The 72,089-nt window shown below is 40.6% G+C and overlaps 2 protein-coding genes across 3 annotated transcripts; one reads left to right on the top strand and one right to left on the bottom strand.

Annotated features, from left to right (window-relative positions):
* Positions 1–24,515: 24,515 nt before the first annotated feature.
* Positions 24,516–45,257, bottom strand: LOC306937394 (hepatic leukemia factor-like). Of its 2 annotated transcripts, none has more exons than XM_079521128.1 (4): positions 44,725–45,257; positions 42,021–42,407; positions 28,489–28,706; positions 24,516–27,457 (listed from the first exon to the last, which is right to left on the bottom strand). In XM_079521128.1, the coding sequence occupies exons 1-4, from the start codon at positions 44,837–44,839 to the stop codon at positions 27,242–27,244; spliced, it is 936 nt and encodes a 311-aa protein (XP_079377254.1). In that variant the 5' UTR covers positions 44,840–45,257; the 3' UTR covers positions 24,516–27,241. The 2 variants fall into 2 exon arrangements, with proteins under 2 accessions (XP_079377254.1, XP_079377255.1); XM_079521129.1 differs by having other exon boundaries at positions 28,489–28,703.
* A 25,184-nt stretch (positions 45,258–70,441) lies between these two features.
* Positions 70,442–72,028, top strand: LOC306937075 (E3 ubiquitin-protein ligase TRIM39-like; the record flags this gene model as incomplete). Its single annotated transcript, XM_079520747.1, has 1 exon — positions 70,442–72,028. The coding sequence occupies one exon, from the start codon at positions 70,442–70,444 to the stop codon at positions 72,026–72,028; it is 1,587 nt and encodes a 528-aa protein (XP_079376873.1).
* Between the last annotated feature and the right edge of the window lie 61 nt (positions 72,029–72,089).

Below are 72,089 nucleotides of genomic sequence, written 5' to 3'. Positions count from 1 at the left end.
ATCTCTCGGCCGAGTTTGCGAGATATATTACCCTGCACACACTGGAATGTTAAAGTTCGTTCTCGCAGCTTAGCAGAAGAAAAGTTGAATGAGGGCTGACGTAGCCACGCAGGTATCTATACGGGATAGGCGTGGCTTCCTACGTCACCCTTAGAGCCCAGGACAGCGAAAATTCTAGAATTTTCTGTCCTGGGAGTACATAAAATAATGTTCTGCAGCTAGGTTTTGAAGGAAACCTACCCATAAACGAAAGGTATTTCGTGAAATTTCTATATAATACAACTACAAAACATTTCAAAGTAAAAAGTTCCAGCATGTGTCTCCACAGTAAGCTGAATTATAAAACGTGTGAATGGAGTTTCTAGGTGAAAGTGATTTTGACGTGCCACTATCTGCCATTATAAATTTCTCACATTTAAAGCACTATATTTCTAAAACTATGAAACATTTCAAAGATTCCTTTTCAGGCAAACATGTCCACCGTAAGATGAACCTAAATAGGTTTGAATGGGGATTCTAGGTGTAAGTATGTAGGACTAGTAGCATGCCAAAGTTATAATTTTTTTCGGACGGCATACTATACCATGTCGTTTTTCGTGATTTTGGACTATTTGAAAAAAAGATGAAAATCATGAAAAAACGACATACTATAGTTCATGGCTTCGGACGGCATACTATAGCATGTCGTTTTTCATGATTTTGGAGGATTTGAAAAAAAGATGAAAATCATGAAAAAACGACATACTATAGTCCATGGTTTGGGACGGCATAATATATTATGTCATATTTTCATGATTTTGGGACACTATGTCAGAGCCAGGACTTGAACCTGCAGCCTCCTGATTACCAGGCAGGCTCTGTACCCAGTGAGCCACTGTGCATGCTGTTCTTAAAAGGCCGAATAGATAATGACAGAAGAGCCAGAGACTTGTTTCCATTGTGGTTCATAAACATTTGAGCGTCTAGAGATAAACAACAGCAAAAGAAACAATAGACAAATCTCCTGTTATTTTATTTTTTGTATTTTATTTTTGTATCAATGTTGTACTCAAAGGGAACAGCAGCCTGCTTTGTGGCAGGTAGCAAGTAGATCAGTGACTTAGCACACTGGCTGCATGATCTGGAGATAGTGGGTTCAAACCCCACTCAAATCTTTACTTGCCAAAATCTGCCATTGACCCCCATTCTGAATTTCTCAAATTTAAAAGCACTATATTTCTAAAACGATGAAACATTTCAAAGATTCCTTTTCAGGCAAACATGTCCACCGTAAGATGAACCTAAGTAGGCTTGAATGGGGTTTCTAGGTGTAAGTATGTAGGACTAGTAGCATGCCAAAGTTTGTGCTATTGCCATTGAGAATGCATTGGGCGTTAAAGTTAAATAACTCAGAAACTACAAAACATTTCAAAGTAAAAAGTTCCAGCATGTGTCTCCACAGTAAGCTGAATTATAAAAAAGTGTGAATGGAGTTTCTAGGTGAAAGTGCTTTTTTGACGTGCCAATATCTGTCATTGAGCCCCATTGTAAAATTCTCAAATTTGAAAGCACTATATTTCTAAAACTATGAAACATTTCAAAGATTCCTTTTCAGGCAAACATGTCCACCGTAAGATGAACCTAAGTAGGCTTGAATGGGGTTTCTAGGTGTAAGTATGTAGGACTAGTAGCATGCCAAAGTTTGTGCTATTGCCATTGAGAATGCATTGGGAGTTAAAGTTAAATAACTCAGAAACTACAAAACATTTCAAAGTAAAAAGTTCCAGCATGTGTCTCCACAGTAAGCTGAATTATAACAAGTGTGAATGGAGTTTCTAGGTGAAAGTGCTTTTTTGACGTGCCAATATCTGCCATTGAGCCCCATTGTAAAATTCTCAAATTTGAAAGCACTATATTTCTAAAACTATGAAACATTTCAAAGATTCCTTTTCAGGCAAACATGTCCACCATAAGATGAACCTAAGTAGGCTTGAATGGGGTTTCTAGGTGTAAGTATGTAGGACTAGTAGCATGCCAAAGTTTGTGCTATTGCCATTGAGAATGCATTGGGAGTTAAAGTTAAATAACTCAGAAACTACAAAACATTTCAAAGTAAAAAGTTCCAGCATGTGTCTCCACAGTAAGCTGAATTATAAAAAGTGTGAATGGAGTTTCTAGGTGAAAGTGCTTTTTTGACGTGCCAATATCTGCCATTGAGCCCCATTGTAAAATTCTCAAATTTGAAAGCACTATATTTCTAAAACTATGAAACATTTCAAAGATTCCTTTTCAGGCAAACATGTCCACCGTAAGATGAACCTAAGTAGGCTTTAATGGGGTTTCTAGGTGTAAGTATGTAGGACTAGTAGCATGCCAAAGTTTGTGCTATTGCCATTGAGAATGCATTGGGCGTTAAAGTTAAATAACTCAGAAACTACAAAACATTTCAAAGTAAAAAGTTCCAGCATGTGTCTCCACAGTAAGCTGAATTATAAAACGTGTGAATGGAGTTTCTAGGTGAAAGTGATTTTGACGTGCCACTATCTGCCATTATAAATTTCTCACATTTAAAGCACTATATTTCTAAAACTATGAAACATTTCAAAGATTCCTTTTCAGGCAAACATGTCCACCGTAAGATGAACCTAAATAGGTTTGAATGGGGATTCTAGGTGTAAGTATGTAGGACTAGTAGCATGCCAAAGTTATAATTTTTTTCGGACGGCATACTATAGCATGTCGTTTTTCGTGATTTTGGACTATTTGAAAAAAAGATGAAAATCATGAAAAAACGACATACTATAGTTCATGGCTTCGGACGGCATACTATAGCATGTCGTTTTTCATGATTTTGGAGGATTTGAAAAAAAGATGAAAATCATGAAAAAACGACATACTATAGTCCATGGTTTGGGACGGCATAATATATTATGTCATATTTTCATGATTTTGGGACACTATGTCAGAGCCAGGACTTGAACCTGCAGCCTCCTGATTACCAGGCAGGCTCTGTACCCAGTGAGCCACTGTGCATGCTGTTCTTAAAAGGCCGAATAGATAATGACAGAAGAGCCAGAGACTTGTTTCCATTGTGGTTCATAAACATTTGAGCGTCTAGAGATAAACAACAGCAAAAGAAACAATAGACAAATCTCCTGTTATTTTATTTTTTGTATTTTATTTTTGTATCAATGTTGTACTCAAAGGGAACAGCAGCCTGCTTTGTGGCAGGTAGCAAGTAGATCAGTGACTTAGCACACTGGCTGCATGATCTGGAGATAGTGGGTTCAAACCCCACTCAAATCTTTACTTGCCAAAATCTGCCATTGACCCCCATTCTGAATTTCTCAAATTTAAAAGCACTATATTTCTAAAACGATGAAACATTTCAAAGATTCCTTTTCAGGCAAACATGTCCACCGTAAGATGAACCTAAGTAGGCTTGAATGGGGTTTCTAGGTGTAAGTATGTAGGACTAGTAGCATGCCAAAGTTTGTGCTATTGCCATTGAGAATGCATTGGGCGTTAAAGTTAAATAACTCAGAAACTACAAAACATTTCAAAGTAAAAAGTTCCAGCATGTGTCTCCACAGTAAGCTGAATTATAAAAAAGTGTGAATGGAGTTTCTAGGTGAAAGTGCTTTTTTGACGTGCCAATATCTGTCATTGAGCCCCATTGTAAAATTCTCAAATTTGAAAGCACTATATTTCTAAAACTATGAAACATTTCAAAGATTCCTTTTCAGGCAAACATGTCCACCGTAAGATGAACCTAAGTAGGCTTGAATGGGGTTTCTAGGTGTAAGTATGTAGGACTAGTAGCATGCCAAAGTTTGTGCTATTGCCATTGAGAATGCATTGGGAGTTAAAGTTAAATAACTCAGAAACTACAAAACATTTCAAAGTAAAAAGTTCCAGCATGTGTCTCCACAGTAAGCTGAATTATAAAAAGTGTGAATGGAGTTTCTAGGTGAAAGTGCTTTTTTGACGTGCCAATATCTGCCATTGAGCCCCATTGTAAAATTCTCAAATTTGAAAGCACTATATTTCTAAAACTATGAAACATTTCAAAGATTCCTTTTCAGGCAAACATGTCCACCGTAAGATGAACCTAAGTAGGCTTGAATGGGGTTTCTAGGTGTAAGTATGTAGGACTAGTAGCATGCCAAAGTTTGTGCTATTGCCATTGAGAATGCATTGGGCGTTAAAGTTAAATAACTCAGAAACTACAAAACATTTCAAAGTAAAAAGTTCCAGCATGTGTCTCCACAGTAAGCTGAATTATAGCATGTGTCTCCACAGTAAGCTGAATTATAAAAAGTGTGAATGGAGTTTCTAGGTGAAAGTGCTTTTTTGACGTGCCAATATCTGCCATTGAGCCCCATTGTAAAATTCTCAAATTTGAAAGCACTATATTTCTAAAACTATGAAACATTTCAAAGATTCCTTTTCAGGCAAACATGTCCACCGTAAGATGAACCTAAGTAGGCTTGAATGGGGTTTCTAGGTGTAAGTATGTAGGACTAGTAGCATGCCAAAGTTTGTGCTATTGCCATTGAGAATGCATTGGGCGTTAAAGTTAAATAACTCAGAAACTACAAAACATTTCAAAGTAAAAAGTTCCAGCATGTGTCTCCACAGTAAGCTGAATTATAAAAAGTGTGAATGGAGTTTCTAGGTGAAAGTGCTTTTTTGACGTGCCAATATCTGCCATTGAGCCCCATTGTAAAATTCTCAAATTTGAAAGCACTATATTTCTAAAACTATGAAACATTTCAAAGATTCCTTTTCAGGCAAACATGTCCACCATAAGATGAACCTAAGTAGGCTTGAATGGGGTTTCTAGGTGTAAGTATGTAGGACTAGTAGCATGCCAAAGTTTGTGCTATTGCCATTGAGAATGCATTGGGCGTTAAAGTTAAATAACTCAGAAACTACAAAACATTTCAAAGTAAAAAGTTCCAGCATGTGTCTCCACAGTAAGCTGAATTATAAAAAGTGTGAATGGAGTTTCTAGGTGAAAGTGCTTTTTTGACGTGCCAATATCTGCCATTGAGCCCCATTGTAAAATTCTCAAATTTGAAAGCACTATATTTCTAAAACTATGAAACATTTCAAAGATTCCTTTTCAGGCAAACATGTCCACCGTAAGATGAACCTAAGTAGGCTTTAATGGGGTTTCTAGGTGTAAGTATGTAGGACTAGTAGCATGCCAAAGTTTGTGCTATTGCCATTGAGAATGCATTGGGCGTTAAAGTTAAATAACTCAGAAACTACAAAACATTTCAAAGTAAAAAGTTCCAGCATGTGTCTCCACAGTAAGCTGAATTATAAAAAGTGTGAATGGAGTTTCTAGGTGAAAGTGATTTTGACGTGCCACTATCTGCCATTATAAATTTCTCACATTTAAAGCACTATATTTCTAAAACTATGAAACATTTCAAAGATTCCTTTTCAGGCAAACATGTCCACCGTAAGATGAACCTAAATAGGTTTGAATGGGGATTCTAGGTGTAAGTATGTAGGACTAGTAGCATGCCAAAGTTATAATTTTTTTCGGACGGCATACTATAGCATGTCGTTTTTCGTGATTTTGGACTATTTGAAAAAAAGATGAAAATCATGAAAAAACGACATACTATAGTCCATGGTTTGGGACGGCATAATATATTATGTCATATTTTCATGATTTTGGGACACTATGTCAGAGCCAGGACTTGAACCTGCAGCCTCCTGATTACCAGGCAGGCTCTGTACCCAGTGAGCCACTGTGCATGCTGTTCTTAAAAGGCCGAATAGATAATGACAGAAGAGCCAGAGACTTGTTTCCATTGTGGTTCATAAACATTTGAGCGTCTAGAGATAAACAACAGCAAAAGAAACAATAGACAAATCTCCTGTTATTTTATTTTTTGTATTTTATTTTTGTATCAATGTTGTACTCAAAGGGAACAGCAGCCTGCTTTGTGGCAGGTAGCAAGTAGATCAGTGACTTAGCACACTGGCTGCATGATCTGGAGATAGTGGGTTCAAACCCCACTCAAATCTTTACTTGCCAAAATCTGCCATTGACCCCCATTCTGAATTTCTCAAATTTAAAAGCACTATATTTCTAAAACGATGAAACATTTCAAAGATTCCTTTTCAGGCAAACATGTCCACCGTAAGATGAACCTAAGTAGGCTTGAATGGGGTTTCTAGGTGTAAGTATGTAGGAATAGTAGCATGCCAAAGTTTGTGCTATTGCCATTGAGAATGCATTGGGCGTTAAAGTTAAATAACTCAGAAACTACAAAACATTTCAAAGTAAAAAGTTCCAGCATGTGTCTCCACAGTAAGCTGAATTATAAAAAAGTGTGAATGGAGTTTCTAGGTGAAAGTGCTTTTTTGACGTGCCAATATCTGCCATTGAGCCCCATTGTAAAATTCTCAAATTTGAAAGCACTATATTTCTAAAACTATGAAACATTTCAAAGATTCCTTTTCAGGCAAACATGTCCACCATAAGATGAACCTAAGTAGGCTTGAATGGGGTTTCTAGGTGTAAGTATGTAGGACTAGTAGCATGCCAAAGTTTGTGCTATTGCCATTGAGAATGCATTGGGCGTTAAAGTTAAATAACTCAGAAACTACAAAACATTTCAAAGTAAAAAGTTCCAGCATGTGTCTCCACAGTAAGCTGAATTATAAAAAGTGTGAATGGAGTTTCTAGGTGAAAGTGCTTTTTTGACGTGCCAATATCTGCCATTGAGCCCCATTGTAACATTCTCAAATTTGAAAGCACTATATTTCTAAAACTATGAAACATTTCAAAGATTCCTTTTCAGGCAAACATGTCCACCGTAAGATGAACCTAAGTAGGCTTTAATGGGGTTTCTAGGTGTAAGTATGTAGGACTAGTAGCATGCCAAAGTTTGTGCTATTGCCATTGAGAATGCATTGGGCGTTAAAGTTAAATAACTCAGAAACTACAAAACATTTCAAAGTAAAAAGTTCCAGCATGTGTCTCCACAGTAAGCTGAATTATAAAAAGTGTGAATGGAGTTTCTAGGTGAAAGTGCTTTTTTGACGTGCCAATATCTGCCATTGAGCCCCATTGTAAAATTCTCAAATTTGAAAGCACTATATTTCTAAAACTATGAAACATTTCAAAGATTCCTTTTCAGGCAAACATGTCCACCGTAAGATGAACCTAAGTAGGCTTTAATGGGGTTTCTAGGTGTAAGTATGTAGGACTAGTAGCATGCCAAAGTTTGTGCTATTGCCATTGAGAATGCATTGGGCGTTAAAGTTAAATAACTCAGAAACTACAAAACATTTCAAAGTAAAAAGTTCCAGCATGTGTCTCCACAGTAAGCTGAATTATAAAAAGTGTGAATGGAGTTTCTAGGTGAAAGTGATTTTGACGTGCCACTATCTGCCATTGAGCCCCATTGTAAAATTCTCAAATTTGAAAGCACTATATTTCTAAAACTATGAAACATTTCAAAGATTCCTTTTCAGGCAAACATGTCCACCGTAAGATGAACCTAAGTAGGCTTGAATGGGGTTTCTAGGTGTAAGTATGTAGGACTAGTAGCATGCCAAAGTTTGTGCTATTGCCATTGAGAATGCATTGGGCGTTAAAGTTAAATAACTCAGAAACTACAAAACATTTCAAAGTAAAAAGTTCCAGCATGTGTCTCCACAGTAAGCTGAATTATAAAAAGTGTGAATGGAGTTTCTAGGTGAAAGTGCTTTTTTGACGTGCCAATATCTGCCATTGAGCCCCATTGTAAAATTCTCAAATTTGAAAGCACTATATTTCTAAAACTATGAAACATTTCAAAGATTCCTTTTCAGGCAAACATGTCCACCATAAGATGAACCTAAGTAGGCTTGAATGGGGTTTCTAGGTGTAAGTATGTAGGACTAGTAGCATGCCAAAGTTTGTGCTATTGCCATTGAGAATGCATTGGGAGTTAAAGTTAAATAACTCAGAAACTACAAAACATTTCAAAGTAAAAAGTTCCAGCATGTGTCTCCACAGTAAGCTGAATTATAAAAAGTGTGAATGGAGTTTCTAGGTGAAAGTGCTTTTTTGACGTGCCAATATCTGCCATTGAGCCCCATTGTAAAATTCTCAAATTTGAAAGCACTATATTTCTAAAACTATGAAACATTTCAAAGATTCCTTTTCAGGCAAACATGTCCACCGTAAGATGAACCTAAGTAGGCTTTAATGGGGTTTCTAGGTGTAAGTATGTAGGACTAGTAGCATGCCAAAGTTTGTGCTATTGCCATTGAGAATGCATTGGGCGTTAAAGTTAAATAACTCAGAAACTACAAAACATTTCAAAGTAAAAAGTTCCAGCATGTGTCTCCACAGTAAGCTGAATTATAAAAAGTGTGAATGGAGTTTCTAGGTGAAAGTGCTTTTTTGACGTGCCAATATCTGCCATTGAGCCCCATTGTAAAATTCTCAAATTTGAAAGCACTATATTTCTAAAACTATGAAACATTTCAAAGATTCCTTTTCAGGCAAACATGTCCACCATAAGATGAACCTAAGTAGGCTTGAATGGGGTTTCTAGGTGTAAGTATGTAGGACTAGTAGCATGCCAAAGTTTGTGCTATTGCCATTGAGAATGCATTGGGCGTTAAAGTTAAATAACTCAGAAACTACAAAACATTTCAAAGTAAAAAGTTCCAGCATGTGTCTCCACAGTAAGCTGAATTATAAAAAGTGTGAATGGAGTTTCTAGGTGAAAGTGCTTTTTTGACGTGCCAATATCTGCCATTGAGCCCCATTGTAAAATTCTCAAATTTGAAAGCACTATATTTCTAAAACTATGAAACATTTCAAAGATTCCTTTTCAGGCAAACATGTCCACCATAAGATGAACCTAAGTAGGCTTGAATGGGGTTTCTAGGTGTAAGTATGTAGGACTAGTAGCATGCCAAAGTTTGTGCTATTGCCATTGAGAATGCATTGGGAGTTAAAGTTAAATAACTCAGAAACTACAAAACATTTCAAAGTAAAAAGTTCCAGCATGTGTCTCCACAGTAAGCTGAATTATAAAAAGTGTGAATGGAGTTTCTAGGTGAAAGTGCTTTTTTGACGTGCCAATATCTGCCATTGAGCCCCATTGTAAAATTCTCAAATTTGAAAGCACTATATTTCTAAAACTATGAAACATTTCAAAGATTCCTTTTCAGGCAAACATGTCCACCATAAGATGAACCTAAGTAGGCTTGAATGGGGTTTCTAGGTGTAAGTATGTAGGACTAGTAGCATGCCAAAGTTTGTGCTATTGCCATTGAGAATGCATTGGGAGTTAAAGTTAAATAACTCAGAAACTACAAAACATTTCAAAGTAAAAAGTTCCAGCATGTGTCTCCACAGTAAGCTGAATTATAAAAAGTGTGAATGGAGTTTCTAGGTGAAAGTGCTTTTTTGACGTGCCAATATCTGCCATTGAGCCCCATTGTAAAATTCTCAAATTTGAAAGCACTATATTTCTAAAACTATGAAACATTTCAAAGATTCCTTTTCAGGCAAACATGTCCACCGTAAGATGAACCTAAGTAGGCTTGAATGGGGTTTCTAGGTGTAAGTATGTAGGACTAGTAGCATGCCAAAGTTTGTGCTATTGCCATTGAGAATGCATTGGGCGTTAAAGTTAAATAACTCAGAAACTACAAAACATTTCAAAGTAAAAAGTTCCAGCATGTGTCTCCACAGTAAGCTGAATTATAAAAAGTGTGAATGGAGTTTCTAGGTGAAAGTGCTTTTTTGACGTGCCAATATCTGCCATTGAGCCCCATTGTAAAATTCTCAAATTTGAAAGCACTATATTTCTAAAACTATGAAACATTTCAAAGATTCCTTTTCAGGCAAACATGTCCACCATAAGATGAACCTAAGTAGGCTTGAATGGGGTTTCTAGGTGTAAGTATGTAGGACTAGTAGCATGCCAAAGTTTGTGCTATTGCCATTGAGAATGCATTGGGAGTTAAAGTTAAATAACTCAGAAACTACAAAACATTTCAAAGTAAAAAGTTCCAGCATGTGTCTCCACAGTAAGCTGAATTATAAAAAGTGTGAATGGAGTTTCTAGGTGAAAGTGCTTTTTTGACGTGCCAATATCTGCCATTGAGCCCCATTGTAAAATTCTCAAATTTGAAAGCACTATATTTCTAAAACTATGAAACATTTCAAAGATTCCTTTTCAGGCAAACATGTCCACCATAAGATGAACCTAAGTAGGCTTGAATGGGGTTTCTAGGTGTAAGTATGTAGGACTAGTAGCATGCCAAAGTTTGTGCTATTGCCATTGAGAATGCATTGGGAGTTAAAGTTAAATAACTCAGAAACTACAAAACATTTCAAAGTAAAAAGTTCCAGCATGTGTCTCCACAGTAAGCTGAATTATAAAAAGTGTGAATGGAGTTTCTAGGTGAAAGTGCTTTTTTGACGTGCCAATATCTGCCATTGAGCCCCATTGTAAAATTCTCAAATTTGAAAGCACTATATTTCTAAAACTATGAAACATTTCAAAGATTCCTTTTCAGGCAAACATGTCCACCGTAAGATGAACCTAAGTAGGCTTTAATGGGGTTTCTAGGTGTAAGTATGTAGGACTAGTAGCATGCCAAAGTTTGTGCTATTGCCATTGAGAATGCATTGGGCGTTAAAGTTAAATAACTCAGAAACTACAAAACATTTCAAAGTAAAAAGTTCCAGCATGTGTCTCCACAGTAAGCTGAATTATAAAACGTGTGAATGGAGTTTCTAGGTGAAAGTGATTTTGACGTGCCACTATCTGCCATTATAAATTTCTCACATTTAAAGCACTATATTTCTAAAACTATGAAACATTTCAAAGATTCCTTTTCAGGCAAACATGTCCACCGTAAGATGAACCTAAATAGGTTTGAATGGGGATTCTAGGTGTAAGTATGTAGGACTAGTAGCATGCCAAAGTTATAATTTTTTTCGGACGGCATACTATAGCATGTCGTTTTTCGTGATTTTGGACTATTTGAAAAAAAGATGAAAATCATGAAAAAACGACATACTATAGTTCATGGCTTCGGACGGCATACTATAGCATGTCGTTTTTCATGATTTTGGAGGATTTGAAAAAAAGATGAAAATCATGAAAAAACGACATACTATAGTCCATGGTTTGGGACGGCATAATATATTATGTCATATTTTCATGATTTTGGGACACTATGTCAGAGCCAGGACTTGAACCTGCAGCCTCCTGATTACCAGGCAGGCTCTGTACCCAGTGAGCCACTGTGCATGCTGTTCTTAAAAGGCTGAATAGATAATGACAGAAGAGCCAGAGACTTGTTTCCATTGTGGTTCATAAACATTTGAGCGTCTAGAGATAAACAACAGCAAAAGAAACAATAGACAAATCTCCTGTTATTTTATTTTTTGTATTTTATTTTTGTATCAATGTTGTACTCAAAGGGAACAGCAGCCTGCTTTGTTGCAGGTAGCAAGTAGATCAGTGACTTAGCACACTGGCTGCATGATCTGGAGATAGTGGGTTCAAACCCCACTCAAATCTTTACTTGCCAAAATCTGCCATTGACCCCCATTCTGAATTTCTCAAATTTAAAAACACTATATTTCTAAAACGATGAAACATTTCAAAGATTCCTTTTCAGGCAAACATGTCCACCGTAAGATGAACCTAAGTAGGCTTGAATGGGATTTCTAGGTGTAAGTATGTAGGACTAGTAGCATGCCAAAGTTTGTGCTATTGCCATTGAGAATGCATTGGGCGTTAAAGTTAAATAACTCAGAAACTACAAAACATTTCAAAGTAAAAAGTTCCAGCATGTGTCTCCACAGTAAGCTGAATTATAAAAAAGTGTGAATGGAGTTTCTAGGTGAAAGTGCTTTTTTGACGTGCCAAAATCTGTCATTGAGCCCCATTGTAAAATTCTCAAATTTGAAAGCACTATATTTCTAAAACTATGAAACATTTCAAAGATTCCTTTTCAGGCAAACATGTCCACCGTAAGATGAACCTAAGTAGGCTTGAATGGGGTTTCTAGGTGTAAGTATGTAGGACTAGTAGCATGCCAAAGTTTGTGCTATTGCCATTGAGAATGCATTGGGAGTTAAAGTTAAATAACTCAGAAACTACAAAACATTTCAAAGTAAAAAGTTCCAGCATGTGTCTCCACAGTAAGCTGAATTATAAAAAGTGTGAATGGAGTTTCTAGGTGAAAGTGCTTTTTTGACGTGCCAATATCTGCCATTGAGCCCCATTGTAAAATTCTCAAATTTGAAAGCACTATATTTCTAAAACTATGAAACATTTCAAAGATTCCTTTTCAGGCAAACATGTCCACCGTAAGATGAACCTAAGTAGGCTTGAATGGGGTTTCTAGGTGTAAGTATGTAGGACTAGTAGCATGCCAAAGTTTGTGCTATTGCCATTGAGAATGCATTGGGCGTTAAAGTTAAATAACTCAGAAACTACAAAACATTTCAAAGTAAAAAGTTCCAGCATGTGTCTCCACAGTAAGCTGAATTATAAAAAGTGTGAATGGAGTTTCTAGGTGAAAGTGCTTTTTTGACGTGCCAATATCTGCCATTGAGCCCCATTGTAAAATTCTCAAATTTGAAAGCACTATATTTCTAAAACTATGAAACATTTCAAAGATTCCTTTTCAGGCAAACATGTTCACCGTAAGATGAACCTAAGTAGGCTTGAATGGGGTTTCTAGGTGTAAGTATGTAGGACTAGTAGCATGCCAAAGTTTGTGCTATTGCCATTGAGAATGCATTGGGCGTTAAAGTTAAATAACTCAGAAACTACAAAACATTTCAAAGTAAAAAGTTCCAGCATGTGTCTCCACAGTAAGCTGAATTATAAAAAGTTTTAATGGAGTTTCTAGGTGAAAGTGCTTTTTTGACGTGCCAATATCTGCCATTGAGCCCCATTGTAAAATTCTCAAATTTGAAAGCACTATATTTCTAAAACTATGAAACATTTCAAAGATTCCTTTTCAGGCAAACATGTCCACCGTAAGATGAACCTAAGTAGGCTTGAATGGGGTTTCTAGGTGTAAGTATGTAGGACTAGTAGCATGCCAAAGTTTGTGCTATTGCCATTGAGAATGCATTGGGCGTTAAAGTTAAATAACTCAGAAACTACAAAACATTTCAAAGTAAAAAGTTCCAGCATGTGTCTCCACAGTAAGCTGAATTATAAAAAGTGTGAATGGAGTTTCTAGGTGAAAGTGCTTTTTTGACGTGCCAATATCTGCCATTGAGCCCCATTGTAAATTTCTCAAATTTGAAAGCACTATATTTCTAAAACTATGAAACATTTCAAAGATTCCTTTTCAGGCAAACATGTCCACCATAAGATGAACCTAAGTAGGCTTGAATGGGGTTTCTAGGTGTAAGTATGTAGGACTAGTAGCATGCCAAAGTTTGTGCTATTGCCATTGAGAATGCATTGGGCGTTAAAGTTAAATAACTCAGAAACTACAAAACATTTCAAAGTAAAAAGTTCCAGCATGTGTCTCCACAGTAAGCTGAATTATAAAAAGTGTGAATGGAGTTTCTAGGTGAAAGTGCTTTTTTGACGTGCCAATATCTGTCATTGAGCCCCATTGTAAAATTCTCAAATTTGAAAGCACTATATTTCTAAAACTATGAAACATTTCAAAGATTCCTTTTCAGGCAAACATGTCCACCGTAAGATGAACCTAAGTAGGCTTGAATGGGGTTTCTAGGTGTAAGTATGTAGGACTAGTAGCATGCCAAAGTTTGTGCTATTGCCATTGAGAATGCATTGGGAGTTAAAGTTAAATAACTCAGAAACTACAAAACATTTCAAAGTAAAAAGTTCCAGCATGTGTCTCCACAGTAAGCTGAATTATAACAAGTGTGAATGGAGTTTCTAGGTGAAAGTGCTTTTTTGACGTGCCAATATCTGCCATTGAGCCCCATTGTAAAATTCTCAAATTTGAAAGCACTATATTTCTAAAACTATGAAACATTTCAAAGATTCCTTTTCAGGCAAACATGTCCACCATAAGATGAACCTAAGTAGGCTTGAATGGGGTTTCTAGGTGTAAGTATGTAGGACTAGTAGCATGCCAAAGTTTGTGCTATTGCCATTGAGAATGCATTGGGAGTTAAAGTTAAATAACTCAGAAACTACAAAACATTTCAAAGTAAAAAGTTCCAGCATGTGTCTCCACAGTAAGCTGAATTATAAAAAGTGTGAATGGAGTTTCTAGGTGAAAGTGCTTTTTTGACGTGCCAATATCTGCCATTGAGCCCCATTGTAAAATTCTCAAATTTGAAAGCACTATATTTCTAAAACTATGAAACATTTCAAAGATTCCTTTTCAGGCAAACATGTCCACCGTAAGATGAACCTAAGTAGGCTTTAATGGGGTTTCTAGGTGTAAGTATGTAGGACTAGTAGCATGCCAAAGTTTGTGCTATTGCCATTGAGAATGCATTGGGCGTTAAAGTTAAATAACTCAGAAACTACAAAACATTTCAAAGTAAAAAGTTCCAGCATGTGTCTCCACAGTAAGCTGAATTATAAAACGTGTGAATGGAGTTTCTAGGTGAAAGTGATTTTGACGTGCCACTATCTGCCATTATAAATTTCTCACATTTAAAGCACTATATTTCTAAAACTATGAAACATTTCAAAGATTCCTTTTCAGGCAAACATGTCCACCGTAAGATGAACCTAAATAGGTTTGAATGGGGATTCTAGGTGTAAGTATGTAGGACTAGTAGCATGCCAAAGTTATAATTTTTTTCGGACGGCATACTATAGCATGTCGTTTTTCGTGATTTTGGACTATTTGAAAAAAAGATGAAAATCATGAAAAAACGACATACTATAGTTCATGGCTTCGGACGGCATACTATAGCATGTCGTTTTTCATGATTTTGGAGGATTTGAAAAAAAGATGAAAATCATGAAAAAACGACATACTATAGTCCATGGTTTGGGACGGCATAATATATTATGTCATATTTTCATGATTTTGGGACACTATGTCAGAGCCAGGACTTGAACCTGCAGCCTCCTGATTACCAGGCAGGCTCTGTACCCAGTGAGCCACTGTGCATGCTGTTCTTAAAAGGCCGAATAGATAATGACAGAAGAGCCAGAGACTTGTTTCCATTGTGGTTCATAAACATTTGAGCGTCTAGAGATAAACAACAGCAAAAGAAACAATAGACAAATCTCCTGTTATTTTATTTTTTGTATTTTATTTTTGTATCAATGTTGTACTCAAAGGGAACAGCAGCCTGCTTTGTGGCAGGTAGCAAGTAGATCAGTGACTTAGCACACTGGCTGCATGATCTGGAGATAGTGGGTTCAAACCCCACTCAAATCTTTACTTGCCAAAATCTGCCATTGACCCCCATTCTGAATTTCTCAAATTTAAAAGCACTATATTTCTAAAACGATGAAACATTTCAAAGATTCCTTTTCAGGCAAACATGTCCACCGTAAGATGAACCTAAGTAGGCTTGAATGGGGTTTCTAGGTGTAAGTATGTAGGACTAGTAGCATGCCAAAGTTTGTGCTATTGCCATTGAGAATGCATTGGGCGTTAAAGTTAAATAACTCAGAAACTACAAAACATTTCAAAGTAAAAAGTTCCAGCATGTGTCTCCACAGTAAGCTGAATTATAAAAAAGTGTGAATGGAGTTTCTAGGTGAAAGTGCTTTTTTGACGTGCCAATATCTGTCATTGAGCCCCATTGTAAAATTCTCAAATTTGAAAGCACTATATTTCTAAAACTATGAAACATTTCAAAGATTCCTTTTCAGGCAAACATGTCCACCGTAAGATGAACCTAAGTAGGCTTGAATGGGGTTTCTAGGTGTAAGTATGTAGGACTAGTAGCATGCCAAAGTTTGTGCTATTGCCATTGAGAATGCATTGGGAGTTAAAGTTAAATAACTCAGAAACTACAAAACATTTCAAAGTAAAAAGTTCCAGCATGTGTCTCCACAGTAAGCTGAATTATAAAAAGTGTGAATGGAGTTTCTAGGTGAAAGTGCTTTTTTGACGTGCCAATATCTGCCATTGAGCCCCATTGTAAAATTCTCAAATTTGAAAGCACTATATTTCTAAAACTATGAAACATTTCAAAGATTCCTTTTCAGGCAAACATGTCCACCGTAAGATGAACCTAAGTAGGCTTGAATGGGGTTTCTAGGTGTAAGTATGTAGGACTAGTAGCATGCCAAAGTTTGTGCTATTGCCATTGAGAATGCATTGGGCGTTAAAGTTAAATAACTCAGAAACTACAAAACATTTCAAAGTAAAAAGTTCCAGCATGTGTCTCCACAGTAAGCTGAATTATAGCATGTGTCTCCACAGTAAGCTGAATTATAAAAAGTGTGAATGGAGTTTCTAGGTGAAAGTGCTTTTTTGACGTGCCAATATCTGCCATTGAGCCCCATTGTAAAATTCTCAAATTTGAAAGCACTATATTTCTAAAACTATGAAACATTTCAAAGATTCCTTTTCAGGCAAACATGTCCACCGTAAGATGAACCTAAGTAGGCTTGAATGGGGTTTCTAGGTGTAAGTATGTAGGACTAGTAGCATGCCAAAGTTTGTGCTATTGCCATTGAGAATGCATTGGGCGTTAAAGTTAAATAACTCAGAAACTACAAAACATTTCAAAGTAAAAAGTTCCAGCATGTGTCTCCACAGTAAGCTGAATTATAAAAAGTGTGAATGGAGTTTCTAGGTGAAAGTGCTTTTTTGACGTGCCAATATCTGCCATTGAGCCCCATTGTAAAATTCTCAAATTTGAAAGCACTATATTTCTAAAACTATGAAACATTTCAAAGATTCCTTTTCAGGCAAACATGTCCACCATAAGATGAACCTAAGTAGGCTTGAATGGGGTTTCTAGGTGTAAGTATGTAGGACTAGTAGCATGCCAAAGTTTGTGCTATTGCCATTGAGAATGCATTGGGCGTTAAAGTTAAATAACTCAGAAACTACAAAACATTTCAAAGTAAAAAGTTCCAGCATGTGTCTCCACAGTAAGCTGAATTATAAAAAGTGTGAATGGAGTTTCTAGGTGAAAGTGCTTTTTTGACGTGCCAATATCTGCCATTGAGCCCCATTGTAAAATTCTCAAATTTGAAAGCACTATATTTCTAAAACTATGAAACATTTCAAAGATTCCTTTTCAGGCAAACATGTCCACCGTAAGATGAACCTAAGTAGGCTTTAATGGGGTTTCTAGGTGTAAGTATGTAGGACTAGTAGCATGCCAAAGTTTGTGCTATTGCCATTGAGAATGCATTGGGCGTTAAAGTTAAATAACTCAGAAACTACAAAACATTTCAAAGTAAAAAGTTCCAGCATGTGTCTCCACAGTAAGCTGAATTATAAAAAGTGTGAATGGAGTTTCTAGGTGAAAGTGATTTTGACGTGCCACTATCTGCCATTATAAATTTCTCACATTTAAAGCACTATATTTCTAAAACTATGAAACATTTCAAAGATTCCTTTTCAGGCAAACATGTCCACCGTAAGATGAACCTAAATAGGTTTGAATGGGGATTCTAGGTGTAAGTATGTAGGACTAGTAGCATGCCAAAGTTATAATTTTTTTCGGACGGCATACTATAGCATGTCGTTTTTCGTGATTTTGGACTATTTGAAAAAAAGATGAAAATCATGAAAAAACGACATACTATAGTCCATGGTTTGGGACGGCATAATATATTATGTCATATTTTCATGATTTTGGGACACTATGTCAGAGCCAGGACTTGAACCTGCAGCCTCCTGATTACCAGGCAGGCTCTGTACCCAGTGAGCCACTGTGCATGCTGTTCTTAAAAGGCCGAATAGATAATGACAGAAGAGCCAGAGACTTGTTTCCATTGTGGTTCATAAACATTTGAGCGTCTAGAGATAAACAACAGCAAAAGAAACAATAGACAAATCTCCTGTTATTTTATTTTTTGTATTTTATTTTTGTATCAATGTTGTACTCAAAGGGAACAGCAGCCTGCTTTGTGGCAGGTAGCAAGTAGATCAGTGACTTAGCACACTGGCTGCATGATCTGGAGATAGTGGGTTCAAACCCCACTCAAATCTTTACTTGCCAAAATCTGCCATTGACCCCCATTCTGAATTTCTCAAATTTAAAAGCACTATATTTCTAAAACGATGAAACATTTCAAAGATTCCTTTTCAGGCAAACATGTCCACCGTAAGATGAACCTAAGTAGGCTTGAATGGGGTTTCTAGGTGTAAGTATGTAGGAATAGTAGCATGCCAAAGTTTGTGCTATTGCCATTGAGAATGCATTGGGCGTTAAAGTTAAATAACTCAGAAACTACAAAACATTTCAAAGTAAAAAGTTCCAGCATGTGTCTCCACAGTAAGCTGAATTATAAAAAAGTGTGAATGGAGTTTCTAGGTGAAAGTGCTTTTTTGACGTGCCAATATCTGCCATTGAGCCCCATTGTAAAATTCTCAAATTTGAAAGCACTATATTTCTAAAACTATGAAACATTTCAAAGATTCCTTTTCAGGCAAACATGTCCACCATAAGATGAACCTAAGTAGGCTTGAATGGGGTTTCTAGGTGTAAGTATGTAGGACTAGTAGCATGCCAAAGTTTGTGCTATTGCCATTGAGAATGCATTGGGCGTTAAAGTTAAATAACTCAGAAACTACAAAACATTTCAAAGTAAAAAGTTCCAGCATGTGTCTCCACAGTAAGCTGAATTATAAAAAGTGTGAATGGAGTTTCTAGGTGAAAGTGCTTTTTTGACGTGCCAATATCTGCCATTGAGCCCCATTGTAACATTCTCAAATTTGAAAGCACTATATTTCTAAAACTATGAAACATTTCAAAGATTCCTTTTCAGGCAAACATGTCCACCGTAAGATGAACCTAAGTAGGCTTTAATGGGGTTTCTAGGTGTAAGTATGTAGGACTAGTAGCATGCCAAAGTTTGTGCTATTGCCATTGAGAATGCATTGGGCGTTAAAGTTAAATAACTCAGAAACTACAAAACATTTCAAAGTAAAAAGTTCCAGCATGTGTCTCCACAGTAAGCTGAATTATAAAAAGTGTGAATGGAGTTTCTAGGTGAAAGTGCTTTTTTGACGTGCCAATATCTGCCATTGAGCCCCATTGTAAAATTCTCAAATTTGAAAGCACTATATTTCTAAAACTATGAAACATTTCAAAGATTCCTTTTCAGGCAAACATGTCCACCGTAAGATGAACCTAAGTAGGCTTTAATGGGGTTTCTAGGTGTAAGTATGTAGGACTAGTAGCATGCCAAAGTTTGTGCTATTGCCATTGAGAATGCATTGGGCGTTAAAGTTAAATAACTCAGAAACTACAAAACATTTCAAAGTAAAAAGTTCCAGCATGTGTCTCCACAGTAAGCTGAATTATAAAAAGTGTGAATGGAGTTTCTAGGTGAAAGTGATTTTGACGTGCCACTATCTGCCATTGAGCCCCATTGTAAAATTCTCAAATTTGAAAGCACTATATTTCTAAAACTATGAAACATTTCAAAGATTCCTTTTCAGGCAAACATGTCCACCGTAAGATGAACCTAAGTAGGCTTGAATGGGGTTTCTAGGTGTAAGTATGTAGGACTAGTAGCATGCCAAAGTTTGTGCTATTGCCATTGAGAATGCATTGGGCGTTAAAGTTAAATAACTCAGAAACTACAAAACATTTCAAAGTAAAAAGTTCCAGCATGTGTCTCCACAGTAAGCTGAATTATAAAAAGTGTGAATGGAGTTTCTAGGTGAAAGTGCTTTTTTGACGTGCCAATATCTGCCATTGAGCCCCATTGTAAAATTCTCAAATTTGAAAGCACTATATTTCTAAAACTATGAAACATTTCAAAGATTCCTTTTCAGGCAAACATGTCCACCATAAGATGAACCTAAGTAGGCTTGAATGGGGTTTCTAGGTGTAAGTATGTAGGACTAGTAGCATGCCAAAGTTTGTGCTATTGCCATTGAGAATGCATTGGGAGTTAAAGTTAAATAACTCAGAAACTACAAAACATTTCAAAGTAAAAAGTTCCAGCATGTGTCTCCACAGTAAGCTGAATTATAAAAAGTGTGAATGGAGTTTCTAGGTGAAAGTGCTTTTTTGACGTGCCAATATCTGCCATTGAGCCCCATTGTAAAATTCTCAAATTTGAAAGCACTATATTTCTAAAACTATGAAACATTTCAAAGATTCCTTTTCAGGCAAACATGTCCACCGTAAGATGAACCTAAGTAGGCTTTAATGGGGTTTCTAGGTGTAAGTATGTAGGACTAGTAGCATGCCAAAGTTTGTGCTATTGCCATTGAGAATGCATTGGGCGTTAAAGTTAAATAACTCAGAAACTACAAAACATTTCAAAGTAAAAAGTTCCAGCATGTGTCTCCACAGTAAGCTGAATTATAAAAAGTGTGAATGGAGTTTCTAGGTGAAAGTGCTTTTTTGACGTGCCAATATCTGCCATTGAGCCCCATTGTAAAATTCTCAAATTTGAAAGCACTATATTTCTAAAACTATGAAACATTTCAAAGATTCCTTTTCAGGCAAACATGTCCACCGTAAGATGAACCTAAGTAGGCTTTAATGGGGTTTCTAGGTGTAAGTATGTAGGACTAGTAGCATGCCAAAGTTTGTGCTATTGCCATTGAGAATGCATTGGGCGTTAAAGTTAAATAACTCAGAAACTACAAAACATTTCAAAGTAAAAAGTTCCAGCATGTGTCTCCACAGTAAGCTGAATTATAAAAAGTGTGAATGGAGTTTCTAGGTGAAAGTGATTTTGACGTGCCACTATCTGCCATTATAAATTTCTCACATTTAAAGCACTATATTTCTAAAACTATGAAACATTTCAAAGATTCCTTTTCAGGCAAACATGTCCACCGTAAGATGAACCTAAATAGGTTTGAATGGGGATTCTAGGTGTAAGTATGTAGGACTAGTAGCATGCCAAAGTTATAATTTTTTTCGGACGGCATACTACAGCATGTCGTTTTTCGTGATTTTGGACTATTTGAAAAAAAGATGAAAATCATGAAAAAACGACATACTATAGTTCATGGCTTCGGACGGCATACTATAGCATGTCGTTTTTCATGATTTTGGAGGATTTGAAAAAAAGATGAAAATCATGAAAAAACGACATACTATAGTCCATGGTTTGGGACGGCATAATATATTATGTCATATTTTCATGATTTTGGGACACTATGTCAGAGCCAGGACTTGAACCTGCAGCCTCCTGATTACCAGGCAGGCTCTGTACCCAGTGAGCCACTGTGCATGCTGTTCTTAAAAGGCCGAATAGATAATGGCAGAAGAGCCAGAGACTTGTTTCCATTGTGGTTCATAAACATTTGAGCGTCTAGAGATAAACAACAGCAAAAGAAACAATAGACAAATCTCCTGTTATTTTATTTTTTGTATTTTATTTTTGTATCAATGTTGTACTCAAAGGGAACAGCAGCCTGCTTTGTGGCAGGTAGCAAGTAGATCAGTGACTTAGCACACTGGCTGCATGATCTGGAGATAGTGGGTTCAAACCCCACTCAAATCTTTACTTGCCAAAATCTGCCATTGACCCCCATTCTGAATTTCTCAAATTTAAAAGCACTATATTTCTAAAACGATGAAACATTTCAAAGATTCCTTTTCAGGCAAACATGTCCACCGTAAGATGAACCAAAGTAGGCTTGAATGGGGTTTCTAGGTGTAAGTATGTAGGACTAGTAGCATGCCAAAGTTTGTGCTTTTGCCATTGAGAATGCATTGGGCGTTAAAGTTAAATAACTCAGAAACTACAAAACATTTCAAAGTAAAAAGTTCCAGCATGTGTCTCCACAGTAAGCTGAATTATAAAAAGTGTGAATGGAGTTTCTAGGTGAAAGTGCTTTTTCGACGTGCCAATATCTGCCATTGAGCCCCATTGTAAAATTCTCAAATTTGAAAGCACTATATTTCTAAAACTATGAAACATTTCAAAGATTCCTTTTCAGGCAAACATGTCCACCGTAAGATGAACCTAAGTAGGCTTGAATGGGGTTTCTAGGTGTAAGTATGTAGGACTAGTAGCATGCCAAAGTTTGTGCTATTGCCATTGAGAATGCATTGGGCGTTAAAGTTAAATAACTCAGAAACTACAAAACATTTCAAAGTAAAAAGTTCCAGCATGTGTCTCCACAGTAAGCTGAATTATAAAAAGTGTGAATGGAGTTTCTAGGTAAAAGTGCTTTTTTGACGTGCCAATATCTGCCATTGAGCCCCATTGTAAAATTCTCAAATTTGAAAGCACTATATTTCTAAAACTATGAAACATTTCAAAGATTCCTTTTCAGGCAAACATGTCCACCGTAAGATGAACCTAAGTAGGCTTGAATGGGGTTTCTAGGTGTAAGTATGTAGGACTAGTAGCATGCCAAAGTTTGTGCTATTGCCATTGAGAATGCATTGGGCGTTAAAGTTAAATAACTCAGAAACTACAAAACATTTCAAAGTAAAACGTTCCAGCATGTGTCTCCACAGTAAGCTGAATTATAAAACGTGTGAATGGAGTTTCTAGGTGAAAGTGATTTTGACGTGCCACTATCTGCCATTATAAATTTCTCACATTTAAAGCACTATATTTCTAAAACTATGAAACATTTCAAAGATTCCTTTTCAGGCAAACATGTCCACCGTAAGATGAACCTAAATAGGTTTGAATGGGGATTCTAGGTGTAAGTATGTAGGACTAGTAGCATGCCAAAGTTATAATTTTTTTCGGACGGCATACTATAGCATGTCGTTTTTCGTGATTTTGGACTATTTGAAAAAAAGATGAAAATCATGAAAAAACGACATACTATGGTCATGGCTTCGGACGGCATACTATAGCATGTTGTTTTTCATGATTTTGGAGGATTTGAAAAAAAGATGAAAATCATGAAAAAACGACATACTATAGTCCATGGTTTGGGACGGCATAATATATTTTGTCATATTTTCATGATTTTGGGACACTACAGGTAGGACTAGTAGCATGCCAAAGTTTGTGCTATTGCCATTGAGAATGCATTGGGCGTTTAAGTTAAATAACTCAGAAACTACAAAACATTTCAAAGTAAAAAGTTCCAGCATGTGTGCCCACAGTAAGCTGAATTATAAAAAGTGTGAATGGAGTTTCTAGGTGAAAGTGACTTTTTGACGTGCCATAAAGCTGCCATTGAGCCCCATTATAAATGTATCAAATTTGAAAGCACTATATTTCTAAAACTATGAAACATTTCAAAGATTCCTTTTCAGGCAAACATGTCCACCGTAAGATAAACCTAAATAGGTTGGAATGGGGTTTCTAGGTTTAAGTATGTAGGACTAATAACATGCCAAAGTTTGTGCTATTGCCATTGAGAATGCATTGGGCGTTTAAGTCTCTGAGTGATTTTCGTCTTTTTTTTCAAATCCTCAAAAATGATGAAAATGTCATTTCAGTTCGTCTCCTCAGCTTTCCATTGTTCTTCTAGGTGTTATTCTCCAAGATGTGGTCCACATTGAAGAGTAGAAGGAACTCAGCTAGACTTGAACCCACAACCTGTGGCTCACATAGACAGCAGCTTGTCACAGAGTGCCCAAAAGCGTAAAAGCGTGACAAAGAAGTGTGACGAAAAAGCGTGACGGAAAATCCTCAAATCCTCCAAATTGATGAAAAACGGCATGCTATAGTATCCCGTCCCAGACCATGGGCTATAGCCATCACAAATTATGAAAAACGAGGATTTGAAAAAAGGCGAAAATCTCTCCGAGACCATGGGCTATAGTCCATGGTCTTGGAGTGATTTTCGTCTTTTTTTCAAATCCTCAAAAATGATGAAAAACGGCATGCTATAGTATGCCGTCCGAGACCATGGCGTGCTATAGTATGCCGTCTGAGAAGCCCATCCTCAAAAATGATACGTGACGTGACGACGCGACGTGACGCGACACATTATAAATGTATAAAATTTGAAAGCACTATATTTCTAAAACTATGAAACATTTCAAAGATTCCTTTTCAGGCAAACATGTCCACCGTAAGATGAACCTAAATAGGTTTGAATGGGGTTTCTAGGTGTAAGTATGTAGGACTAGTAGCATGCCAAAGTTTGTGCTATTGCCATTGAGAATGCATTGGACGTTTAAGTTAAATAACTCAGAAACTACAAAACATTTCAAAGTAAAAAGTTCCAGCATGTGTGCCCACAGTAAGCTGAATTATAAAAAGTTTGAATGGAGTTTCTAGGTGAAAGTGACGTTACAGCACATCACATGATAGATAACTTCTCTTTGTAGCCATCATGCAGCTGAACGTTGAGTAACTTCAATTCACAGTTATATATTATTTATTATTGCTTAATATTTTTTCAAAAATGTTCACAAATTGCATGTACAAGCTTGCATTGTGTGTTGCTTGTATATCTGCTATTTTTGAATAACCGACGCAAAAACCTGAAATGACACAGATGCTTTCCCGGTTTTAATGGCTTAAAGTGATCACATCACTACCTATAATATACATACCACTCTCGGTTTGTTTGCTTTTCTGAGGAATAGACTTTTCATTCTTTAATAATATTCTGGATCTTGTGTGCCTTAAAATACATAGTCAGTTTATGTAGTATAGGAAAAATACTGTACAAAAAAAAAGAACAATCATAGAATAGCTTTATATAAACATATCTCTTGTTATAACCAATATAGCATATCTCTTGTTGTGGTGAACGGTTTGGTCTGCAGTAAACAAATTGATTGGGTTAACCACAGTACTGGACAACAACACCACCTAAAAACCCACCCTCCCCACATTCCACCCCGATTATAGCATCTTTTACATTCATTCAGCCATCTTAAAAGTAGGCAGACATAACATACAACAAAAATAATAAAACACAATGATGGACAGCGGTACTTGATTAAAAGAAAATAGCCACTCGTGTTAATCATGCTAAGAGAATGAAAAGAACAGAACAAAACTAACACAAAATGAACCAACCAAAATGAATCAACTTTGGAGAGAAATCATGCTAACTAAAAGGAGGATGGTAAATGATAAAAAAAAATACAATGAGATTAGTTTTCATTAACAATTAAACTGATCAAATACTTAATAAAAATACACATGTCTACGTATAAGTAGATTTGATGAGGTCAGATTGTGAGACAACAGTTGTAGCACAGAAAGACGGAGAGGGTGCTTTGATTGTGGTTCAGCAAATTTCCATAGTTTTTTGAATACAACTCCATTTAGCTTTAATATTTTAGTCATCTGAAATGTTTTTAACTTTTAGTCTAGTTTTAGTTGACTAAATATTACAAGGTTTTAGTCAACATGTTCTTTAGGCATTCCTTGATGGCGTCATAATGCTTGATTTATACTTGCGTGACACCCACTTGCAGCCAAGCATATAATAACTAATGACTGGAAGTCTTCTCCACTTGTCCCTCCTTAACATTTACATCTAGTTTGTATGTGTTGACGAAATTGTCAGTGTATTTAGTCATCGTTGGGAGTCATCATAGCTTAGTTTTTATTTAGTTTCTGTCAGCGAAAAGTTTCCGTCACAGTTTTAGTCTATGAAATTAACACTGATTCCGATTTTTGTGAGGGTGAAACTTGCCGAGAAATTGTTGTTTTTGGCAAGGAACACAATGCTGTAATATCACTTACTATGAGTCTATGACATATAAATGAACGAGAGAAAAGATCAAGTGTTGTTAAGAACACAGACACCATCAAGTGCACACTTTACGCTGGGAGATCGCGCAACAACACAACTGCGTTTTATCGATGGCCGCCAGCCAACGGGCTGAAACACAACGCATTGAACTTGGAGAAGAGGACCATTTTGCCCTTTTGACAGCGGATAAAACGGGCAAGCAAAATAAAATTCTGCACACACACCCTCTGCTAGTGAAAAGAGGTGAAGTAAAATGGCAAAACAGAGGGCAGATCTCGACGAGAACACAGAGGGGTCAGGTCACAGCATGATTCTTTTGTTTTGATTAGTTTTAAAAAAAAGTACAGCTGGGATTGGAGTGAGGAAAAGTTCTCGCTCCGGAACGTATGTAAGGAAAAGAAAAACGGGTACATGAAACAGAACCACAGACAGCATGGCATCATTTTCAACATGAGGTTCATCAACTCCTCAGAAAGACCCAAGGAGTAAACTATGTATACAGTATACAATATACAATTTTATATATTGTGTGTGTGTGTGTGTGTGTGTGTGTGTGTGTGTGTGTGTGTGTGTGTGTGTGTGTGTGTGTGTGTGTGTGTGTGCGTGCGTGTGTGTGAGAGAGAGAGTGAGAGAGAGAGAGCGAGAGAGAGAGAGAGAGAGAGAGAGAGAGAGAGACTATTCATTTGAATGTGTAGTCTACACGAAAATAACGAAGAGGATCGAGACAAACACACAAGAAAGCTTATGTATGACAGAATTCAAAACAATTCAAAATGGCAATTATTAATACCAAAAACATATCTGTTTCTGGGGGGCATTGTCCTTCAAGCTTGAGGGGAAGTGGTCAAAGGTGGTGTAAGTCATGTTTTTGTGGTTCATTGGAAAATGAAAGCCATCTATATATTAATAGTAATCATTGCTGTAGACTGTTTGTTCAGCAGCAGGGGTCTGGAGAGACCCCTATCTCTCCAGCTCTTTACTAATCTGAAAATACATTACAATACATTGCATACAAGTCGGGATAGCAATTGTATCCAATCAGGAGTGAACCCCATGCACCAGCTTCCATTTGATGGTGTTCCAGTTCTAAATGTGTCGGCTCATTCATTTGTGTCATTACTTCCAATTGCTCCTATCCTGTATGTCTTGAGTTTTCTCTCCCGACGGCCGACTCTCTCTAGACTAAAATTGGCATCCCAACGTGAGAAAAAGTATATTATTGTTTACTGAAGAGCTGGAGAGGCAGGGAGTTAAATGAACACTGGATATTTTACAGTTTATACTGCAGATTCCACATGAATAAAAATAATTCTATCAAGGCTGCTCTATAGCAATGATTGCTATCAGAGTATAGATCTAGGTATTTAACTCTTATTTTAACAGAAAATATCACTTACAGCACCTTTAAGAGAGGTTGTGTGAGCGGTTGGGGGGGGGGGGTCCAGAGACAGGGTGGGGTCTGTCGGGGCGCAACAAGGCCCTCACAGGGGCCTGTGGCGCAGCAAGGCCCTCACAGGGGCCCGTGGCGCGCCTCGTACTTTGCTAAAACGTTCTTGCATCGGCCCAGCTCTTTGCGCAGGTCGGCTACCTCCATGCGCAGCGCCCCGTTCTCCTTCTCCAGGAAGCTGGCACGGATGGCTATCTGGTTCTCCTTGAGGCGCCGGGCGTCCCGCGACCGCTTGGCCGCCACATTGTTCTTCCTGCGACGGCTCCAGTACCTGTCGTCCTGCGCCCAGAAGCACAGTGTTAGGACCAGGGAGGAAACCCATGATGGAATAAGGTACCGATACTCTGCTACAAGTCAAATTCCAGTATTCAAACATTTCTAAAGAAAAGTACAACAGTATTGGCATCAAAATGTTCTTAAAGTACCAAAAGTAAAAGTACTCATTTTGTGCAGAATGTCAATTTTTACAAGTTAAAAATGTATAAAAATCAGTTGAAAATAGCAAATCTAGCTTATACAATGTGTTGCAATAAAGACATTTTACAGGGGAAATAGAATAAAACCTCACATTTTCAAGTAATTTTGTGGAATAAACGTACATGCACTTAATAGTTGGTAATCGTTAAACCGTTAATATTTCTCTCACTATAAATCGTACCATCAAAATCCATATTCGTCCCACCCCCTACTTCAAGGGTTTTCAAACATTTCAGGCCGTGACTCCGTAAAATAGTCCTATTTGAGCTGGGGACCCGCCCACCATGACAAGCACTTGAATTGTTGGAGTTGTGGCATACAATTTAGTTTGACTATAGAGATAAATATTGTGAAAATAGCCGCACTACAGCCTCACGTCTCGCAACACGAGGTGTTGTGAGATCATAGATCGGCTATTTTCACAATGTTTGCCTCTTTCTTATTTGACAATTTGGCCAATTTGGTATTTATGAAGAGAAGACTCCCACACACACACTCTGTTTAGAGCAGATGTGTTAGCCACAAGGCAGTAGACGTTAAGGAGGGAGACCCGCAAACTATCACTTGCTGGTTCAAGAGCTTTTATTAAATAAATAGCAACGTTTCGGGCCTGTGACCTTCCTACAGGCCAATTTGGTATTGAAAATGTCTTAAAGGTAACTAAATTATAAAAAATTTGCAGATACCCTGTAGCCTGTATACACTTATTACTGTATGTTGTTGATTTTCTTTAGTTTTCTTTTTACTGTTGAGTGAGAAAACGGTGTTGCACATTAAGCTCATCACCTGGGGAATCCCCACAAAATAATTTGGGAACCATTGCCCTACTTTACCTTGAGGCCCTCAGGGATGAAGATCTTGCGTGCTTTTTTGATCATGGGCTGAGGTTTGAGCTCCTCGGCGGAGAACTTGCGCTTCCTGGGGTCGTACATCTCCTGGCCCGGCACGCTGGACAGGGCCAGGTCAGCGGGGTCCGGCTCGTAGCCCGACGACACCTGGATGGACTCTGGGTCGATGGGACTGGGGCAGTCGCGGGCCGATGGCATCGCTGCTGGACATGATGGGACAAAGGAGACGTGCATATTAGATACGACGTGTTAAAACAACACACACCCATTATGTATGGTTTTGCTGTATGTCCTGCAAGTGCAACATTTGGGGGTTCCCAGGGGATGGTAATTGCCAATTAGCTTTGGCATTTGACCCATTACAACCGGGAAATTTTTTGACACAGATGTTGGCTATACGTTATATTATGCTATTCAAAAATAGCAGATATAGAGTTTGTGCCGAGCTGCGAGCTTGTACATCTGCTATTTTTGAAGCTTTTTGTAAAATCCTGAAAGTGTGAGAAGTACTGATTTAAAAGGGTTAACCTGGTGTAAGGGTGAAATGCCATTGTGTTTGTGTAAGGTCCTGGTCCATCTTTTTTTCTCTCTCTCTCTCTTTTTATAGAAAGGGAGAAAAAGAGAGAGGCCTCTCTTGGCACAAAATGTTTTGAGGTGGGGGTCCGTGGCATATACATTTCGGGGTCCTTGACAGAAAGAAGTCTGAAGAACCACTCCTTTCCTGAAATCTTGGCATGTTGCAGTTCCACAAGACAACCACCGGGTGGTGCTACCACACAGGCATTGAAACCAGTGCAGGTTCAGTGGTTGATTTTAAAAAAAATAGTGATTCTTAACCTTTTCCTCGATGTTAATGTAACTCTGACACTGTACAAATGGAACCAAATGGACCCATAGCGGTCAGAGTCATAGTTACAGACCCGCAGACGATCCATGGGCCCCCAGATCCACGAGCTCACGGCGTGTTGCATTTTGAGCTTGTAGATCTACTATTTTCACTATATTGGTGTACAACAAAGTATACAGGGCTTAAGTAGGTAAGAAAATGTAACCCCTCCCATCCCCCCCCTCCTCAGTTTCTGGTCATAAGCTGGACTTTGCCCGTAAAGATTTTGCCTTAAAAGCTTTGTAGACGAAGGGGAACGCCGCAGGTCAAACAGCAGAGCAGGATTAGTTTGAATCAATTAACCAGCTTAATGACTAAAATGATGTGTTTGACCAAGCCGCTGCCTCACTAAAATACCACTCATTCACTCCCACACCATGCAGGGCGGCTCACCTGACAAGCAACACTAACACATCAGTGCTAGAAAGTAAATACATTGACTTAAGTACTATAGGCTACTTAAGTACAATTGTTTGGTATTTGTAATTTACTTGAGTATTTCCAATTTCCAATACTTTTACTTGTACTCCACTACATCTCGGATCCAAATGTTGTACTTTTACTCCACTACATTTATTTGGAAACTATAGTTACTAGTTACTTTGTAGATTTTGATCATTACTATGAAAAGCTCAAAAACATACATTGACCACTTCAGCCCTATATTTCAGCTATTTGAAAATAGACGATTTACAAGCTCACAGTGCATTGTGAGCTTGTAGATCTGCTATTTTCATATTTATATTTCATAAATATTTTTGTACATTTGAAAACTTGAAATGGCACAATACTTTTGTACTTTTACTCAAGTACATTTTTAATTCCGGACGTTTACTTGTAACAGAGTATTTTTATATTGCAGTATTGTAGTAAAACATTTGAGTACTTTTTCCACTACTGACAGATCCTCTCCTGACTGCAAGACAAAACATAAAGGGCCAAGTTTAGACCTTCTATATGGTGCAAAATGACAAAGGAGTTGTGCCTAGTGCAGTCTAGCGCGCAGAGTGTAAGATAGGGCCCAAAAATGTTACAAAAAGTAATTTGTTCCTTTTTTTGTTTTCCTCCTAATCCTTTCTCAGATTGAGGTATTTGATCAAAACCGGGATGTTAGCGGCTCATTACTATATCGTTGCTACATCGTGGTTGCAATATTGACGCTGCAGATGACTTATAAAAAGACGGTAGCCAGATTAGCTTTAGCCAAGTTTTGCTTCCGGTTCATTTTGGGGTCTTCAAAATAAAGGTCCCAGCTGAATCCGGTGGCAGGGGAGGGACAGACTGAAACAATGCTGGCACTAAATGAGTTAATTTACAAAAAAAAATAGGTTTCTGTTAAGCATGGTTCAGGGGTGTAGTGGAAACGTACTTCCTTCACCACTGATCAAATCCAACCCCGATCATGTGACACCAACCTCCATGGCCCCGCAGTCACCCCGGCAACGCTACAACTGAACCCCGGTCATGTGACACCAACCTCCATGGCCCTGCAGTCACCCCGGCAACGCTACAACTGAACCCCGGTCATGTGACACCAACCTCCATGGCCCCGCAGTCACCACGGCAACGCTACAACTGAACCCCGGTCATGTGACACCAACCTCCATGGCCCCGCAGTCACCCCGGCAACACTACAACTGAACCCCGGTCATGTGACACCAACCTCCATGGCCCCGCAGTCACCCAGGCAACGCTACAACTGAACCCCGGTCATGTGACACCAACCTCCATGGCCCCGCAGTCACCCCGGCAACGCTACAACTGAACCCCGGTCATGTGACACCAACCTCCATGGCCCCGCAGTCACCCAGGCAACGCTACAACTGAACCCTGGTCATGTGACACCAACCTCCATGGCCCCGCAGTCACCCCGGCAATGCTACAACTGAACCCCGGTCATGTGACACCAACCTCCATGGCCCCGCAGTCACCCTGGCAACGCTACAACTGAACCCCGGTCATGTGACACCAACCTCCATGGCCCCGCAGTCACCCAGGCAACGCTACAACTGAACCCTGGTCATGTGACACCAACCTCCATGGCCCCGCAGTCACCCCGGCAACGCTACAACTGAACCCCGGTCATGTGACACCAACCTCCATGGCCCCGCAGTCACCCCGGCAACGCTACAACTGAACCCTGGTCATGTGACACCAACCTCCATGGCCCCGCAGTCACCCCGTCAACGCTACAACTGAACCCTGGTCATGTGACACCAACCTCCATGGCCCCGCAGTCACCCCGGCAACGCTACAACTGCCATGGAGTAGCAGACGGCTCCTCGGAAATCATGTACAGTATGCTTTGGTGAAAAAGGGTTGGGTGGGGCACCCCTTTTCAACAAAGCATAAAATTAGGCTTTAGACGCATTAGGTAGCTCCTGGAAGCAGCGTGTGCTGACATATGGCTCTTTTTGTGACTTCCAAGAAGCTAAGAGAATCGTGGCGGGCTCTGGGTTTGTTTCCTCCAGATCTACAAGCTCACAAGTTTGTAGATCTGCCATTTTATTGGTGATTATTTTTAAGGAGGTTCAGTTTAATATAATATTTAATACCGTATAATCTTTTTCATCTAAAGCGCGTTAAAGCCACAGTAGCAGTCCGGTAATATCAGGCTATACTTCACGACAGAGCTCAAATGAATGAAGTCGGAAAACCCCATTCAGGGGTGGTTCTGGTTATAACTTATAACGGAAATAAAACAAACAAAGAAAGAAAGAAAAAAAGAAAGAACATCTCAGAACTTCTCGGGTTCTGGGATGTTGCGAGGTGTCGTTCGACACTAGTCGCTCCAAGCATGAATTGTCCCTTACCTGTCTAACCATAGTGGAAAGAAAAGGGCAGTGGTGCTCAAATGTTTTCAGGTCAAGGAACCCCAAAATGTATTTGGCTGCAGATCCCCTATCTCAACAATATTATTATATATATATATCCTTAGACTCACTAAATTTAGAAAACGCAATATTGTCACCGTCCGCCGTCCGGGGGTCCTAGGATGCAATAATGTACTCTGTAATACTCTAACGTCATTGAAGTAGGACTCATAACATGTCCCTGGGTCCCGGGACCCAAAACCTATTTACAAGATTGCACAACAGAGTCTGTTTTCTATCTGCGCCAAACACAAGAAGATGCATCATTACTCAAAGCAAAGAAAGCGCTTCAGAAAAAAAAGTTAAGATTGCTAATTCGCTATCAGACTGTCAGACTAAAAGGAAAGTGCTAATTTCACTTGTGACTCTGAGCAAATTAATAGAATTTAACCACCCGACAGCAATGAAACGCAGGATTTCTACTTCGTAACAGAGGACATTTCTACATTGTGATGAAAATCACACTTGCCCTAAACAAACATTAAAGTCAATAGACTTCACTTGGCTGGTGACGGGGAATTAATCATTAGGCTCTAAACAAACATTAAAAGTCCATAGACTTGGCTGGCCTATTTTTTCGGAAAGCCATGCATTGGAGGAGCAAAAAAAAAACAACCTGAGTGCTTCTGCCAGCACTTTCTCCAGGACATACAGTAAGTAACTTAACACAGCACTTATGAATAGATATAATAGATAGACCATGTCAGATATAGGCTAAGCTAATCACAAAGCCATTTATTTAAACAGGAGCGTAAGGCACACACATAGACAGAAAGCTTCTTACAGGGTTAAATTAAGACACATAGTGGATCACCTTACACCAGAACAGAGACCTTATAACCTCTACAAATTGCATGCTAGCATAATCATAGTGTTCACCTTGAACTCCTGATCACTAATAGCTGATCCTGCTCTAATGTCTGCATAATCATAGTGTTCACCTTGAACTCCTGATCACTAATAGCTGATCCTGGACCTGCTCTAATGTCTAGTTTGAGGTAACGTTGTGCCTCGGTGGACCTTTTCATGTCAAGCACCCCCAAAAGTGCATATTATCATTTACTGGTTGACTTGTGTCTGTTTGCTAAGTATTTCCAGAGCTTGTGTTCAGTGAGAGAGAAGCCTTTCTTACCGACATACTGTACTACCACTGGCTATTTTAAGAGCCGGATTATGTCAGACTGCAGCCAGCCTCGTCCATATAGATTTAACACCTGAGACAGAAGCTGGGGATTAAGCTAATAATGCTTAATTTACACAACATTGTGTCACTCGCTGGAAATGGCCTACAAGCCAATGACTGGCCAACAATGTCAACAAGTTCACCGAGCTTCTAGATCGGCTAGCGACTGGTGATTTCTGTTTGCCTTTTTTTGTAAAAAAGAAGAAAAAAAAGAAGAAAAAAGATATACTGAAATGGTTTAGAAATGGATAAATTACTGACAATGATAATAATACAAAAAAATGATATGGACAAACATATCGTCGCTGTCGGGCAGAAACATCTCATCTCCATATTCTGATGACTTTTTGTGTTGTTTCGTAAATTGATGACTTACTTGATCACACTAAGCATTGAAAGTAGCACACCGTGCCGCATCTGGAGTTTGTATTTTTGCTATTTCTTTTTTTTTTTTTATATCCTGAACAGAAACCATTTTGGACATGTTTCCACCTGATCATTGTATACGTTCAAAAGCTATAAAAAAAACAACCTGACGCAACACTTTGTGAGGCCTGTGGAGCTACACAAAGAAGATTGCCAGGTTTACCGCATGGCTTACTGTTATGTAATAAGTGTGACAGGCCTGGCCTGGACACACAAACACACACACACACCCTGGTACGGCGAGGTATGAATGAGGCTGAAGCAGTGGCGTGCAGCCAGCCATATCCTGGCTGGGCCGAGGGAAATGTATGGAACTCTGCCCTGGGTGTGACCCAAGCAGCAGCAACAAACAAGCCTGTTCTTTCTCTTTATACTGGCCAGCCGAAGGGGAAAGCAAGACAAAGGCGGTTCTCTCTAAGAAGCTTTAAATAGCCTTTTTACTCTCTCCTTTTCAGAGAGAGACAGAACACACAGGTTTGGGGCTGTGTTTGGTATATGTTCCACTGTGATTCATGATAGGAGCTAGTCACAAAGTTCACCACCACCTCACCCTGATACCCCCCCCCCCCCCCCCTCACCCAACTGTCCTGATAACCAGTACAGAAAAAGTATTTCTTACTTAAGTAAAAGTATCAATACTGCAATTTAGAAATACTCTAAAGTAAATGTCCGTAATTCAAAATGTCCTTGAGTAAATGTACAAAAGTATACAAAATGCCCCATTTCATGTTTTCAAATGTATGCAAATATTTTGAAAATAGCAGATCTACTTGTAGATCGTCTTTTTCAAATGGCTGAAATGTAGGGCTGAAGTGGTTTGTTTATGTTTTGTAATGGTAATAATAATCAAGATCTACAAAGTAACTAGTAACTAACATTTTCAAATAGTAATAGTAATAATAATAATACAACTTTATTTGTATAGCACCTTTCATGACATGAAATGCAGCTCAAAGTGCTTTACAGAGCAATGGAGAGTGTGGAGTGGAGTGGAGCAAAAGTACAAAAAAAAGAAACTCAAAATTGTATTCAAGTAAAGTAAAGTACTCGAGTAAATGTACTTCTATCAGCAGATGGGACTTTTTTTCTTTTATTTTTCAGACGGTTGTGATAAGTTATACTGTGCAAGAACAACATGCTGGTCCCCCCGCCCCCACAGGCAGCAGCATGCGGTAGAGGACAACGTGCTTGACCTCCACTCCTTGAGTGAAAGTATAAGAAAAAAAGGGGGAATTCCAGGGTTCCTCGGCCAGGTTGGGGCAGGTCCAGTTTGTCACAGAATGATGCGGGACACAGCGGCAACGCCAAGAAAACGTGAGGAAGACACCAGAGCAGCTCGGACGCACGTTAAAGGGTAAGACCACTTTTTTTTTAGGTTTGAGTTGTGTAGTTACCTTGCCGTGATGTAACTCCACATGTGGACAAGAAATAAAAAAAAATGTTCCAGTGATCAGAATTGATAATTCAAAATATGCTCCTCATTGATTTACATTGTATGCTAAAACGGCTCTCAAAGTCACTCTTTTAGTACGTAAACAAACACAAACAAAGTTGATTCAGACAATATGGAGCTTCACCAAAATTCATGTGGTTTTATTTTTTCATAAAAATGTTAACTTCCTGTTGATTTGTCCATTTTATTGGGAAGAAAACCCGGACTGGATCCGTGGATCGGGATCCAGATCTTCAACTAGTAAAATCAACAGGAAGTTAACATTTTTATGAAAAAATAAAACCACATGAATTTTGGTGAAGCTCCATATTGTCTGAATCAACTTTGTTTGTGTTTGTTTACGTACTAAAAGAGTGACTTTGAGAGACGTTTTAGCATACAATGTAAATCAATGAGGAGCATATTTTGAATTATCAATTCTGATCACTGGAACATTTTTTTTTATTTCTTGTCCACATGTGGAGTTACATCACGGCAAGGTAACTACACAACTCAAACCTAAAAAAAAAGTGGTCTTACCCTTTAAGCCCTGTATAGGCTCCATCACGGGAGTTAGAAATGATAGTAATGAAGGCCCGTTTCCGTTCTGGTCAAACAGAGTCAGGGTGCTGATACTCACTGGAAACACTCTGCTTAGCCTGCTACACCAGTGGGTCTCACTGGAAACACTCTGCTTAGCCTGCTACACCAGTGGGTCTCACTGGAAACACTCTGCTTAGCCTGCTACACCAGTGGGTCTCACTGGAAACACTCTGCTTAGCCTGCTACACCAGTGGGTCTCACTGGAAACACTCTGCTTAGCCTGCTACACCAGTGGGTCTCACTGGAAACACTCTGCTTAGCCTGCTACACCAGTGGGTCTCACTGGAAACACTCTGCTTAGCCTGCTACACCAGTGGGTCTCACTGGAAACACTCTGCTTAGCCTGCTACACCAGTGGGTCTCACTGGAAACACTCTGCTTAGCCTGCTACACCAGTGGGTCTCACTGGAAACACTCTGCTTAGCCTGCTACACCAGTGGGTCTCACTGGAAACACTCTGCTTAGCCTGCTACACCAGTGGGTCTCACTGGAAACACTCTGCTTAGCCTGCTACACCAGTGGGTCTCAAAGCGTGGTCCAGATACCCTCGTGGTTCCTTGAGGGGGTTCCAAATGGCCCCTTATGGTTGTGTAACTCTGAGAGCGTACACGTGGAACCAAATGGACCTGTGACCTGAGTTATGGGGGTCCTTGAAATTAAAATGTCCGATAACCACTAAATGGAACCACACTAAATGGAACAGAGCCTTCATTAGTATCTCTGGTAACACCTGTGAAGGAAGAAAGGAAGAGGCCCAATTTCTTAGACTAGAATAGACTACCGAGGTCATGACGTCAATCCCCTGGTTTGCAGAAGTAATTTCTCCATGGAGAATAACATTGGGTCATCTTAAAATTGTCTCATATAAGTACCGTATTGTGGTCCAAAAATAAACAAACTGTCTCTGCGATATTGTCAGGGAGGTGTCTCTGTATCGTTTATGACAGTGAGTCACTCATATTTGACACAGTCAATGTGTAACTAATTCAGTGGCAGTCAAGTCAATTCTTCATATCCATAATGAGTGAAACCGCTGGGATCATTTGTTTATTTTTGGAACACAACACACAAAAAAGTCGGAATTCAGAATGTGGGGAAAAAAACACAAACCAGGTAGGGATGTGAAATGACGTCAGACCTGGGCGCTCTATGGCTGCCGTGCGTGCACAGAGCTTATTTAAGCCCCTGTTGAAAGGTGCTACAAAACAACCAAAACAACCACGTGACGGGCTCTAGACAGCCCGACAAAAGCTTGCCTGTGCAACAACACAAGACAGTACAGCAATATGTCGCAAGCAGGTAAAGATTTACTCCCCATCCTCTCTGTCCGGGAATGACAAGCATCCCTGCTTGTCTTGCAGGTCACCGCCCCGGGGCTGACGTGTTGTTGGACCAAATATTTCCACATCTGTGACGAGGGCCGGGTCACATGTGGCATACACCGAGGTCTGGAAACACTTGAAGAAGCTAAACTTATTACCTGTGTTATCTCCCCAACCCCCCCTCCCTCCTCAATAGCAGTTGCTATTTTGAGGACAAATTGTACGTGTTTTGTAACCCTAAAACAGCTCTTTGTTGACTATGAAATTGCGCATTTCCCATCAGTTGTGTTGTTTGGTTGGTTGGTCACCTCAGGCATAACCATATATGGGAATGCCCCCATATATGGTGACATCATCAGGGATCGTGATCCGTGACAACACGTGATGTCATCAATATTAAACCCATATATGGAGATCCCTGATGTCATCAATATTGGCCAGCAACTCTACATCTCACCTCAAACCTCAAACTCTTAGATCTCCATATATGGAGCTGACCTGTTCTGACATTCCATATGTTGATCCTTCCCCATCCATCCTGCAAATTCAGAACAGGTGGTACGCAGGGTGCTTGAGTGATATCCAAGGAGCACTTCCAAACCCAAAAAATAATCACCTGCAAGGAATTTCTTGACAGACAGTAGCTCCTAACATATCTACAGTGGATTTTTATGAAACAAACACTTTGCAGATAGAAAGAGGATAATTCAAGCTTTTCGTAGAGCTGCAATGTTGGTGAGTTTGACATCGAATAATACAATCAGATAGGACTGGATGTATGGGCTGTCAATGGCAAATTGTGGCTAGTTGCCACCCTGCCATTAACTTAATGGTCTATGATGGGCAATGTTTTAGGTAATGTTGTCCTTTTAAAGAAAGACAGAGAAAGAGGCTGCTGTTTACGGAACGCAACCACAACACGACCTTTAACATCTCCACTGCGGTCCACTGCCAACAGTGTGCCGATGATGACGACCACGTCAGCCAAGCAACACAGCCACCTGTGCCAGTGTATGCTTGCAAGCTGCAAAGCAAAGAGTATGAGGTAGTGATGGGGGAAGGGAATGGGATAGTTGTGTGTGCGCGTGCGTGCGTGCGTGCGTGCGTGCGTGCGTAGCTTTTGCCCTGGCCTTGACGTCCTTGCGTATGCAAAGGCTAAAATATGTAATAGCATGTTATGTAGACAGATGCCAGGTTTTGATCTGGCATTCTATAGCATTCTATAGTGTGTATAGTTTCAATGTGCCGATATTCTACTGACGGATGATAGGATATTAGTTTACTTACTAGATGATTATTTCTATGCATTTGATGTATTACCTTGTGTTATTCTTGCTTATTTTAAGTCACTCTGCATTAAGAGGGTCTGCTAAATGCCAAACGTTGTAATTTGTATTGGGGGACCGAATACTCAACCTCAATACTTGAGTCAAAAGTATAGATACTAAATGCTACTGCGACTCAACTTACGTGTGAATAGAAGATTGGATATTTTCCAAATTTGTACTTTCTCTCTTCCCAGAAATGTAGTGGAGTCTTAATTTCTGCCCACCACAGTCTGTAAGAGCCAGCGGTCCATCCCTGTGGTGTACAGTAATTTGTACATTTACTTGAGCACTGTAAAACAATATTGTGGCTGCCCGCATGTGACCGGAGCATAGCCAGAGCCATGTGATGTGTACACACATACACGCACACACGCACACACATACATGCACACGCGCGCACACGCACACACACACACACACACACACACACACACACACACACACACACACACACACACACACACACACACACACACACACACACACACACACACACACACACACACACACACACACACTGCCTCTCAGCTGAGAGAGAGAGAGAGAGAGAGAGAGAGAGAGAGAGAGAGAGCTCCCATGCTAGGTGTGCTTTGAGCTCGCTCTGGCAAGCTACAGGGAGAAGCGGAGAGGAAGAGAGAGGGAGGGGGAGATGGAGAGAGAGAACAGTGTAATAACAGTACCGGTACTCCAGACCTATTATTATTATTATTGTTGTTAATGTAGTTTAGCTTTGGCCTCCTACTTATTTAAATTCATCAAACATTGGAATATTGGAAACTACATTTCCATGAATTCAATTCACGTGGTGGGTATTTGATAGTAATACCAATACGTAATTTTTACAGTGTGTGTGTGTGTGTGTGTGTGTGTGTGCGTGCGCGCACCCGTGTGTGCATGTGTGTTTCTCACATGGCTCAACACGCAAACAGCTTTATGTTGTTTTTTATCCGGTCACCGTGAAAAGATGTAAAATAATAACCAATCTAAAAGCTCACATGTCGGCTCGTAGATTGCCTTATATTCGATATGTCGCACAACAAAAGCAGGCTTAGCCAAAGGAAAATTCCCAAACTTCCAGATTCATAACATCACCTAAGGTGGGTTCCAAAAACCCTAAATGACTGTACTGGGCTAAAGCGAACTTTAACCCAGTACAGCATATACCTCTGTAACGCCAAAGTCCAGGGCTACAGTACAGAACACCAACGGCACAAACTATCTGCGTATACATACATCCAAGGCCAACAACTGCTCTGCAAGGCTCAGCTGTGGTGGTCTACACAGGGTCACGCTTGTCAGCCAAGGCAAATGGAAAAAACAGCCCCTGGAAATAGTTTTGGGTGAAGGTCAGGGAGTACTTGGAGGGAGAGATAACATCTTAGGGGACAGAGATTAAGGGTGCAAGGCAAACAGCAACAACTTGTTCCCTCCCCTTTGCTCCCGGAGTTGACAATCACGTATTTGCGGAAGGCGATTCTGGCGGTTCTGCTGCTTGCTCCATTATGAGCAAACAGAGGCGTAAGGCCTCTCTGCCCTAAACATCACACCAATAAACGTTTTAATAGGGGTGTTAACAATGAATCTAAAATCGATGAACTATAGTAGAAATTATTCAATTAAATAAACAATTATAATTAATTGAAAAAATGTATATTTGATGTTTTTTTTCTTTATTTCTATTTTTTTTTGGTGGGGGGGGATTTCATTGATTGATTGAATAGTTATAAATGTGCAAACAAACTTGTTTTCATTCAGGCCCTACGCAATCATTATTTTGGAAACACAGTCCTGACGCGATCTAAAGATTTCCCTATAAAGTATTTTCAATACAACATAAATATCGTTCCGTGACCCATGCAGCGGGGTAGCGGGAGTGACGGCAGTGACTTTCGGTACTCTTTATTATTTATAACCAGCATTTGTGAGGAAAATGAGCGAAGTGCTCATTTAAGTGCAGTACTCAAGTAGATGTACTTGGTTACTGTGCACCACAGACTATAATCAGCCCCATAATGTTATTCAGCTGTCTCCTCTCCACCGCCCACGCATCATCTCGCCATCACCACGGCAACAACCAGTGTCACCAGCTCCTCGGGCAAGGTACAGTACAGCAGCGGTGCTCAAAGTGAAGCACCGCTATAGAATGACTTATATAGCATTATCTACAGTATGTAGCATCATTTTAGCCAGTTTATCAATATTTTTAAGTTGGGCTATTAAAAACAATAGCAGGTCTATAAGCGTGTGTCCCAATCTGCTATTTTTGCCCCACCCCACAAGACAGTGAAGTGACAATTTAATGACTTTTAGGACTTAAAAAAAAATACAGCTGCAATGTTGGTGTGTTTGACGTTATTTAATGAATGGGCTGTCAATGGGAAGTTGCACCTAGGTAGCACCTTGCTGGCAAGATGGCAGCCATGTGCAAATCATCAATTACTGTACCAAAAGTAATCAACAGACCAGTAAACTGGTCAGATATTAGCCAATATAATGAAGGTACAGTATGCTGAATCTATGGGAGAAGGATTTTTACAGTTGTTTCTATGCATGCTTTAGCCTGTGGACCCTGCAAGAGACTCATCTAATTAGGCTAATTGCATATTAGCTAGTAATAGCTACACTGCATTGTAGGCTAGACCGGCGAATCTCTTTTTTTCCCAAGGTCGGACCCTCACTTTGATATGCATTAGGACACAGTGTCTGAGACTCCTGGGTCTACACTATCAAATCCTCAGTGTTAATGTAATTGTGTGTGTGCAAATGGAACCAAATTGTTCAAATCTCAAAGATCTCTCACCTGTATTCAATCTGTGCAAAATAGTCCTATAATACCGGCGATATATATATATATATATATATAAAATTAGTCTATCACTCTGTATAGTTGTATATGGCAAAATTAAGGCACACCATGACACTATTTGGGAGCCGCTGGGCTATACAATGTCATACAATGACTTCTATAAGCAGCTGATCCGCTTTTAACTTTGAATGCCAAAGACGCGATTTCTCCTCTTTTTCTTCCAAGGGCCAGAGTGCCAAAGACAGAAAGATGGGATTTGGTGTTTTCAGTGTTTCCCACTAGAGGGCGCTTGTCGCCACCATCTGAATGATCCTCGGTTGCTAGGAGACACATACTGTACTACAGGCAGGAACCGGAAGTCAGGGGGTGGGGGGGCTTGTCCTTGAGTTATCAGAAAAAGGGATTTATCCCAGACTGCGTTTTTGCGTGTGCGTGTGTCCGAATATGCTTTGACTGATGATCGCACAACATGGTGATGACCAATTCTCCCAGCCCTCATGATAAATGGTCATTTTAATGGTTAGAGTTTGGTTTAGGTTCAAGGTTTTCCGGTGTTAACGTTAAAAATGGACAAAGGTTAATACAAAAATGGCGTCCATAACATGCCGATGTCCTAGTATAGTAATACAAAACGTGGGTAATAAGAACATTATTTTACCCGCTCTGATGGGGCTGTGCTGCTGGCAGTTGGGGGCGCCGCCGGCATGAGCGGAGACGGTGGCTCGACTGCTGCTGAGGTCCACCACGGACGGGCTGGTGACGGCGGCGGGCGAAACGGGCGCCACCTGTTGCAGAGGAGGGGGCTGATGCTGCTGTGGGGAGGGGGCCTGGGGGTGGAGCCGGAGGGCGGGGTCGCTCCGGGACGATGGGTTGGCGGGGATGCCGTTCTCCGTCAGGAACTCCTCCAGGTCCATGTACTCCAGCTGGAAGTTGTCCCCGTCGTACGGCAGGGTCTTGTCCCACAGCGTGGGCCCCAGGAAGGCCGACTGCGGGTGGCTCTCATCGTCCAGCTTCTTGATCTCCTTCTCCTTCTCTTTCACCAAACCTGGTGGAAAAAAACACAAAGTGTTGAGAATGCAATTTAGATGGCATGCTATTTAAACAGATGCTAGAATCATTGTTTACCTGGCCTCCTATAGTTTCAAAATGTACAGAATGTTGTTTAGATAGCATCTTGTTTAACCTGAGGCCGATTTTATAAAAAGGCTTCTAAACAGTTTTCTGAAAAAAAACAATGTATCTAATATATCAGTGGTTCTCAAACTATTTAATGTCAAGGACTGGCACTCTGTGCCGCGCTACGAGCTTGTAGATCTGCTATTTTTCAATAGCTACAGTTTTAAAATAATGCTTAAAACACCAAAAGGGGTTCCCGTCCTGAATGATGCTAGGATCATTGTTTACCTGGCCTCCTATAGTTTCAAAATGTACAGAATGTTGTTTAGAAAGCATGTTGTTTAAACAGATGCTAGCAACCTGGCCTCCTATAGTTTCAGATGCACGGCTCATTTCTTTGGGGCACTACGTTGCCCTCTCTGTACTCTTATTATTGTTATTGTCTACCTTGTTTATTGACTAGGGTTCACGTTTACATGAACGCTTACATCAGCCTCCAGCCTCTAGATCGGTGTTTCTTCACCTTTTCTATAGACAGGTTTAATGTTTGTCTTTAGTTCAATGTTTATTTTGTAAACACCATTGACAATGAAGGGAAATTCATAATGTAACTCACTACTTCATATTGTCTCTTTATTGTTAATGGCGTTTAAACAGATTCAAGACCAATGTATTGTACCAAAACTGTACCTACCAACACACCCTCCCCCCAGACTTCTGACCTGCTCATTAACACTATTACACCAATCAATCAATCAATCAATCAATCAACACATGCACACTATCTAAACTTGTGAGCCATGGCTTGTTAAGAAGGGTTTTCCCTTGATATTGTGGCCTGCTATTATAGTATAATTGAAGTAATAGGATGCTGATCATTCTTTATTGGTGCTTAACAGTCAATATTTCGTTTCAATCTTTTCTCCTACACTACTAAGATTAGTTCAAACATTTAAGGTACAGTAAGTGATTTTACTTTGTTAAAATAAATGCTAAATAGCAAAAAGTAATGTTTAATAAGGGCAGGATACCAATTTGTTTCTGTGTCAATCAGGAGAGAGAAGGCATGTAATATATACAGACAGTGATGACACAAAGAAATGAGCAGACACATGTTGAACTGGAACACTATCAAATTGAAGCTGACATATGGGTAGTTAGAAAGAAGGTAAAGCTGCCAGCTGGCAGCTTTACCTTCTTTCTATTTTTGAGGGGCGCTATCCCCTCCTATGTCCAGCTTTTAGTGTGTAAACACAAACTTTGTCCTAACACAAACATTAAATGCCATTGATAATAAATGGCCATTTTTTTACGTCATAATGTAAACACAAACATTACAAGCTGGAAATGATGATGTATGATAAGAGCGCCCCTCACTTCACACTGGTGTGATTTTTTTCCCCCCCTTTTTTAACATGTTGTTTTAAACAAAAATATCACTTACACTACATTTAATTGTGATGGACTTATGACATATTTGTATAACGATGTATGTGGTTGGTGTTTCTTTACATTTCCCCATGGACCGGCCTGTACTTATTTTATAATGAATTACCTGCTAATCAACTGTCATCAAAAAACAGCTGCCCAGTCTGATGTTTAACAGAAACGGCGCCCTCTATGGACAGCTCCCAGAATGACAATACCCTTCAGAGACCCTGTATAAAACCTAGACTCACTGCCATTATAGTTTACTGTCAAAACCACACATGAATATGAGACCTATATATGAATATTACTCCATTCTCCCACCGCAATATTCCGTGGCTATATCGGTCTCATCTCATATCAAATATATAGACAGTCACGTGACGTCACGAACCCAGCTGAGCATAGCTGCGAGGTTTTTAAAAGCTTTTTTTACGACTGTCACTCAACCACAGTCTATTCACCATGTTATTTGGCTATGATTTTTACTAGATTCAAAACAAACAAACGAGGGGAGACGGCCGGGATCATTATTATTTGCTTCAAGTTAAACGCAGTTCTTCCCACTGCGGTTGTGGACTATATTCTGTCAAAAACAGGCTGTACTGTTTACTGATCATTTTGATAAACAATCAACAGAAATGAGTAACCCCGCTAGACTGACTGACACTTATAGTGTCACCATGTAGGCTATTAATTTAATTTATCCAATTCAATGTACCATATATGCATTGCACGGTCAATCAATGCATATTCACTGAATTTCACTCATGTAAAATGCATGCAAATATACATTGTATTTGTACTAATTAGTGTACCTTCGTGGTGGTGGAAGGGCAGCTTCAGCGGGTTCTCCAGCAGGGACTTCAGCACGCCATGTGTCGGCGGCAGAAAAGTTGGGTTTATCGAGAGAGGTCTGGCCATTTTCTCCATTACACTGTCTTATTATTATTTTGTATCTATTTTATTTAAATGTTTTGTCCAGGGGAGGGGGGCAGGGGGGCACAGGCAAGAAGCGCACAAGGGCCCCCGCAACAACAAAATGGGAATAAAAAGGAAAATAAAAGTTATGTGTTGTCCAAAATCCTCCGGGGAAAAACAAATCTCCTTTTTCCTCGTCGGCTGGTCGGACGGACCCCGCGAGTGTTCAGTCAGTCAGTGCTGTGGAGGAGGGCGTCTGTCCTGTGTTGTGTTCCCTCTCTGTGCTTTGCTGTACTGTTCTACTGTACTGTTCTGTTCTGTTCTGTTCTGTTCTGCTCTGTACATTAGGACTGTGTCTGTGTGGAGGAGCGCCTCTCTCCATGTGCGGACACTGTGGTCCTGTGACGTGGAAACTACCCCACCCCCTCCCCCGAAGGATGGGACCGTCTCGTTGGCTTAGACGAGGGACGAGGCGTGGTCTCGCTGTGATTAGTTGAATGGACCATTAAATGGTAAACAAACCATCAAACTCACTTTAATTAATAAATAAACAATTAAACAAATTAAGTCACCAAAGTGTTGGGTGCCTGAATATATACACACTAGGCTACAATTAAAAAATAATAACAATAATGTGATATAGGCCTACAACAAATACACTGTACAATATGCAACATAAAATGCACAACAAGATGCAATTTACAATAATGCACTGACTATGACATCAATTTCCCAGGCCATATTCATGGTCATTGGTCTGCAATGTGACCTCTTCCCTGCTGAAGGATTAGAATGAAAATATGATATTAAAATAAATACATTTAAGCATAGCATTTATGTCACCAGCTCAGTGGCCTTGTGTTTAGAGTGTCCGCCCTGAGACTGGGAGGTCGGGGTTCAATCCCCGGCCGGGTCATACCAAAGACTCTAAAAATGGGACCCAGTGCCCCCCTGCTTGACACTCAGCATCAAGGGTTAGATTGGGGGTAAGTCCCTGCGACATACTAGTGTCATGTCCAGGGGGTGTACTTGTACATCAAGCTGCCTCACACTCCAGAAACAGGAGATAGGCTCCTGCCCTATGGGCCTCATGGCTCGGCAAGGCTACTTACTTATATGTTAGTTAGATTGATTGATTGATCAAGTGGGCCCTGATCCAGACAAGGTTGCACCACTCTACTCTACTCAGTAGAGAGTGGTGCATTTACAGCATGTATACAATATACACTGTAGTAGTAATATTTCTTTAATTAATGGATATATTATCGCCATTATACGGTAAGAAACCCATAATTCGAACACATCAGCAGTGATTGAGAGGCCAGTGATTCACTTCCGGTGTAAAATCATGGGTCCTCAAAGTGGGTCCAGGGACTCCCAGGGGTCCTTGAGAGGGTTCCAGCTGTAGCCTGTAAATTATTGGTACTGTAACTCTGAGAGTTATCAATCTCAGAATTGTGCCGGCCCCGTGGCCTAATCAATGCGGGGGTCCTTCGAATGAAACGTTTTGAGAACTTGTAAAAAAGAAAAAGACTTCTCAGAGGGCGTTGTTTTTCTCATCACTGAAATGATCACATCAGGCAAGCGGAGTCAGTGCGTGAGTGCGTGCGTGCGTGCGTGCGTGCGTGCGTGCGTGCATGCGTGCGTGGCTTTAAACTTAGTAATTAATATTGAATGAATGAATTAATTAATTAATGAATGAATGAATGAAAAACAGAGTTAAAAGTCACACCTGTGTGGAAGAATCTTTGGGTTCACTGAATGCTGAATGCTTCACTGAAAACCCTGCAGTGTTCATTTTGTTGACTGAGACTAAAGACTAATATTTTGATATTTAGTCAAAAGTCTAAAGACAATTTCAGCTAACTGAATCGGACTAAAACTAAAAGGTGTGTTCAAAAGACTAAAAGAGACAAAATCTGAATTTGCTGTCAAAACCAACACTGCCCTAACCAATAGGCTACACAGTTCAAATCCTCAATGTTCATGTTAAACCCTGAGAGTGTGCAGATGGAAGCAAAAGGGACCCGTGGCTTTGTACAGTTAAGCTCATGAATTAACACAGCTCATATGCATAGAATTGTACATGTTGTATCGGAGACATTTTGCTTCCAAAAGTGCCAGCAATGTAATGAAAAACCAAAAAAGGTGAATCCCTATGAAGTCGTCACAGTTGTGTTCCATATTCGGACAGACTTTTTCCAGGGGAGTTGTACAAATTTATGAGCAGCACCCCTTTTCGGGCCCCTTAATCATTTGGAATTTACTGAGCCTCGAGATTGCCCGAGAAGGCTATGCAATAAACCCAGTGGCTTCCACTATCCTCTTGAAAACATATTGAAAGCATTCGCGGCCCGCCCGTCCGACCACTTCACGGCCTCCGTGAAGACGTCCCGACTTGTAACACCATCGCGGGCCACCGCTGGGCCCCACTGCCCCAGCCCACAGGTTGAAAACCATTGCAATAACGTGCATGATGAGTTACCAGCACTTGCACAGTAAAATCCTGTGTTAACTTAAAGGGGGAATGTCATTCCCCTCGGGAGATAAGAACGGCTATTTTTCATGCTAACGTGATTATGACGTCAGCCAGGCAATAACATTTTCCCCGTCTTCTATGCGGGCTTGCTCGCAGAAGTAGCATAGCAACTTATGCTACTCTTTTGGTGTCACATTTAGCTTCATACTGGGTGAAAGTCTCATTCAAAAAATTATTTTTTCGCTCGAAAATGTTAGTTACAATGACATTGAGTTGACGTGTTTTTTTTTTTGGGTAACTGTTGCATAATCGCAATTTCGCACTCGAGTCCCATGCCCCGGCCATCTAGCTCTGTCTCCCCCCCGCTGACATGCCCTCAACCACGGCTAAGTTCAGCCTGCTGCGGTCGGAGCCTTGCTCACAGGTTGAGCAGCACTGCAGCGGGCTAAAATGCATATCCGTCATTCAAATATCTCATGTACCACAACATTGTTCAAGTGCACTGTGTGTTTATGCTTATTCATTGTAATAATCAATATCGCTATGATGATTTATCGCCGCGCCGCTCCGCATGACAGCATGTAGTCTAGCCCGTCTCAGATGCCCCCTCTCACCGCCGGCCGACGGGGCACTGAGCCCGTGAGCCGGCCCTCTTCTCGTCATGCAGGCTGCAGTACTCATAGGCTCATAGCACACGCACACACACACACTCTCTCTCTCTCTCTCTCTCTCTCTCTCTCTCTCACACACACTCACTCACTCACTCACTCACTCACTCACTCACTCTCTCTCTCTCACACTCACACTCACACACACACACACACACACACACACACACACACACCCCAATATGGGGGGGCGGGACCTCTTTCACTCACACACACATACACACACACACACACACACACACACACCGATATGGATGGTCTCTCTCTCTCTCTCTCTCTCTCTCACACACACACACACACACTTCATTTTCACATCGCACAACATGCACAATGATTGTTTACTTTCAATTAATTATCAAAAAGTATTCTTGTTTTTCATTCATTGGTAGAATGTTCCCACACTAGTGAAGTTTGTAAAGCAACTACTACAGATAATATTTCATGTTCTTGCTGTCTACGAGGAAACCACCTTCGTAATTCCTTTATTGTCTCCACCAGGCCGAAGGCATGGGGAGAGAGTATGTTTTGCACTCCGTCCGTCCGTCCGTGTGTCCGTCCGTCCGTCCGTGTGTCCGTCTGTGAACAGCTAATCTCTGGCACCGTTGGCTTGATCGCAGCCATACTCTGCACACACCCTGAATGCCAGAGCTGAACCTCTGCCCCAAAGTTTTCACATTGGCCTGTTATAGCGCCACCAGGAGGCCGCTTTGTGCAAAACAAATGTTTTGACAGTACACCTACAGATTTTGTCCAAACATTACGCAAATTGGTACACAGTCTCTCTAGAGCCATTCAACGAAACGGGTCTTTCAGATTTTTCAGACTCCATCCTGATTGGCTAAGATTGGCTTCCAAAGTTCGCAGGAGTTCTCCGTTTCAAACAAAATGCTGCAAATCATGAACACATCGTGTGATTTCCGTGAAATTTTGCACGCACAATCCCACTAGGTCGAGGAAGAAATGCCACTTGAATATTTTCAACTCAGCCTAATGGTGGCGCTATAACTGGCCGAAAAGTGTTTTTACCTCTAACTGCAAGGATCTGTGGATAACTTTGTATGCCAACTCCCTAGACGCCAACGAAAAACCTTTGCCTGGAATTTTTCACATCTGCTCTTTATAGCGCCACCAGGAGGCCGACATATGTAAAACACATTTTCTAATATTACTCCTTCAGATTTTATCCAAATTTCACGCAAATCGGTACACATGCTCTCCATAGTCATGTGATCAAGACGGGTTTGTTTGATTTCTCATAATCCACCCTCATTGGCTACGATTGGCTTCTAAACTTTTCAGGAGTAGCCCGCTTTGTACCCGTTTTGTACAAATCGCCACAACTACTCAACGCAGCGTCCGATTGTGGTGAAACTGTGCATGCATATTCCCACTAGGCTTTGGAAGAAATGCCACTTGACAGTTTTCAAATCAGCCTCATGGTGGCGCTACAACAGGCCAAGCCGCGTCACACACACACACACACACACACACACACACACACACACACACACACACACACTATATTGCTCTTAAACATTTTGCCATACATCACACACACACACTCCTATCCTCCTGGTGGAGACCTGTGCCCAGAAGGGCACTTTTTCTAGTTGATTCTGTTGGTTATCTCTGCCCTACCAAGCTATGTACATCATATGTTGATGTGTTGGTTATCTGCAGCCTACCAAGCTGTAGATTCTGATTTTTTTCCCATGCTGTATTGATGTATCATTGTAGGAGAGATGACAGGCAAACGTTGATCAAAATAACAATTCTACACCATACCCATTTAGGACTGAGACCAGATTCTACTAAATGTTTTCTAAATCATTTTCTGAAAAACCTGTTTCTATAAAAGTGGTTTTCAAACTATTTCATGTAAAGGACCCCAAAATATGTATGTAATTGGCCGTGGACCCCAATCTTAAAATGTTGTTTCATGGACCTCCCAGAAACGTTCGCTGTGAATGAATATTATATTCAAAGATTGGCACTCATTTCACGATTTCTCAAAAATGCCAGATCTACAAGCTTAGATCGTTACTCTGTGCACTCTGTGTATGAGCTTGTAGATCTGCTATTTTTAGTTTGTTATTTTTTATGAACTTGTTGATCTATTCTATGTAGATCTGCTATTTTTATGTTGCTCCCATGTAATGGGTCCCTGGACCCAGGGATGGTCGTTTAGATGGGTCCCAGGAGTCCTACTTCAACGACGTTAGAGTACAGTAGGCCTACTGAGTACAGTATTCCATCCCAGAATCTAAGGATGTAATTTTCACTTCAAACTGCAATGATGCAAATAGCCTGCATCCTGTCCGGTCTCAGAGGAAAAAATACGTGAATGTGAGTTTCGCATTTCCCATTCACGTGAATGGGGAAAATTAATTCACTAACTAATTAATGTCTTAGCAAGGAGATAGCACACGATTCCCGATGAAGCCGGTCGTTTTGACATATGAGTGGGTGCGGCAAAAACTGGGAGGAGTAGCGTGACACAATAAAGTTTATAGGCCTAATATACAATAAATAAATGTTACCAATAACAATAACAATAACACTAAAAAGTGTTACAATTACAATAGTCTGGTTGCAACCACACTAATTACATAGTTTGGTTTGTAAGATGACTGTTAGTTAATTCTATTGGAATAATGGCATGGTTCTGTGGCAAAATAAATATTATGCAACAATGCTGAATCTGCAGTACATACACATATCCCATTTACTACCCAGGGGGCAAAGGGGGTTGACCTGCATTTGTCATAACATACAAAGTTGTCCACCAGAAATAATATCTATGACCCAGTAGGATCACAACCTATATGGACAACCCGGTCAAGTTTTGGGCGAACGTCCAATATGGCCGCCCCAATATTAGCCCCTATGGGGGGTGAATAGGGCAAAATTGTACACATTACAATTCCTGTAAGATCCTATTACCCAGGGGGGCAAACCACCCCTTTTTGATTCTATTGGGTCATAGATATTTCTGGTGGACAACCGTTGATGTTATGGCAAATGCAGGTATCCAAAATCTGACAGGAAATGTAATGTCTCTTTTCTTTTTCATGTTTGCAGCCATTTTGACAATATGCAAGCTCAAGCATATATGTCCCTTCTGTGCCATGGATCTTAGCCAATGGACTAATATTGCTTGTGTTTGCCAAAACAGTCAACAATCATGGTAGAAATCATGGTAAAGCACTATTTCGGGTAGCCACCATCTTGTAAATATGCACAATAAGGGTCCAGACACACCCAATAATAAAAATAGGTATTCCATTGAGTCTCTCATGGTCAGAAACCATGAAATAGACACCAAGTTTGCATTTCTAGCTCATCTGGTTCAGAATTTAGAGCCAAAACCTATTTTCTTGGTACTAATATTGTGGCGGCCATATTGTGGCGGCCATATTGTATTTCATGGAAACTTGCAATACAAAAAATGTTCGTATTCATATCATTGATCAACCTGAGAAGTGTCGTGGAAATATCTCTCAGTTAAAAATGTTCCCCTATTCACCCCCCATTATAACTAATATTGTGGCGGCCATATTGTATTTCATGGAAACTTGCAATACAAAAAATGTTCGTATTCATATCATTGATCAACCTGAGAAGTGTCGTGGAAATATCTCTCAGTTAAAAATTTTCCCCTATTCACCCCCCATTATAACTAATAGGGGCTAATATTGGGGCGGCCATATTGGATTTCATGGAAACTTGCAATACAAAAAATGTTCGTATTCATATCATTGATCCATCTGAGAAGTGTCGTGGAAATATCTCTCAGTTTAAAAAATTGCCCTCTTCACCCCCCCATTATAACTAATAGGGGCTAATATTGGGGCGGCCATATTGGACTTTTGCCCAACAATTTACCGGGTTGTCCATACAGGGGTCATAGATATTATTTCTGGTGGACAACTTTGTATGTTATGAACAAACCTGTGACTCTACCTTAGTAGAGTCACAAGCAAAAGGTTCTGTGACCATCCTCTGGCAACCATATTTTGATGATTGATTTTACCTCTGTGGACCCTTTATAAAAGATTTAGCCCCCATGTCCCTCGCAAAAATTCCGGCATTTTTTGCTAGAGGGCCAAATTCAAAATGACTTGGACTTTTGATCCAGATGACCTAGAATCATGTATGAAGACACTTTTTCATACAAGTCAACCATGATGATTCCAAATCTGACACCATTTTAATCATAAGACCTCGTTTTGGCCCCGAAATACAAGATGGCCATCCAGTAGCGTGAAAACATTACTTTTGAATAGGAAAGCAATTTATTTGGGGTTTCTAATTTTTACAAATACAAAACACATGTGTCAGAGCATTCTGTGTCACTGGTTTCTGAATCATCCGATTCAGATGACTCCACCTCTGTGCATCATCATCCTCATCCTCGTCCTCTTCAACTGGCCCTGGTGTAGGTATCACAAAATGCATGCCCTTTGCCTTTATACTGGGAGATCATCTTGTGTACATCCTCACCACTCTGCAGTGTCTTCATAGGTTCTTCACTGTTTATGCAGGCTGTGATGCCAACTCGGGTTTCTATGGCAAAGGAAAATCATCAGTGTATGACAAGGTGGCACGGCAACAGCTCTCACGGTGTGGAGATAGCCTTGACCTTGAGAAGGAGGTAGAACAAGAGTTCTTTGCATATACGAGACAGGTGGTCTATGGAGACAAGAAGCCTGTGCTGCCAAGTCTCCCTCCAGATGCAGATACTGGAGCCTATGCCAATACTGCCTCCGCGCCAACTACTTGGCGTACATCTAGTGTGCCACCCCACACTGAAGCACCACCCCTCGCCACTCGGACGTGATTGGGAGTCGGTGGGTGGTCGCTGTCGTTCTGTCCGCCACACGCGGCCTGCTCTCCCAACACCTACCTGCACCAGGGCTAGTTGAAGAGGACAAGGAAGTTGAGAGTGAGGAGGATTTGAATGATGCACAGAGGAGGTTGGACTCATGATCTGATGATTCATAAATCAGTGACACAGAATGCTCTGAATGTGTTTTGTGTCTGTAAAAATTACAACCCCTAAATAAATTACTTTTCTATTCAAAAGTTACGTTTTCACGCTACTGGATGGTGGCCATCTTGAATTCCGGGGCCAAAACGAGGTCTTATGATTAAAATGGTGTCCTCATGGTTGACTTGTATGAAAAAGTGTCTTCATACTTGATTCTAGGTCATCTGGATCAAAAGTCAATTTTTGGCTATGGCGCCGTGCACCATTTTGAATTTGGCCCTCTAGCAAAAAATGCCGGGATATTTGCGAGGGACATGGGGGCTAAAACATTTATAAAGGGTCCACAGAGGTCAAATCAATCATCAAAACATTGTTGCTAGAGGATGGTCACAGAACCTATTGCTTGTGACTCTACTAACCTCTAGGCTAAACAGCAGGGCAACTGGGTTGAACTTTAGTTTGACACGTGCAATGATTAATTCAATATCAAGTCGTTGAATCTCTTTTGGATATGTCAATCCATTTATTGAGAACATCCACTTTCTTACAGCAGTAGTATTCAAACTCAATATAAGAAGGACACGTTAAATTCATCATAAATCTGTTTAAATAAAACAAAAATAAACAAAAGCATTTTGGCTCCAACACATGCCTTGATGATTTTGTGATATAGGTTATACACAGTAGGTTCACTATTAGCTGAAAGTGGGCTTTCTGGTGTTCGGTCAGATGTTTTTGTCAAGATGTTGAATGGGAAAGAAGTGTGGGTGCCCTGCAGTTGATGGCTGAGCTTGTGCTACAGTGTGATCGCAGATGGACCAGAGGCAGAGGACCAGAGTGGGGTCCCTAGACACACCGTCATTTACAACTCATGTAAAAGTTTAACTTTCACTTCTAATTTGTAGATAATGGCCTATAGAACAATTTTAGTTCGAGTGGCAAGTCTACAAATTAAAAAGATATATAATTTTTGCCCAATTTCCAAAATGGCCAAAATCGGAATGTCTTAATTTTCTTACAATTGCGGTTTTATTTTACTATATCAAATCAATACTGTGTGAGGAATTAACTGGATTTCAAATGTTTTGAATATGCTGATATGGGGAAAAAAAATTAAATGGCCACCAATGTACATCAAATTACTTCAAATTACACCTAACTTCTGTTCTGTTGAACCTAGAATGGTGAGGTTAGTGCCTATACCTACAGTATGTTATCATGAATGAGTAATTGTATAAAAATAAAATATGATTGGAAAATCTCTTATATTTCACACAAATGAGACAATACAGTATGTGAGGAACTAAAGTTAGATATTGGAATATCGTCACCTTATTAAACTAATGGCCTAAGTAATTTTTTGCTGAAAATGAGTTTTTGGCCTAAATCAACTCCTGGTGATGCTGGCCACCTCTGGTAAAATCGCCTAAGCCCTAACGTAAAAGGCCTTCCTGTTACACCCTATTAAAAAAATGGCCTATGTCAAGAGTGAGACTTAGGCCATTTTATTTTGCCTAAGTCATAATAAAATGTGACTTAGGCCATTTTAACACACCTTTCAAAATGGGAGTGAATGGGACTCAATGGGAGTGAATGGGAGGTACTGTTACTTTGGGACTGATAGAATGGGACTGAATGGGAGTGAATGGGACTGCATGGGAGTGAATGGGAGGTACTGTACTATGGGACTGATACTATGGGAGTGAATGGGAGTTACTGTTACTATGGGACTGATATAATGGGACTGAATGGGAGCGAATGGGAGTGAATGGGAGGTACTGTTACTATGGGACTGATAGAATGGGAGTGAATGGGAGGTACTGTTACTAGGGACTGATACTATGGGAGTGAATGGGACTGAATGGGAGTGAATTGGACTGAATGGGAATGAATGGGAGTGAATGGGAATGAATGGGACTGAATGGGAGTGAATGGGAGGCACTGTACTATGGGACTGATACTATGGGAGTGAATGGGACTGAATGGGAGTGAATGGGAGGTACTGTTACTATGGGACTGATACTATGGGAGTGAATGGGAGGTACTGTTACTATGGGACTGATACTATAGGAGTGAATGGGAGGTACTGTTACTATGGGACTGATACTATGGGAGTGAATGGGAGTGAATGGGAGTGAATGGGAATGAATGGGAGTGAATGGAAGTGAATGTGAGTGAATGGGACTGAATCGGAGTGAATGGGAGGTACTGTTACTATGGGACTGATACTATGGGAGTGAATGGGAGTGAATGGGGGGTACTGTTACTATGGGAGTGAATGGGAGTGAACTGGACTGAATGGGAGTGAATGGGACTGAATGGGAGTGAATGGGAGCTACTGTTACTATGGGACTGTCACTCCCATTCATCCCATTCACTCCCATTCAGAGTGAAAGGGAGTGAATGGGAGTGAATGGGAGTGAGTGGGAGTGAATGGGAGGTACTGTTACTATGGGACTGTCACTCCCATTCATCCCATTCACTCCCATTCACTCCCATAGTATCAGTCCCATAGTAACAGTACCTCCCATTCACTCCCATTCAGTCCCATTCACTCCCGTTCACTCCCATTCACTCCCATTCACTCCCATTCACTCCCATAGTAACAGTACCTCCCATTCACTCCCATTCAGTCCAATTCACTCCCATTCAGTCCAGTTCACTCCCATAGTATCAGTCCCATAGTAACAGTACCTCCCATTCACTCCCATTCACTCCCATAGTAACTACCTCCCATTCAGTCCCATTCAGTCCCATTCCCTCCCATTCACTCCCATAGTATCAGTCCCATAGTAACAGTACCTCCCATTCACTCCCATTCAGTCCAATTCACTCCAATTCAGTCCAGTTCACTCCCATAGTATCAGTCCCATAGTAACAGTACCTCCCATTCACTCCCATAGTAACTACCTCCCATTCAGTCCCATTCAGTCCCATTCCCTCCCATTCACTCCCATAGTATCAGTCCCATAGTAACAGTACCTCCCATTCACTCCCATTCAGTCCCATTCACTCCCGTTCACTCCCATTCACTCCCATTCAGTCCCATTCACTCCCATTCACTCCCATTCAGTCCCATTCAATCCCATTCACTCCCATTCACTCCCATAGTAACAGTACCTCCCATTCACTCCCATTCAGTCCAATTCACTCCCATTCAGTCCAGTTCACTCCCATAGTATCAGTCCCATAGTAACAGTACCTCCCATTCACTCCCATTCACTCCCATAGTAACTACCTCCCATTCAGTCCCATTCCCTCCCATTCACTCCCATAGTATCAGTCCAATGCTAGTATCAGTCAAATGCTACTCCGGATTGTGAATCCATACATATCTCATGTGTTCAGATTGGATAATTCAATCAAAAGTTACAACAGAACATGTTTTGCTAATGGGGGGTACGCCCCCTAGAGGCCAATTTTTTTATCTGGGTGGTTGCCACTCGAACCAAAATGATTCTATAGACCCTCACCTTCAAATTAGTAGTGAAAGTTAAACTTTTACATGAGTTGTAAATGACAACTAAATTTAACATTGAGACGGAACCCCACTAATGAGAGCATTGGATCAGATTGCAATTGCTGATGTCATATACATCTAGTCTGACCATGAGATGACTGCCTTCTCCATCTGATGTTATGGCCTCTACTACATGAAAAGCTACTTCCACATGTTAAAAGGTATTTTTATGTGACACCATGAAATTGTCGGTGGACCAACCAGTTCATAGGGTTCACCTTCATGAGGTACGGCCACAGTGCAGAATGGATTATTAGAATAACCTTGAAGCAAGGGACCGTGAATACCTTGGCCCTGAGCAGATGTGTGTCTGGCCACTGCGAGGCTACTATAAAGAGTGGGAACACAATTTTTCAAGATTTAGAAAAGATGTCCTGGTCAAAGGTATTTTACAAGACCATCCCATCTAAAGTGAAGATGGTGGCAACAACAGCCAAATCCATTCAAATAATACACTCAAAGTGTATGACCTAAATGCTATCTATTCAAGGGTCATCATACTCCTGTCTACTGACTGTGAGGTTCATGTGGAGGATGCCCTCGCCTATGAGCTGGCACCAATCTTAACCGCCATGTTCACTGAGGATGGGATGCAAATTGAGAAAGCCAAGTCCACCGGCATGGGACCCAGAGTAGTTTGGATAGAAAAAGACACATCAGGCCACTGAGCCCTAACAATCTACCTGAAGAATACAAACCTGCCCCAGATGGCATTTGTGCAATTATAAAGTGTGCAGCATGCACACTTTATAATTATGTGTAATAATAATGTATAAGTATGAATGATTATATATGGTTTGTCATGCACACAATGTTCTGTTGATGTTTTGGTGTAGAATGCTCACAATAGGGCTGAAGGAGTTAATTCATCAAGGGGTTGTGGTGGAAAGGAGATATGACCACTTCCAAATAAGTATTTATTTTGCAATGAAAATGTGTTGCATTTGCATTGATTTATATTGTATTTTATGGGATTTTGCTGTTTTAAGCATGAAGGGGTTAATATCTAAAAATGCCCTATTCTGAAATCATATATATTGTACATATCCACATCCATGGATAAACACTCTAAAAATAGCCTAGTAGCCAAAAAGTGAACCCGGACATGTTGAGTACACCAACGTTTTATGTTAGAAATGTTTAGTATGGGTCCTGTAGAAACTGCCGGATGCTAACTTGCATATATTGGAGCAATTTTCATAATTGGCATAATATGTGACCATACCAATTACAACCTATAGAAGGCAAAATATTCAAAATGTCATCATGCATGTAGCATGTGACATGTCAAACTAGGGGGTTTTCATGATGCTGAATCCATTCCAAGCATTAGTTTTGCAAAAAAAAAACACTCAACGAAGGGACCCTTAGATGCCCCGCGCACTTTACCCACGTACAGAATCTGTGCCTCGGTAGCACCGAAGCGAAGCGACATTTCAGGTTGAGGTTGAGGACTCCCCATCATTCATCCCAATATCGAACGTGGAAGATATCAACGGGGTGGAGCAACAAAGATTGGTAAATAAACACAACATGGCCAACTATATCGTCCTGCTCCTAGGCTACACAGGCTAAAAAATATCAATATAATAATAATATTGTTCGCTTAGACATAATAAATGGGGGTAAAGTGTGACATGTAGAAACCATGCTGTTTTATCATATTCAGTATTGCATCGTGTATAGTATATATAGTGCATGTTGAATTATCTCTGGTCAATAGCCCTAATGCCCTTTGCTGGCATTACAGCTATGGACCAGAGCTAATGTTGAATGTGACTCGGATGAAACTTCATCCCTGATTACAACCAAACCAGTCTTGGTGCTTTTCTGGTTTCATCTTCTTGTTGTATTCACTTGTGCTTGAAATGTAGGCCTACCCATTCTACAAGCTGAATAAAAATGTCAATCAATCAATGATGTATAACGTCATGTGAATCACATTGCAACTATGTGGTGTAACTTCACAACAGAACCATGCCATTATTCCAATTTTGAACATATTTGACTGTAAGCACATACCAGAACAACCCAGAACAATGTAAATGATTCAGAATTGTCGCATAGGCTATTGTTTATTTTGCCACAGAACCATGCCATTATTCCAATAGAACAAACTAACAGTCATCTTACAAACAAAACTATTTAATTTTCACTTATATCACCTTTGTTGTCATGTCTCACATATAGCCTATCGATAAAGGAACCATGGATTTATGCTCTCAAGAGTAGAATTATTGCACATGCATTACAATTCAGGATTCAGGACAGGAACCCTGTTTGGTGCATTATGTTATACTTTGAAGAATATTGAAAAATAGCAGATCTGCATAGAATAGATCAACAAGCTCATAAAACAAACTAAAAATAGCAGATCTACAAGCTTGTAGATCTGGCATTTTTGAAAAATCATGAAAATGAGTGCCAATCTTTGAATATAATATTAATTCACAGCGAACGTTTCTGGGAGGTCCCTGAAACAACATTTTGAGATGGGGGTCCACGGTCAATTACATACATATTTGACATGAAATAGTTTGAAAGCCACTTTTATAGAAACAGGTTTTGGTCTCAGTCCTAAATGGGTATGATGTAGAATTGTTATTTTGTTCAACGTTTGCCTGTCATCTCTCCTACAATGACACATCAATACAGCATGGAAATGTGAACAACATTTTATCCAACAACGACAATATTCTATGTCTTGGGTCTTCTGAGAGGCTAAAATCTCAAATGGTAGTCTGGGTCAAATTCTGAATAAATAATGATTTTTGATTAGGGATGCAAGAAATTCTTGGCTGATACCGATAACAATTTAGCCAATACTGATATTGATATGTTTATTTAGTTAGTTATTTCCCCCTTTTGTGTCAGGGAAACAAATACATATTCAATCAAATAAATGTTCAGAATCCACAGCTTGGTAGGCTGCAGATAACCAACACACCAACATATAATCTACATAAGCTTGGTAGGGCAGAGATAACCAACATACAATCAATAAAGGAATTACGGTAGGTGGACAGCAACAACATGAAATATTAGCTGTAGTTCCTTTACAAACTTCACTAGTGTGGGAACATTCTACCAATGAATGAAAAACAGGAATACTTTTAGATAATTAATTGAAAGTAAACAATACTGAAGAGTAATTTATAAAACTATTATTGGAAGCCAAGAGGGGCCAAAAAACCTCTATGGTGAATCATGAGCATTGGGGATTTCATGTCTCACACGAATCAACACAGGATGGGAGGACAAAGCAGCCCAGGTAACTCCAACACCAACGGACGAATTTGCTGTATCCCAGGTGCCTGTAATAGCGGCATGACCTGTATTTGGAGAGACATGTTTTTAGATTCATCATATACTAGTACTACATTTCAATTTCCTATCATGATACAAAATTAGTTTGTCTATTATACTCAAAACATTTATGTATTATGTTGACAGTACAGCATTGAGGTCATGGGGGTGACCTGCTGCAGTCAAGTGCATGGATCTGCAACCTTTTTGACATGTTTTCATTTCCTCATCATCATTTTATCACGACCACAATCACATGGTATGGAGCACAGATTCACTATTTTAACAGTGGAAGAACATTTTTCAGAAAAGCACCGAATTTATAGATTACTTTTTGTTCTTCAGATTTTAGTAATGCAATTAATTTAAACATAGATGGGTGGGTAATACAATTAATTGGCAGGTATTTTTGCCTGAAATTCATAATGCTAGTATTCTTACATTCCAACAAAACATGGTAGGCTACTCATCTCCAATTCTGGCTTTATTCCTGATAGTGTCATATCAACATGAAGTGACATATCACATTCAATGCTGTATTGTAATATTTCTAACTGGTTTTGATTGTCTAAAGGCAATACATGACCTTTGTGTTTTATTTATTTCCTTTCACTTCATTTTGATTGATTCAATCAATCAATCAAAATGTATTTCCTTTCACTTCAGGGTATATAATGATAATTAGAATCAAAGCACTAACCCACATATCTCCCAGACAGAAGCCAGGGTGTACTTTGTGTATAAATGTTGTGAGTGAGTCACTGTGAGTGGACTAAAATGTCTAAACGTTTTGTATATAAAAACTCTTATAACACTTATGCCAGTTATCACAAGCCTCCCCTGTGCTTGTGTTGGCTCTCCATAGAAAAGTAAGGGCTACAGCACACATTTTCTTTGGGGGACAGTATTTCACAAAGCCCACGTTGGAACATACTCTTACTAGATCAAGTGGGGGTGACGTTCATTTACCAAGTTGATTATATCGATATGTTTTAGCCTGTATAGTGTAGCCGTTGTGAACGCGAAGAGTTGTGTTTATTTACCAAGCTTTGTCACCCATGCGATAATCAGCGGCCATGGCTTCACACCTCCGACAGCTCCATCAACTGCCTCCGTAGCTGCTGAGCCAGAAGCCAGGGGTTCAAACTGGTAGGGCAATGATGGTTGCTCCACTAAAGTCCCCATCTTCAAATAACGCTTCGCTAATGGTGCCAGAGTCCGTCCTCCATTGCAAGATGCGATGTGTATGTGTGTGTGTGTGTCTGTGTGCGTGTGTGTGAGAGAGAGCGGTCCCGCCCCCCACGTGTGTGTGTGTGTGTGTGTGTGTGTGTGTGTGTGTGTGTGTGTGTGTGTGCGTGTGATAGTATGCCTGCATGATCAGGTCTCACTGCGGGGACCAGAGGCAACGAAGCCTCCCCGGGCCAAAACTGCCTCAAACCCGCGGAGCGGCTCGGACAATATCGCTATTCATCATAGCGATATTGATTATTATTTACAATGAATAAACAAACACACAAGTTCACTTGAACAATGTTGTGGTAACTAAGGACGGTATTGCAGAGGGTATACATTTCGTCCTGTGGCTGAGAGGGGAAGAAAGGAAGGAAAGAGAACAGCGGTACATTAGACAGGCGCTACGGGGATGAGAGCTGTCAGAGCGGGCAGAGGAAACAGCAGACAGTCCGTAGTCACGCTGCAGGGCTGCGGGTCTCAGAGCGGGCAGACAGGGGTGTTGGTGACCGGGGGAACGTGGGACTCGAGCCCGAAATTTGCGATTGTGCTGCAGTTCCCCTAAAAAACCCCACGCCAACCTCAGTTGCATTCTAACTAAGAGATTCGAGCGAAAAAATATTTTTTTCCAATTACATTTATAGCCAATATGACGCTAAATGTACCGTCAAAAACGCTAGCCTGACCTAGTAGCCACTTGTTGCTAGCGCCGTAGCGCGTCGCGCGTGGTTTCAAGGGTTTCAAACTGTTTTCAGTCAGACCACGTGATGTACAATACCAGCAATAGGAATTCTAGGAATGTCAGCGGACCTTTAACTTAACTCAGACTATGTGTACGTAACTATATGTACAGTCTCAGAGTTACGAATGGATGGATTGCAACACATCGTCAGATTTTATACTCAGCATCCTCTCATCTTCTGTCTCTATTGCCAATCTTTAATCATGCACCCTTTTTTACTTACTGTAAGTAAAAGTAGCAATATCACAGTAAACTAGAAAAAGTGCCCTTCTGGGCACAGGTCTCCACCAGGAGGATAGGACTGTGTGAGATGTTTGGCAAAATGTTTAGGAGTAATATATAAACATGTTTTTTTGTTTTAGTTTTTTGCAACAATTTTCTTCATTTTGTTGAGGAAATGCAGAGCCACTCATAGCATCTCTGAGGATAGAATTCTGGATGAGCAGGACATGTGCAGCATTTTGAACGAAACGGGCCACTCCTGAAAACTTTAGAAGGCAATCTTAGCCAATCAGTGTAGAATCGGAGAAATCCAACAGACTCGTCTTGATCACATGACTACAGAGATCATGTGGACCGATTTGCGTGAGATTTGAATGAAATATGTGCGACTAACATAAGCAATGTGTTTTGCAGAAATCTGCCTCATGGTGGCGCTATGACCGGCAAATGTGGAGGGATGCAGGGACAATGTTTTTCCATGGCCTCTAGGGAGTGCGCATACATAGGTTGTATACATCGATGCAGTTATAGCTAAAAACAGGAATTGGCCTGTTAAAGCGCCACCGTGAGGCTGATTTGGGGAAAATAATTGTGGCATGTCGTCCTCGGCCTAGTGGAAATGTGCGTGTATAATTTCACGGAAATTGCACACTGTGTTTGTGATTTGTGGCATTTTGTTCGAAACGGACCAATCGTGTGAGCTTTGGAAGCCAATCTTAGCCAATCAGGATGGAAGATGGGAAATGGTGCCGCTCCGTGTTGATCACATGACTATGGAGATAGTGTATAACGAATTGCGTGATGTATGGATAAAATGTGTATGTAAGTAATCTACATAAATGTTTTTTGCCTAAATCGGCCTCATGGTGGCGCTATAACAGGCCGTTGAGGAATATTTGGGGCAGAGGTTCGTTGTTGGCATCCAGGGAGTGTGTGTGCAAAGTTTGGCATGGATCGGGCCAACGGTGCCAGAGATTAGCTGGTAACGGACGGACGGAAGGACGGACGGACGGACGGAAGGAAGGACACACACACACACACACACGGACGGAGTGCAAAACATACTCTCTCCCCATGCCTTCGGCCTGGTGGAGACAATAATGTTCAAAGTTTTACTTGAGTAAAGGTAAGCATCAAAATATATATATCAAAAATATAGCATCAAAATATGCTCACAGTAACAAGGTAAGTGTACTCAAACATTTTCACAAAAATACAAGCTCACGTTGTGATGCAACGAGTTGCGAGCTTTTTACAATAAACTTGATTCTGATTCCTTAATTGTTTTATGTTCTAATCTATTCTATGTTCTGGGCACCAACACAGTCCGATTATTTCAGCATTCATTATCATGACCATTCAAACAATGGGGAAAAAAGGCCCAATGATGGCCTACATTTTACCACTGTCTACATGGGGTCAATACATACCATGAACACGTTCATATATCATGACATATTATTAATGTGTAAAATAAAAACTATGCTATGTTGATCAATTGAATAGATAGGACGTTATTGTGTTATCGTAGCCAATTATCTTTACCCCTTTTTTCAATCCCTAATTTAGTCATTATGCCAATTAATTCACTAAATTCACTAGAAAATGATGTAGGACTGTAGGATTTGTTTTACTGGAATTAACTGGTAAAGGGGCATTTCACACATGGGGTTATTTTAACTTATACTCTGGCTTGTTTTGTTCATTTCCACTCAGCCTTTTACTGTATATAATTTCAGAGAAACTGCCCATTATAGTCTCTGGTTCAGCAGTGTGTTCCCAAGGCTTACTTTATTTTATTTTATTTGTTATAATTATAATTATTTTACTGAGAGACAAGGTGTAGCCTCTCTGCCTCTCTCTCTCCCTCTCTCACACTTTGAGGGATCGACAGCACGTGTGAGACTAGTATACGTGAGAGAGAGAGAGAGAGAGAGAGAGAGAGAGCAAGAAAGGGAGAGAGAGGAGAGAGACAAACGGAGGGAGAGGAGAGTGAATACATTTCAAGTCAATACAATTTGATTGGATGTTGAAATCATAACTGGCACATGGAAATATCAATCAGACATGTTTCAGATTACAGTGACGTTTGAATGACAGAGATTCAGGATTGCGTGCAGAATCAGACCGGCGGGGACATGAATCACATGATGCGTCGTGCGAATATTACAACGTATTATAACACCCAACCTGAGGCTTATGAGCATTCATCTCCATATTTTATTCCAACTAGTAGCGACTGGTAAGACTAAAAACAAACAGGGGACCATGGGAGGGGAGGACCATGACAAAGCAACGCAGCAGAGGTTTTGATTTTTTGTTTTGTTTTTTATCATCCGGTCGAAACCACGCCTAGACTGAATCACACGGGTGGTTTAGGAACACAGACCAGGCTTTCCTCCGAGGTGGAAAGTCTGGTGATGCGAGGTTATCAGTGCACTGTGCCCTGTGGGTAAAAAAATGCAGATCTACAAGCTCATAGCACGTCACTAAGTGCAGATCTGCTATTTTTACCCACGGGGCACAGTGCACTTGACATGCCATTTTTGAATAGCCAAAGTACAAAATGATACTTGTTTGAGCAAATCTAAAATTACATTGGGTTAAAAAAAAACATGAACACCTGAACAATTACTGTAAAGTGGTCAGAAGGTTGGATCGCACACGCGTGTGTGCACCCACACATTTGGCGTCTGCATTTTGAGGACACATGCAGCAGTAGCAATATTTATGCCATGGATATGCACCGTAATAAACGCAAAATACCGCGGTCACTATACACTCTTTTTCAAGTGGGCCCGCCCAGCCCATGCCATGATCCCCACCCCAAAAAAGGTCGGAGAATAATGTTGTATATAGCCTACAGTCTTGGGGCCCTGGTATGCAGCATCAGAAGTTGCACACAACACCAGGGTGTGTGGGTTTCCTGTGAAAGTCTGTCTCCAGACTGGAGGAAAAAAAGAGAGCATGAAAGACGTGGAGGTCAGCATGATCCTGACCCTGAATGCATGTCTGAACATAATCTTTTAAGACAGATTCTGCCGTTAGCACCACAGTGTTGTTGGTGGTGGGGAACCCAGCAAGCACGGTCAGGACCTGGCGAATTAGTGACATCTCTATTGGGGCCAGATCAAGTCAAACAAGTCAAGACTAGTCTGGCCCAGAATATCACCTGATTTCAACCAACATAAATTCTGCCCACAAAGACGGACGTCCTGATGAATCAGAGAGAGTCCGATCGAGGCCAGATCAACTTAAATCATGACTAGTCAGATCTGGCCCAGAATAAGCTATATTATTTCAACTTGTGAAGTCGTCCTGGAAATGACGTAAAGATCATCCCAGATTCCCAGATTGGTCTGAACATACCCACAACACATACAGATATTGAACATAGTCATACACCACATACACACACTGAACGCACACACGCACGCACGCACGCACGCACGCACGCACGCACGCACACACGAGATTCAGTCGAGTAAAATCTTATGATATTTAGTCGACTAGTCGACTAAAACTAAAACATTTCAGATTACTAACATTTTACTAAAACTAAATGGGAATTTTAGTCAAAAGACTACGACATGCGTGCGTGCGTGAGTTTGTGAGTGTGTGTGTGAGAGAGAGAATGTGTGTGTGTGTGTGTATGCGCGTGTGTGTGCATGAGGGTACCCTAAGCTGTTTAGCTGCTCTATTCAGTCTCACATAAGAGGGGCAATTTTCCGCTCATACTGTAAGACTTTCACCATCATTTCCTCTTACCGCCTTACTGCAGTGCACAGGCCTTACCGCCTGTTTCTACTGCAGTGCACAGGCCTTACCGCCTGTTTCTACTGCAGTGCACAGGCCTTACCGCCTGTTTCTACTGCACTGCACAGGCCTTACCGCCTGTTTCTACTGCAGTGCACAGGCCTTACCGCCTGTTTCTACTGCAGTGCACAGGCCTTACCGCCTGTTTCTACTGCAGTGCACAGGCCTTACCTACCACCTCTTTCTACTGCACTGCACAGGCCTTACCGCCTGTTTCTACTGCAGTGCACAGGCCTTACCGCCTGTTTCTAGGGTTTCTGAGTTGTCCACAGCTCTCCTCTGAGACACAGACCGAGTAGACAGAAATGGTACCATATTATCATGACCTCATGAGTAATAGTAAGGACCAATTATATGAAGATCGGTTGAAAATGGGTTAAAGTCGTCCTTTATTGTGGAAACAATTTCATGGTATTTTCAATTTCATTTCATTCATAAGACCTGCATGGGGATTTTCTTTAGGATCTCAACTAGTTATATATACGTTAGTTCCATTGACCAGATAATTTAATTAATCATGATGGGTGGGTTGCAAACACTATGCATGTTAAGATGTTTAAGTCTCGCACTCACGCACGCACGCACGCACGCACGCACGCACGCACACACGCACACACGCACACACAGACACACACAAAGCAGTGACAGCACTTCAGAGAGAGAGAGAGAGAGAGAGAGAGAGAGAGAGAGAGCGAGAGAGAGAGAGAGAGAGAGAGAGAGACAGACAGAGAGACAGACAGAGAGACAGACAGAGACAGACAGAAGCGTGCCGTAAACAATACATTAACAGCATGTAATTACATCTGAAAGTGGTCTCTCTGGTGGTCTCTCTTGTGCCTCAAACCTCATCTCCCTCGATGGCTTGACAAAAGGACCAGTGTCTGGTGCTTATGCTTATAGCCAGTGGTGGAAAAAGCACTCAGTTTTACCCAAGAAAAAGTATCAATACTGCAATATAGAAATACTCTGTTACAAGTAAAAGTCCAGAATTATTATTATTATAATAATTATATATTTTTTTATTTATGTTAAGTACAAACATTTGTTTTGCACAAAGCGGCCTCCTGGTGGCGCTATAACAGGCCGTTCTGGAAATTTTGGGGCAGAGGTTCATCGTTGGCATCCAGGGAGTGTGTGTGCAAAATTTGGCATCGCCCGGGTTAACGGTGCCGGAGATTAGCTGTTCACAGACGGACGGACGGACGGACACACACACGGACACACGGACACACGGACGGACGGAGTGCAAAACATACTCTCTCCTCATGCCTTCGGCCTGGTGGAGACAAAAATGAGAAAGTACTCATTAGGCTCATTAGGAATGTATGAAATGTATAAAGATCTTTTGAAAATAGCAAATCTACAAGCTCACAATGTGCCACATCACGACGCATTGTGAGCTTGTAGATCGGCTATTTTCAAATGTCCGAAATGTACAGTTAAGGTGTACATAATGGAGTATAGAAGTAAACATATTAGGAATTGGAAATTGGAGTGTTGAGTGAGATGATTAGGACGGAGGTGCTGCATCCTCCCGGTGGGGGCTCCTCATTGGCAGGTGGCAACACAAAGACATGTGTGCGGGGAGGAATGAATTGGCATAATGTCTAAATTGGGGAGGACGGGGTGAAAATAATTGGCTATACTCTAAATTGCTGCACTGCAGATTTTACAGTGTGGAGTGCATGGGGTCACAGAGCAAAAATAAATAACACAAATGAAATGGGACATTCGGCATAATGAGTACATTTTGACACCAATACTTTTGTACTTTTACTCAAGTACATTTTGAATTTCAGACTTTTACATGACACAGAGTATTTCTACATTGCAGTACTGATACTTATGTAAAAAAAATACGAGTACTTTTTCAACCACTATTTTTAATTTTTTTCACAAGAGATGTTGAAGGCAGAGAGGTCAGCCCACATCCCACACACTGCAGCAGCATAGAAGCACTCGGCAGGCCGCCTCAACACGCCTGTAGCTCACCCACACACCTCATCATCATCAGGAGTGTGCAGGTGCACATTGGGGAACAAGTGGGATATGACAGATACAATGGCATGTGTATTTCTGGAATACCCTATAGCTGTTCCATGCAGCGCCACGACCACGAGGCATGCTTTTTGGGACGTGTAGAAGGGAACACAGGATTTTATACAGTGTAGATTGCGGTCCCAGAGTAAAAAATTAAAGATAAAAGGTATTTAATGGGGGTTTGTGTAGTTATTCATAGCATATCATTGAAATGCACGCACGCGCGCACGCACGCGCGCACGCGCGCACGCACGCACGCACGCACGCACGCACGCACGCACGCGCACACACACACACACACGCACACACACACACACACACACACACAGTTCTCACCAATGCACACCCCGTGGGAAGCCTTGCTTCTGCCATAAGTACGTAACTACTACGCATGCAGGCAGGTTTGTAATAATATTACGATTCTGAGGCCAACATTTTTAACCGTAACGCTGAAGCCAAAAATAACCACTCTAAAAGCTCACCTGTCTGCGATATGTTGTGAGCTTGTAGAGCGGCTAGTGCATAAATCCATGAAGCCCAACCCATAAACCTAACCTCTAAATCTTTACTAACTAATTTACTAACCTCTACCGGAAGAGGTTAGTAAATCTTACCCTCTCTTGTCCTCATTGTAAATCCCTTTAAACCATAAATAAACAGGATTTCTCCATTCAGGACCAGGAAAAAATGGTCCTCACAATTGTCAATTTCTCAAATTCTGCTGTACTTGTGGGGACATTTGGCCCTAACCATTATAGTAAAACATGTATGCACACTTGCACACGACCACAGCACTGCAGAGGGTCTCTCAGTGCTAATATGAACCTTTATTGAGAAAAGGATATCCCCTTGAGATGTATCATCTCGTTTTCGAGGGGGTCCAGCAACATACAGCAAATACAGAGCAATACAGTAGACAAAAACGTTACAACAAATACATCCATGCATACATTACAAAACAAAACAGAAAGCTCTCCCAAGCTGGCCGCTCCCACCCCACCTAATCACCCAGAGAATAAGGCACTTAATGCATCATAGTACTCATATAATGAACATAGATCAAAAATCTGAAATCACAAACAGACTGTTACATATACTGTATGCACATGCAGAAAAATGCTTTAGCGACATGAAATAGGTACACAATTACAAACATGCACATGCATAGATGTCAAATTACAGTATATTCACAGGTTTGTATGTAAGAAACAAACTGAGGCACATCAGAAGCAGGAGCAGGGTATTTGAAGATAAGTAAGGATAGAGACTTTAAAGATATTGAAGGAGTTAATCTATCTAAGAGAACTGGGGAGATTGTTCCAGTCATCCGGAGCTTTGTATTTGAAAGCACGTCGGCCGACTTCTTTTCTAATGTTGGTGGGGACAATGAGGTAGGCATACGTATTCCTCAGATTATATGGTGAGCTAAAGGGATGCAAATTCTGTTTTAAATATTCAGGGTAGTTAAAGTGAATGCATTTGAAGATGAATATCAGCCAATGAAAGTGCCTTCTAGATTTGAGAGTTAACCAGTTGAGGGTCTCATACATAACACAGTGATGGGTCATATATAATCTGCAGAGGTTATTATAAGTTACATTAAGAGGATAGAGGTTTGTTTCATTAGTATTTTGATAAACAACGTCAGCATAGTCTATTATTGGAAGGATTAGTTGTGAGATAATTATTTTTCTGACCTGAAGGGTGAAACAGTTAATGAATCGATACAGTTACTTTCAAGCTGAAATTTACTTTCTGGACAACAGAGGTAATATGCGATTTGAATGAGAGTTGAGGGTCGAGCCAGAAGCCTAGGTATTTGAATTCATCCACCTTTTGCATTTGTGTGCCATCAGCAAATGTAATAGATAACGGTAGAGGGGTTGGTCAACAGTAACGTCAAGGCGGTCCTCCTATATGGAGCAGAGACATGGAGAACTACAGCGGCCACCATCAAGAAAGTGCAGGTCTTCACTAACAGCTGCCTGCAGAAGATCCTCCACATCCGATGGCCAGACACCATCAGTAACACAGAACTCTGGCAGAGAACAAACCAGCTGCCAGCAGAAGAGGAGATGAGAAAACGCCGATGGAGATGGATAGGCCACACCCTACGAAAGCCCGCAAGCACCATCATTAGACAAGCTCTAACATGGAACCCGCAGGGCAAGCGGAAAAGGGGTCGCCCAAGAAACACCTGGCGCAGAGACCCGGAGGCAGACACCAAGACCATGAAGATGACCTGGAACCAGCTGGAGAGAACAGCCCAAGACAGAGATGACCTGGAACCAGCTGGAGAGAACAGCCCAAGACAGAGATGACCTGGAACCAGCTGGAGAGAACAGCCCAAGACAGAGATGCCTGGAGATCGCTTGTTGACGGCCTATGCCCCAGAAGGGGTTATCCTTTAAATAAAAATTCAATAAAAATCCACAGCTAGGGAGAGATGGCAGTCTTACTGGGTCCCACTGTGCTCTCTGCCTTCTCCATCTCACTTCCACCTCTGATTCAGCAACAGCGTCTGTGTGACATCAGTGTGACGTGGTCTGACAGGGGGCCAGTACAAATAAAGTTGACTTGACCTTGGAATTTTATTCAGAAATGGCGTGTGCAAATGTTATGCTCACTGAGGAGCGTGTGCGGTGTGCTATCTGTCTGGATCTGTTCACTGATCCGGTCACCATTCTTTGTGGACACAACTATTGCAAAACATGTATCACACAGTACTGGGATACCAATGATGTGTGTCAGTGTCCACTGTGCAAAAGGAAATTTTCCAAGAGACCAGAGGTCTTCGTCAATAACTTTATTTCTGAGATGGCTGATCAGTTCAGGCAGTCACAGCAGCAACCCGAACCTGAAGATGAGGTCTCCTGTGACGTCTGTATCGAGGCCAAGCTCAAAGCCCTGAAGTCCTGCCTGGTGTGTCTGGCCTCCTATTGTGAGACTCATCTGGACCCTCATCAGAGAGTCTCAGCGTTAAAGCGACACAAACTAATTGACCCTGTGAGGAACTTGGAAGACATTATTTGTAAGAAACACGAGAGACCTCTGGAGCTGTTCTGCAAGACTGACCACATGTGCATTTGTCAGTTCTGCACTGAGTCAGACCACAAGTCACATCAAATTGTATCCCTGGAAGAGGAATGTGAAGGAAAGAAGGCTGAGCTGAGAAAGACAGAGGCTGAAGTTCAACAGATGATCCAAGAGAGACAGGTGAAGATTCAGGAGGTCAAACACTCACTAGATCTTAGCAAGAAAGACGCAGACAAAGAAACAACGGAAACATGTGTGCAGGTCCTCCATGCTCTGATAAGCTGTATTGAAAAGCATAAAACAATGGAGAAACAGGCTACATGCTTCATCAAAGAGCTGCAAAAGGAAATCACAGATTTAAAGAAGAGAAGCTCTGAGCTGAAGCACCTCTCAAACACTGAAGACCACCTCCGCATCCTCCATCAGTTCACATCCATTAACACCCCTCCACCCACCAAGGACTGGACAAAGGACAATGTCCATCAGTCTTCATACGTGGGGACTGTGAGTACGACTGTGGTTCAGCTGGAGAAGACACTCAGTCAAGAGATGAAGAAGCTGTATGATGCTGAGCTGCGGAGGATCCAGCAATATGCGGTGGATGTCACTCTGGACCCTGACACAGCACACTGCAGACTCATCCTGTCTGAGGATGGAAAACGAGTGTATCATGGAGAGTCTCCCAAGAGTCTCCCAAACAACAAAGAGAGATTCTCCTATTGTACAAATGTCTTGGGACAGCAAAGCTTCTCGTCAGGAAGGTTTTACTACGAGGTTCAGATTAAAGACAAGACTGACTGGGTTATTGGAGTGGCCAGAGAGTCCATCAACAGGAAGGGATTCAACACCCGGAGCCCCAACAACGGTTACTGGACTATATGGTTGAGGAATGGAACTGAGTACAAGGCTGCTGCTGGCCCCAATGTCCTCCTCCTTGTCAGAGAGGAGCTCCAGAAAGTGGGAGTGTTTGTGGATTATGAGGAGGGCCTGGTCTCCTTTTACGATGTGGAGACAAGAGTTCACATCTACTCTTTCACTGGCTGCACCTTCACTGAGAAGCTCTATCCAATCTTCAGTCCTGATCCTAATTATAATGGTAGAAACTCTTCTCCTCTGATCATCTCCCTAGTCAAATCACAGACTAGAGTCTAGTCTCCGTTCAATCCTCAGCTTTTTATGAAAGCGAGATATATGCATGTAGATACTGCATTTC

This window comes from Electrona antarctica, assembly GCF_951216825.1.
Source record: "Electrona antarctica genome assembly, chromosome: 14".
In the NCBI taxonomy this organism is placed as follows: domain Eukaryota; kingdom Metazoa; phylum Chordata; class Actinopteri; order Myctophiformes; family Myctophidae; genus Electrona; species Electrona antarctica.
This window is presented reverse-complemented; position numbering and strand designations above follow the sequence as displayed.

Excerpts from the sequence above, each read along its gene's own strand:
- LOC306937394 (XM_079521128.1), bottom strand. The coding sequence starts at position 44,839 with ATGGAGAAAATGGCCAGACCTCTCTCGATAAACCCAACTTTTCTGCCG. Across the intron at positions 42,408-44,724 it reads GCCCTTCCACCACCACGAAG|GTTTGGTGAAAGAGAAGGAG; the intron begins GTACACTAATTA and ends TTTTTCCACCAG. Across the intron at positions 27,458-28,488 it reads TCATCCCTGAGGGCCTCAAG|GACGACAGGTACTGGAGCCG; the intron begins GTAAAGTAGGGC and ends TTCTGGGCGCAG.